The sequence below is a fragment of the Salminus brasiliensis genome, chromosome 5 (genome assembly GCF_030463535.1).
Source record: "Salminus brasiliensis chromosome 5, fSalBra1.hap2, whole genome shotgun sequence".
Lineage (NCBI taxonomy): Eukaryota > Metazoa > Chordata > Actinopteri > Characiformes > Bryconidae > Salminus > Salminus brasiliensis.
The window spans coordinates 34,637,072-34,709,160 of NC_132882.1; the positions used below are offsets into that span (position 1 = coordinate 34,637,072).

General features: G+C 41.8%; 3 protein-coding genes across 3 annotated transcripts; 1 reads left to right on the forward strand and 2 right to left on the reverse strand.

Annotated features, from left to right (window-relative positions):
- Positions 1 to 23,374: 23,374 nt before the first annotated feature.
- LOC140556612 (serine/threonine-protein kinase pim-1-like) lies at positions 23,375 to 33,024 on the reverse strand. The gene is made up of 8 exons (XM_072680692.1): positions 32,853 to 33,024; positions 27,545 to 27,712; positions 27,273 to 27,367; positions 27,129 to 27,179; positions 26,630 to 27,005; positions 26,282 to 26,458; positions 25,928 to 26,005; positions 23,375 to 23,442 (listed from the first exon to the last, which is right to left on the reverse strand). The coding sequence occupies exons 1-8, from the start codon at positions 33,022 to 33,024 to the stop codon at positions 23,375 to 23,377; spliced, it is 1,185 nt and encodes a 394-aa protein (XP_072536793.1).
- Positions 33,025 to 33,033: 9 nt separating this feature from the next.
- On the reverse strand, positions 33,034 to 36,066 carry LOC140556613 (testis-specific serine/threonine-protein kinase 6-like). Its single transcript, XM_072680693.1, has 4 exons — positions 36,037 to 36,066; positions 34,277 to 35,100; positions 33,157 to 33,616; positions 33,034 to 33,069 (listed from the first exon to the last, which is right to left on the reverse strand). The coding sequence occupies exons 1-4, from the start codon at positions 36,064 to 36,066 to the stop codon at positions 33,034 to 33,036; spliced, it is 1,350 nt and encodes a 449-aa protein (XP_072536794.1).
- A 4,573-nt stretch (positions 36,067 to 40,639) lies between these two features.
- LOC140556614 (serine/threonine-protein kinase pim-1-like) lies at positions 40,640 to 42,999 on the forward strand. The gene is made up of 7 exons (XM_072680694.1): positions 40,640 to 40,664; positions 40,942 to 41,079; positions 41,257 to 41,351; positions 41,445 to 41,495; positions 41,616 to 41,991; positions 42,163 to 42,339; positions 42,938 to 42,999. Exons 1-7 carry the CDS (start codon positions 40,640 to 40,642, stop codon positions 42,997 to 42,999), a joined length of 924 nt encoding a protein of 307 aa, XP_072536795.1.
- The last annotated feature ends 29,090 nt before the right edge of the window (positions 43,000 to 72,089 follow it).

A 72,089-nucleotide genomic window follows, 5' to 3' on the forward strand; every position in this document is an offset into this window, starting at 1 on the left:
TAGAAGTTCCTGTATCAGTATCAAGCTGAACCACTGCACTGACAAATTAAACTGGAGGGATAAATGATTAGATTTATAGAAATTGTGTTGGTAGAATAGACTTGTGCCTAATGAAGTTTTTTAATAATAATATTAATAAAATATTTATTTGAATTTGTCAAGGAAGACAATGTCAGACATGCAATTCCTGTATACTTGAGCTGGCCTGAGTTTTTCAAAACCTGCAATGTAAGCAATTTGATGTGAAAATATCAACTAATACAGTGAATGCACGTTATAAAGCAATCAAACTTGAATGCGTCTGTCAGGCCCGCGTCGCCGCGCCCGTCCCGGGGGTGATCCCGAGCCGTGGCTCGCAGGCTCACATGAGGACTCTTATGTTGATGTTCATTTCATGCTTCACGGACTCTTATGTTGATATTCATGTTCATGTCCAACTTCATGGTTTGGTTATTGTCATGTGTGTTTAATCTATGTTCATTGTGTTGTTAATACGGTTCACCTGAGGCTGAGGTATTTAAGGGGCTAGAGCTAGCTGCCCATTACTGAGAATTGAACACAGTCAAGGTAGTGAATGTGTTCATGGTGCTGTTTGCATATACGAAGCCGAACGAACCAAGGGCGTCAAAGTTCGAGCTCACGGTCCTATAATCCATGAGGTCGCCAGAGAGGCTTCCTCTCTATCCAGGTTCACTTTAGTAGTACCATTCATGGGCGAGCCTCGTTACCAGGTAGGTTTTGCCTTGCCTTTTGGGTTCTGCAGCTGATCTCTCAGCTCTCAAGTCACGTAAGTTCCCTAGCGCCTGACGAGCGCTGCCTTAATTATCCTAGTTTCCCCAGGCACGGCCTGTAGGTCTTGGTTATTGTTTCTCTTCCCACTCATTCCCGGCACGCTAGCCTAGCTCCCGGATTCTCTCCAGCCTCAGGTGAGCGCCTTTGCTTTGCCCGAGTTTCTTTGTCACGGTTATATTTCGGTTTATTCTTTTCCCCTGTAATTTTGCTGCTTTTTCTTGTTTACCCCTGTTTTATTTGTTGAATAAAACACTCTTGCATCGAGTGTTCACCCTCATTGTCTGACCTAGCCAGCCCAGCGTCCTCCAGGATTTTACATAATTGTATCTGATGATTGTGTTTAGAAAAGAAAGAAACATATGACTATTAGACTATTAGTTTCATTACCAAATAGTTTTGTATTTTTGCAAGTCTATTTACAGTTGTGAAATGTCTTACAGTGATTATATTTTGTTGTTTATGCATTGGGCATTTTCACACCTGAAAGTCACTGTGTCTATCATGTGTTGCCAAAGTGTCCAGCAGATCAATTGTCTTTAGATTTCTTTAAGGCCTGTGTTATTAAATATGCACGGTTATGTCAGTCTCTGTTGTCTGACAAGTGCCAGATATGTTTAATATGTTCTAGCTGAGAAAAAGAAATGTTTAAAGAATCAATATCAATGTACAGACAACTAACTGTCATACATATTCTCAAGGGAGTAATGCAATCAAGACAGGCTTAAAATGTAAACCTATACAAGTGCAGATGAACATGTGAAACGTTTATGACTTGTAACCTTACTTTTGCAACTCTCCTCATAATTAGTGTGTGTATATTTTGCAGCAGGAAGAGGAGCCAGCATCACTGACACTCCTGTTGCTCTTCTCACTACTGCTGGAGTCTCCTTCAGCCCCAGCAGCATCTTTGTTATTGTTGTGAGTGAAACTATGCCTGCTGAGACTGAAAAATTATGAGTTGAAATACTGAACCAAGCAACCAGTCTAAATGCACACGTGCGTAAATGTTCTATAAATCTACACAATGCAGCCATTTAAAAATGCTGGTTTTATTACTGATTCCTGTAAAGCTGCTTTGTGAGAACGGCAGATGTAAAAAGTGCTATACAAATTAATTAGATTTAATATGTACACAAGTGTGCACATCCTTTGATGGCTCACTTTTGGGTGTCATGAGGTGCATTTTGATTCTGCTGATACTGCTTGAGATGTTTCTACAGCTTAACTGGACTCCACCTGTGGTAAATTCAATTGATTGCACATGATTGGGAATTGCCAACACCGGCCCTATATTGGGTCCCACAGTTGACTGTGCATGTCCGAGCAAACTCCAAGCCATGTGGTCAAGCCTGGTGGTCAGACTGGTAGGTGGCAGCGGGTCTGACACAGGTAGAGGGGACCCCAGCGGTCAGTATTCCAGCAGGTTGGGCTGGATGAGTGGGTGATCATTTAGTCTGAGAAGGTAAAGAGACAGAGTTAGTTCTGAGTGGATTTATGAAGAGCAGAGAACGTTGAGCAGTATCACACTGAGTCTGACGTCTCTAGCAGGTCAGACTAGAACAGCCTAATTAAAAGGAGAGAGCCAGAAGGTGACGCAGACCCAGAAGCACCCTGAAACGCTAGCGTCCATCTGCTCCACTGTCCACAATTCTGAGTGATCGTGTGCAAGCAGCGATCTTTAAACTTTAAAAGCACTTTTTCATGACTGGGATTGACTAGGAGTTTGACACACTTAAATCTTTTTAGTAGATTTTCCTAAAATCAATAAATGTACCATCATATATTTTGTGTAATGGTTCAGTTGGTGGAACTTAATTTAATTATAAAGTGCCTACTAAATGTAATGTAGTATGTAAAACCTAAACAAAATGAACTTGTAAATACTTTTTTTTTTTTTTTTTTTTTTTTTTTTTTTTTTACAAAAACGTAAATTTTCTTAGGTAATCGGTTACAACGAAAGTTTTAGGTTTTCTGAACTTATTTGTTTTTTGCTAGATAAATTACATCTAGATGTCCAGTCAGTCCCTCTTATACACACTCAGTGCAGCACACCTAGCACCGTGCACACGCTATCTGTTCTACGATAAATTCTGGACTTTCTCAGCCACATAATTTTTATCATTTTATCATTAATGTTTAAAACAGTCTGGCCAGAGGAGGATGGGTCCCCCCTGTGAGTCTTGGTTCCTCCCAAGGTTTCTTCCTCCAGCTCTGAGGGAGTTTTTCCTTGCCACTGTCGCCGTTGGCTTGCTCACTGGGGTCTTTGACGCTTTGTTATTCCTTCTTTCTTCTCTGTCTCTGTTCTTTATTAAGTACTAATTATGTAAAGCTGCTTTTTGACGACAACAGTTGTAAAAAGCGCTATACAAATAAACTTGACTTGACTTGACATTCCAGCATCATAAATCAACCGCTTTCCTAATGCAAGTTTCTAACAGCACTCTGTTATGACAACTATGGAATAATTTCTCATGTTTGCAGAGTACAGTTTAAAAGTTTAGCTTTTCTCAGTGTAAAACTAATATTCTTACACAGACAAGTTAATGAGAATCTAATCATCTTAAACCAGACAAGACTCAATTCATCAAAATATTTTTCATAATTAATGATGCTCTAAATCTAAGAGTCTACAGGATAATGGACTCGACTCCTAACTCATCGGGAGTCAAGGATCTTGGTCACTGATTAATCTAGCGACCTTAGAAAACCTGATGAAGGGACAAGTGTGACTATGGGAGATGTGTAATGGGTAACAGGTGTAGCAGTCCGGAAAGCTTAGCCCTGGAATCTTTGTTGCATGCACACGTCACATGTGTGGACAAACTGCTGAACATACAGACAAGGTTCACATGAGGTTTTTCCCAATTCTGAAATCACCTCGTTCTTTTGACCAAAGTCAAAAACATTCTGAATAAAGAATTCAGTGTTAATTTAACTGGAGCAGCCGGCTCTGTTAACTCAAAACATGTGGAAAGAGGACGGGTGTGCGGGGGATCCCTCACGCATGCAGCCAAGCAGACCAAACTCTCCACCGACTGTTTTGTGTCCTAAACGTGTCCAAAATCAACAAATGACCTCTTTACTCACTAAATATCAGTATATTCCAGATTTGAACTCGAGGAGTTGAGCAACGAGGAGGGGTAATGACGTCACGTCCACAAAGCGAGAAGGGTGGGGCAGCTCGGGTGGGACTGTCTCCTATAAATACTTTGTAATTGTAACATGAATGCGGTGCCAAGGTCCTGCACAATTGTTTCTTATTTTACTGACAAATTAATAGCAATTCAATACATTATTTTCTGTGTTTGCCAGATGCCATATAGGTTGCCATTTAGCCAGATGCTGTTTAGGAACGGAACCACCTTTCAAAATGTGCCTCAACTCTTTACCTGTTGGATAGGGCTTAAGATATCTTACTAAATGGAGCAAATTCCCTCCAGGAGTGCCTAAATGTTTACACATAGGATACATCTGATTTTGTTAGATGAACAGAATCACTGGACTCATCCTTTGACGGTGAACATTTGTCACCGCTTTAGCTGAAACAGTGCTGGGAGATTTCCTCTAAAGGACTCCTAGATGCTCAGCACAAGTGTAAGCACACCATTTTCATCTCCACCAGCAGACCTACAGAAGACTCTTAAATTCAATGATGCTCTCAGAGGTGTACAGTATCGAAAAAAGGTGCTTCAGTGTGTATCTAATCTTACCGTAAATTATGTTAACTATTCCCTTGATGGTGTTTGTGTAATGGGTGGTCTGCATACTGAAGTGATTCCATTGTTTTTTTAATAAGGCTGATCTTCTCAGGAGTAAAAGTATAACCTTGTGATGTGGATTCTTTGAGTATGCCATACAGTTTCCCATGTTAGGATGAAATATGATTTTAGCTGGTATAATAAAACACTTTTGTTTTATTTTATTCTTTTGTTTGTTGCTAATGCCACATTTTAATGATATAGAATCTATTTTTAACCATTTAATCTCACCTCCATAAGCCTTCTGTTAACATGGATTTCTGTTTCTGATGTTCTTTGAATGAATGCTAAGTTAAATGTATGTACTTCTAAATAAACAGCATAGAAAGACGTGTAGATATTTCTGGTACACTTTAGTCAATACAAGGTCCAGAATGGCATTGTCACTGGGGTGGTACCGTTTGTTCTTTACATACCCCAGCAGAAGTTTTGCTTTCTTGGCCTTTTTTCACAAACTTTTACGTTTAGTGTTTGGGTGAAGCCATTTATTGTCAAACAACTGTTTTCTCTTTTTAAACCATAATCACAACCAAAAACATCCAAATGACCCTGATCAAGAGTTCACATACCCTGGTGATTTTGGCCTGATAACATGCAGAAGTTGACACAAATGGTTTTGAATGACTACTAAAGGTAACATCCTCACCTGTGATCGGTTTGCTTGTAATCAGTGTGTGTGCATAAAAGCTGAGTGAGTTTCTGGGCTCCAGACAGACTCTTGCATCTTTCATCCATCATGGGGAAAGCAAAAGAATTGTCAACGGATCTACGGGCAAAGGTAGTTGAACTGTAGAAAACAGGAAAGAAAAAATATTAATTTACAGAAACTGGAGGAAGAATGGGCAGATTTAACATCTGAGAAAATAAAGAGCCACAACTACCACAAAAGACTTCAAGCAGTCATTGATGTTAGAGGGGGCAATACACAGTATTAAGAACTGGGGTATGTAAACTTTTGATCAGGGTCACACAATAAATGGCTTCATCCAAACACTAATCATGAGTGGAAGAAAAGTTTGTGTTAACATTCATATTCTCTGAAAAAAGCAAAAATTCTGGCGGGGTATGTAAACTTTTGAGCACAACTGTATCTCTAAAAGCACATGTTTGTACCTTTTGGAATGGAGACACAGCTGTACCATAGTTTAAAGCTACATTTTAGCCTCTTAGGATACGTTATAGTACCTTTACTGGTATAAGAAACATGGATACAAAGAAGGACTTGCGCTGAAAGTTATATCTCTATACTCTCTCTCTCTGCCATATATATATATATATATATATATATATATATATATATATATATATATATATATATATATATATATATATATATAAAATAACATGGTATATGATCACACCATCTTTGTACTTTTCAGTTTAATTATGTATGGTGTGCCAAATAGCGGGGTGAGTGTGGTGAGATTCACTGTTAAGCTTGTGGAATGTAAGGGGACTAAATGGTCCAGTAAAGTGAGCAAGAATTTGTAACCATCTTAAAGGGATAAAAGCAGACATAGCATTTCTCCAGGAATGCAGGAAATGCTCCAGGACTTCTCAGATTAAAGAAACCATTGGTAGGTCAAAGTTTTCATTTGGGCTCTAATAGCAAAGGTGTCATAAGGTGGGGGTCTCTTTTCCGAGTCAGTGTGTGAGAAAGGTACATTAATTTCTGCCATTCATTTATCCATTTCTGTTAAATTCCTTCTACATTTCCCCTTCTCTAATCTCTTCTTATCCTTTGCAGCTTTGATCAGTTTCTGTCCCTCATTTTCAAACAACTGGAAAATGCCATGTTCTGTTCGTCTCTTTTCTTTATGTTTTTCTCCTTTCTTTTGATCTGCCTTATAAGTAGACAAAAACACTCTCCTATAAGTACCTGCATTGTTTTATTTACATCTGGGTTAAGGGGCCCCTCGATTGGCTATAGTCGATCAATGTCAGGCCAGCATTTATGCCATTTCTCTGATATTTTTGCAATGCCTGTAACCAAAGGGTTATTCTTCTGAACTACATCAACAGGAGTAATTACTTTTCAACTTTTAGTTTCCTCATTTGACATTACAATGACTCTCTTTTATTCCCTTACAGTAAATGAAAACAAATTACTAAAACTAAAACTACTTAAAGCTATTTAGATTACTTCCCTGTTTCTTTCTTTCTTCAAGTCACTATTTTACCATAACCAGTAAAAATTAAATGAATTTGTCAACTTCAGAGGAATCGAAATACTTATTGAGGTGATAGCAATGCACAACACTTCATTTACCTATATTGACCAAATCCTTTTGACTTCAAATCCTCAAACAGTCTCAATAATGAATCACACAGCTCAAATCGGAACAGACTATTAAAACTTGCATATACAACTCTCAACAGAGTTTCCACCAGGTCATTACTTTCCAACACATTAACTGTTCAGTCTGTTGCCAAGCCTCTCTCTTAAATAACTACAGCATTTAGACTACACTAGTAAATTCAGAAATATGCTTATAATAGCCTTGAAATGAAAGCAAACTAAATGTGTATCAACAATACTGACTATATATAGAATGCAGGTAGATGGTGAAACCATACTGGCCTGATCAAAAGTGAAGTCAGCAGCAGCCCCCCCTGCCGTCAGCCTCAATCTGTGTGATGCACTGGACAGCTGCCTTCTCTGCAGCCCCTCCGTTTTCCTCAACTCTCACACACCCAGGTTGGATGAGAAAGAAACAGACAAGCAGTTTATATCTTATGGACCCACTAGGCCCTTTAACAGCACAGAAACGTTATCTATCAATACTCAGGTTATATCTAAATATCTTTGAACAAGTTATACTTTCATACCAGGCATCATCAACAAAAATGTTCAATTTTATTTCACTGAACAGACATCTTAAATTGTCCAACAATACATTTATCACTCACAAACTTTATTTCCAAAAGCTGCGGAGAGGTCGAGGAGAATCAGAACCGATGACAGTTTGGCAGCTTTATCTGCATGGACCTTCTCTGTAACTGCAATGAGAGCAGTTTCAGTAGAGTGTGCAGCTTTGAAGCCAGACTGGTTAGGGTCCTGTAGATTGTTTAGAGTGAGAAAGAGAGACAGTTCATTGTAGACGGAACGTTGAAGAATCTTTAAGAGGAAGGAGAGAAGAGAAATGGGTCTGTAGTTGCCGATGTCCAAGCTGTCCAGAGTTGGTTTCTTTAGGATAGGCACAACTCTGGCAGAACTGGCAGACTTGAAGGCGGATGGTACATAACCTGACAACAAAGAGCTGTTTATGATAAAGGAGATGAAAGGAAGGAGGTTTGGAGCAATTGTTTGGAACAGAGGGGATGGAACAGGGTCTAGCGGACAGGTTGTAGAATTAGTAGAGGTGAGAAGATGTAGGAGGTCCTCTGTGGAAAGAGGAGAGAAGTAGGACAGAGATGAGGGAGGAGGAGGACCGTGTCTAGAGGGTGGGGTAGAGGCAGGGGGGGAAGGATCGGCGGATCTTGTCAACCTTTTCTTCAAAGAAGGAGACAAAATGTTCTGCAGAAAGGGTGGTGGGGGAGTCGGGAGGGTTGATGAGAGAGGAGAAGATGGTGAAAAGTTTGCGTGGGTCAGATGCAGATGTTTCCAGTTTCCCCCTGTAGAAAGATGCTTTAGCAGCAGTAACGTCCGTTCTGGACCTGGAGAGAAGAGACGTCGGAGATGGGAGTGGAGGTCAGAGTCAGGTTGTGACTTTCTCTACTTCCTTTCAGCCAGTCTTAGCTCTTTACGGTTGTTGCAGAGAACATTTGACAGCCAGAAGAATTTGCTGACCTAGATGAAAAAGGGCAGAGAAGATGGACAGAGGTGAAGATAGATGAGAGGAGAGTGTTTGTGGCAGAGAGGAGAAATATTCAAGATGTGGAAGAGTGGTCAGAACAGTTGAGCTGAGCTGAGGGGAAAACAGAGCGAAGATTGCAGGGAAGAGTGGAAGAACCAGCAGAAGTAGTGGTTGAGGGGGCAGAAAGGGGGAGTGAGAAGGAGAGAAAGTGGTGATCAGAGACATCCAAAGGAGTCACAGCCACATCCAGAGCAGAGACTGGTATTCAAAAGAGGAAATGTCAAGATTAGAAAAAGAGAGCGGGGTGAAGCGCCACAGAGGAGAGAGGAGCAAGCCTGTGCCGCCGCCCCTGCCAGTCCTTCGTGGAGAGTGGGAAAAGGCAAAGGCAGATGACAAGGCGACTGGAGTTGCAGAGTTGTCCGGGGTGATCCAAGTCTCAGTCAGAGCCAGGAAGTTTAGAGGCCGAGCAGAAGCAGAAGCTGAGATGAAATCTGCATTCTGCACTGCAGACTGGTAATTCCAGAGTCCCCAAGTCACCATCTTGGTATTAGAACAAGGTAGGTAAATGAGGTAGCTGGAATTGCGGTGTCTGCACCTCCGGCTGCTGTCAGAAGTGTGGACAGGAATTGCAAAGCACATGATGACTGATCGACTCCAGGCAACAGCCCAGTGATGACCAGAAAGCAGATTTGCAACAAGAACAGACCACAGCCGTCAAGCACCCATGATGGAGGTGTCCGGACCTGACCTGGACAGAAGCAGAAATAAAAGAGGCCATGGAGACCCTGCCACCCATCGGACAGGCGGGGGGAATGCGTTATGGGTAAGAACTGGAAAGATTCTGCAGAGAATTCAAACTTGATGAAGCACCTGGGAACAAAGTGAGAGAGTTATTGCAAATTCTTTCATCGGCCTCCCAAACAAAACGGAGTATGAAAATTGCTTTAATAGTGAATTAGCATTACATAAGTTCCTGGATTCGTTCTCATCAAATCAGGACAAGTGGAAAGATTTTCAGTCTTTTTCCCCCATTAATTTTGATGTCAAGAACATATTTGTGAAGTTTTGAACTGGTCGAATCACAGATGCAGACGTTTTGTACCTATCCCGTTTCTGTGAACTCCTGAAACCAGCAGAGAAGCCTGTGGATAATTTAGGCTTTTGGTACGGAGTAAGGAAATATCAAGTCAAGCTCAAAAAAGATTCACAAGGTCATCCTTTAACTCTCCCAAATTCGCTCTCTCTGGGCCCGTACAACGGCAATTACAATTACCTATCAAGAACAAGTGTCCTTTTGTTTCATCTGTCAGTCATCTGACCATCACGCCAAAGAATGTGACACAGTAAAATGTTGAAAATGTGGCCAGTTAGGCCATAAATCTGCTGCATGCTCTAACACTGCCAAGTGCAGTTTGTCTAGCATAGTTGGCCACAGCTTCTTTAACTGCCCACAATCTTACATGAATAAAGTAAAATTAGGACAAAGAAATTTGCAGCTAATACTAAATGAAGGAAAGGAACGGAAGAGATGACAAGACAAGAGGAAGAGAGACCTAAACCAAAGTTCAATTCTGTCAAACCAGCTCTGACAAAAACAAGGATATCATAAAATCACAGAATGGAAAAAATGACCCACACAGAACTCTACAAGCATCTGGAGAGACTGTGTCCAGCACCAACGATAGTGACTCAGAGGAGTCACGAGTGGAGATTACTCATCTCACAGCGGGGAAGAGGAAACGCATGAAAATGCAACTGAGGAGGACTTTAGTACGGGCTCACTTTCTCCGACCACTAAACAAGAGAGAGAACAAAAAAAGGTCAGAAGATGATCTCCAAACGGGAAAACAAAGCAAATGTGACTGTGAAACACTTGCCTCAAGAAGCTAAAAGAAAACGGGTCTTTTCCGAGGAGACCGAGGGGAAGTGTGGATCTGAACTACTGGGAAAAGTTAGAAAAAATGATTTAAATAATTTTCCATGTCTTCTTGCAACCTAGCAGTAGCTAGTTGTAATGTTTGTGGAATTATCTAGTAGGAATAGACCAAAAAGTTAAATGTTTTAATGTGAGACAAATTTGATATTCTATGTTCACAAGTAAAGTAAGTAAACAAGATTAATTAATTATAATGATATATGTGATGTTATGGAGATATGGGGTAATAATAAATCTATTTTTTCATTAGGTGAAGATAGCAATATTATTTTTTACGAATGATATTCAAATTATAAAAGTAGGTTGATGTATGTAGATTTGATGTATGTAGATTTTTTATGTATGGAAACAAAATTAGAGTAATCAATGTATATCTGTGGTGATTTTAATACTATCACAGATGATATAGATAGTTCTTCAACTAATCTAAAAACAATTTTAAGAGAAGGGTGTATTTTAAAACAAATTATGAAAGATAATTAAGTAAATGATATGTTTCGAAGTACAAAGTTCTTTTTCCTCAGAAAATTGTGTTTACAAGATTTGATAGAGTTTTTAAATCCCATATGGATAAAATATATACTTCTAAAAAAAAGTTCACTGTCTTATCCTATATGACTAAACTTTTAGTTGAATCAGATCACCTAACAGTATTGACTACTATTAAGTTTAATGAAGGAGAAAGAAATAGGAATTATTGGAAAATGAATATTGATGAAATGATAGATGAAATGAATTGTGAAAATCTAAAAAATCTTCAAGTTTTAGCAGGATTAAGTTCACTTGAAAATTTAACCCAGATAAAATAATGTCTATATATTAAAAAAAAGCAAATCACAAATACATTCTATTAAATTAGTAAATTAAAGGATAAACTGATGAATTAAAGAAAACATTTATGTGAAGAAATGTATAAAGAACTATTGATGATTTGACAAAAAAAAACTTTTTAGACATTCACACGCCAAACATTGAAACTTTTGATCCCTTGGAAGATTAAATTTAGACTGAAGTTGCAACTGTGAGAAAACAATTAAACCTACAAAAGCACCAGGTCCAGATGGGGTTTTATTTGAACTTTATTAAAGAAATGTCTCCAATATTAACACGGGTATATGATGAAGAGATTCAGACGGGTGTATGCATGATTCCTTCTACGGAGTATTAACACTTACACACAAAAAAGGTGATAAATCAAATATTGATAATTACAGGCATCTGACCTTAATGAATTCAGATCATGAAATCCTTGCTAAGATTATTATGAGTAGATTAGAAGATGTGCTAGATTTGATTATTGTAAAAGAACAAACATGTGCTGTAAAAGGTTGATATATGTGGGATAATTTGTGCTCATTAAGAGAGATACTATATAATCAGCAATATAGAAATGTTTATATTGTTGCCCTAGATCAAAAAAAGGCATTTGATTCAATTTCCAAAGATTATATTTTTGCAGTTCTCTTAAAACATGTAGCTCTTCTTAAAACATACGGTTTTCCAGGGAGTTTTATTGACATGATTAAATGTTTGTATAAGAAATCGAAAGTTCAAGTGAATGTCAATGGTCAATTAACTGATGATTTTCTGACCCTGAGAGGAGTTAAACAAGCCTCCCCACTTAGTGTCGCCTCATATGTTTTAGCTATAAGCCCCTTAATTCAAAAAATCAAAAAGGGTGACACGCTAAATGGTGTTAAAGTTAATAGGAAAAAGTTCATTATCTCTGCGTATGCAGATGACATCACAGTTATCATTAAAACAAGGAAAAGAATTTATGAAATTTATGAAATTATTTATCAACTTTTTAGACAGTATGAGCAAGCGTCAGGCGCCATGTTAAACATGTCTAAATCAGAGTGCTTGTAGATTGGTGAAACTAGATATAAATTCCCAGTTAATATACCTGAAAAGAATCAAATAAAGATTTTAGGAACATAATTAGAGAATACTGGTTGTGTTGATGGAAACTGGAAAGAAAAGGAACTAGAAATACGAGAAGAAATTAGCCAATTTGATAATCCTAATTTGAGTTATAAAGCAAAAATCAGAATTAATAAAATGTATATATTGTATAAAATTCTATTTGTGTCTTGTATATTTCCACCTACAGATGTTTGGAGTAAATTTGGGGTACCACACGGGAGGTGACAAAGAGAGAACTAGTTTTTAAAAGTAAAGAACAGGGTGGTTTAGGGGCAATAGACTTTGGTCTGAAACCCAAAATATTAGTTTGTAAAATTATAGCAAATGGATTATATAGACAAGCGGAGTGGGTAGGAAATATTAGCAATTGGAAAGAGAAAAAAAGAGGAAGAGCTAGATCTAAAATACTGTATTATAAAATAATATATTCAGACTTTACAAATAAATATGAATGACTTAATATTAACTGGGCTTTTGATTCTAATAAAGATATATATATATAAGAATATAGCAGATATTGTATATGGTGGATTAATACATTATAAAGAGATATATACGAGACACAGCATGGTTAACCTCAGTAAGGCGGATTCCAGTAAGAACAGTGGTAAAATGGAGCTGCTACGTAAAGACAACACAGAGTCCAATGCCCAATTGTAATAATGAAAAAACTTTAGAGCATTTTCTTCTTGAATGTTATAGGTCAAAACGAGTTTGGGATAAACTAAAAGACATCAACCTTACATTTCAAATTACTTAAAAACTGTTGCCTTTGGTATTTTTAATAATACACTCTCAGAATCTGAAAAGAAATGATATGGTTAATATTATGTATTGTGAAGCATAAACTGTAGAAAACAAGATGTTGCATGTCTATAGATCATCCGTTTGTCTCAAGTGAATGTGTTTTAAACAAATCATGATGGAATTGAGAAGACGAAGGACTCTAGACTTTAAAAACATAAAGGTGATGTATGGGACTTTTTGGACTTAAATTTGATCTTGATTTTGATTGAGAATAATCTTGAACATATATATATATATATATATATATATATATATATATATATATATATATGTAATGTTGTCTTGTATGTTTCTATTGTAAAACAACTTTTCTATTGATTAATAAAGCAATTTAAAAAAGGTAAAAAGGTAAATGCAGCTGTGGTGCCTTGGGCCCCCGAGGTACCAAATCCCCCACACAATTTTGGGAAAAAATCCCACCAGATGCACAATGGTTCACTGTAGTAGATTTTGCAAACGCATTTTTTAGTGTACCAGTGCATCACGATCGTAAGTTCAGGTTTGCATTCTCGTTTGATTGGAAACCATACACATTTACCTGATTGTGTCAGGGATATTGTGAGTCCCCTACCATCAAGGACAGTTTGAGACCTTTGCAGCTAACCCCAGGGTCGGCCTCCAGAACGGAGTATGGGGTTAATAGAGTTGGGTGGGCAGTGGTTACGGATACTGAGACAGTGGCCAGCGGGTCGCTCCCAGCACAAGCTGTCGAGCTGGTAGCGCTGATTAAGGCATGTGAAAAAGGGAAAGACAAAACAGTGGTCATTTGGACCGATAGTAGATATGGGTAGGGGGTGGTCCATGAGAATGGGGCCATATGGAAGCACAAGAATCCTAACAAGCTCAGCATCTCACTGTTGCAAGCAATACTTTTACCCAAAGCAGTTACTGTTCACAAATACGAGGCACACACAAAGTGAACAGAGGCAATGAAAGAGTGGATGCGGCAGCAAAACTGTCGGCAAGCAAGTCGCTAGTGCAGGGCTCACTGCAAACTATGCATATATGAAACCTGACAATAAATGTCAAAGACATACAAACTTCAGCAACAGCCCAGAAGAAGAAAACCTGGGCAGCAGGTGGCTGCGTAAAACAAGGCGATGTACGGCAGGATGCACTAAGACGACCCTGCCTCCCAAAAGTATACTTTAGATACGTTGCAATGATTGCTCATGGGAATGCTCACATGCAAAGGGGGGGTGGTATCTCATGTACAGAAAGAATGTAAATCAAATTACAAGTAGGTGCCAACTTGGCACGGGGGGCACATCCACAGCCAGACATGCCATTTGAACACGGGCAAATTTTGTTGAACTCACACCAAGTGAGGGGAAAAAGTACTGTCTGGTCTGTGTGGACATGTTCTCTAAGTGGGTGGAAGTGTTCTGAACAACAAAGCAAAACGCGCAAGCGGTATATAGAGCTCTCTTACAAGAGATTATTCCCAGGTGGGGCCTGCTAAAGCGAACCTTTAGTGACAATGGCACTCCATTCAAACATGAGGCATTCAAAAAGATCAGCGAATTGTCGGTTCTTTTTCTCTATAAATTCCCCCAATCAGCTAATAAGCATTTAGAAATGGTGCATAAAAGAATCCAGCTCCGTAGTCAATAGAAAGGCAGAGTGCAACCTTTAGTTCTGCATAAAGTGTACAAAATAAGGTGAAGACTAAGGCACTACAAGTAATGCGTTAGCCTGAGACAGCCAGCACTCTCCCAAAGCAGTCTAAAAAGTGGGGCTCCTCCTGGGCCTTATATACTGTCCTTGTCTAGCTGTGGCTACCCCTACGCATATTTTTTTATCATAATGTCTCACGGTTGGGTCTGCTTATATCACTAAGGGAAGCCCCTTACCCCTGCTAACACCTGCAAGGCCATTTGTGCTGACTACCACACTACTGCAGAATTTTGTTTTTTTTCCAATCAGTTCGCCTCTGATTCACCCCTAGTAGGCTCTGCTTAGTCCCCCAAGGGTATTACACTAATCTTGAGTACAGAAGTGCTGACTGTCTCAGGCATGGTCATCAAAGCAGAATACACATAGAAAACATGTTTATGAGTACATAATGTATTCTTACACGCAAATAATCCATCAGTAGCCTGGGCTGTGCAGCTGGTCAAGTTTGAGAAAAAGCAGAGCTGCCGTCCACAAGGGCTAAGAAACAGCTCTGCCTCCTCTTTGCTGGAAGTGCTTGGCCTGCTCTGACTGTTCATACACCACTAAACATTACACAGGATTTCTTCTACGGTGTTAAAAGTTTTCATTTTCCTTCATTAGTTTTTAATATGTATTACTTGTAGCTCAACGCTGACCACCTGAGTGGACACAAAACTCCCTCATAAAAGTTTAGATTTAAAATAAATCAAAATAGTTTTTCAGCCTGAAAGGAGAATAAAAACATTCTGGAAAACATCCTTGATTTTTTTATTTTATTTTATTAAAAGTTTAAATTAAACGTTTTATTTTATTATGGAATTATTATTATTATTATTATTATTATTACTCTATACTAATGTTTTTTTAGAAACGCTAAATTCTTTAGTTTAACAGAGTCTGTATCGCTCCTCCAGGCTCCGCTCCTCCAGGCTCCGCTCCTCCAGGCTCCGCTCCTCCAGGCTCCGCTCCTCCAGGCCCTGCTCCTCCAGGCCCTGCTCCTCCAGGCCCTGCTCCTCCAGGCCCTGCTCCGCTCCTCCAGGCTCCATGAGACAACATGACAGAACATCTACAACATTTCAAGTGATTTGGAAAATATTAAATACCTGAACTGGATCTCAGGTTGGAGAATCTGAAGCAGAGCTGAAGCCTCTGTCTCCTGGTTTCCTGCATCACTGTGGGAGCACAGGTTGTAGCTCGGTCACCGGCCCATGGAGCAGAACTTTTGGGATCACCTGAGACGAATCCTTCTCTTTAGATCTTAGCTCAGCCTGAACAACAGAGAATATAACAAAATATTAACAATTCAGCTGAAGGTGGCACTATTGCAAGTGTCACAGATAAGAACAGAGCTTTATGAGGAGAATATTCACACACCTTAAAGTAGAATCTCAGTCTAGATCATCTGAAGGGGAGCCGAAGTCTCTGTCTCCTTGTTTCCTGCATCACAGTGGGCTGTGGGAGCACAAGTTCTAGCTCAACCACCAGCCCACGGAGCGGGACTTTCTCTTCAGAATCGAGTCCGGTCAGTACATCGTCATCACCTGGAGTCGTGCTAAAGGGCTACAAAGGATGTTTTCTTCTCGACTTCATCAGGATCTGTTGGAGGGACAAAATGACGAAGATTAAACAACTAAAACATTTCTGACAAATATAAAGTTTTTACAGTATAAAATCTGGGGCTGTTAAGATCTCTCACCACTCGACTCACATACCTTAAACTTGGGGAACTTCAGTCTCCTGTTATCCTGCATCACTGTGGGCTGTGGGAGCACAGGTTTCTGCTCGACCACAAACCCATGGAGCAGGAATTTCCCCTAAAAACGGAATAGCCAGTATGTCGTCACCTGGAGCCGTGTAAGAGGGCTACAAAGGATGTACCCTTGCCAACTTCTTCAGGAACTGTTGGAGGGACAAAATCACAAAGATTAAACACTGAATAAATATATTTTTTAGAAATATTCAAAGTGATTTTACAGTATAAAATCTGGGGCGGTCAAGACCTCTCACCACTCGACTCACATACCTTAAACTTGGGGAACCTCAGCCTCCCGGATCTCTGCCTTACGGTGGACTGTGGGAGAACAGCTTCAGCCTCCACCACCGGCCCACAGAGCAGATAGACCATGGCACTGAGGAGCTGGGAGAACCACGTTTTGGCCTGGCTGATAGGTACATGGTGGAGCTCCCTGATCTTCCTCAGGAGATCTGTTGCAGCAGCCTCCATGACGATGAACACCTGTCCATGGTGCATTGAAATGTCATGGAGGTGAACAATGTGAGGGTGGTTCACTGCTCTCAGAATGTCAAGTTCCCGAGGCAGGAATTTAAAATCCTTATCTGTCTCGGCCATCATGTCCAGTATTTTTATAACCACTTGGTTGGAGTATTTCTTGGATGTGGCCAGTATAACCTTGCTGAATCTTCCCTCACCAAGGTCATCCAGCACCTTGAAGCCCAGACTTTTCAGGGCTCTGAGTTTGCATATTTTCCCTGTAAATGGAAGATAGAGATTGTTGTGAGGACCCCTTTCCCGTGTGTAGTCCTGTTGGAATTAACAGTTTATTTAATCCTGACTATGTTTTGATCTTAATCCTTATAGCACTGCTAAGACCTGTTAGAGCCCCCTATTCTTTATATCTGTGCATTAATTCAGATATATGGGAAAGTTAGAATGCTGTTATGACACAGCACTGACTCTTATTTCCATTTTAAGATTGAATCAGTTCAAAGTCTGTATATAAAACCTGGGACTGGATACTCCAGTTCCAGCACAGTGGGTTAATTATGGTCCTTACCTCGACTGCAGCCAAGGGTGATGTGCAACCTCTGTCATTGAAGGCCTAGTGTCAGGATCGAACTGCAGCAGATAAGAGATGAAGGTGCAGCAGGGCTCCTCCATTGTGACCTCATCTGGATACACTAAGGCCTTACTCTGGAGACGGGGGAGATTCTTCATATTGGAGGCTTGGAAGGGCAGGGTCCCGGTGACCATGACAAAAAGTATCACACCCAGACTCCACACATCACTCTTTTTAGGATCATAAGGACGATCCATGAGCACCTCAGGTGCAGCGTAAAAAGGAGTGCAGGAAAACGACTGACTTAGATCATCAAAGCTTCTATAAAAGCGTCCAATACCAAAGTCAGCCAGTTTGACCTGGTCATCAGCGGTCAGCAGCACATTTGCACATTTAAGGTCTCGGTGGACAATGTCCTGCTGGTGCAGATAGACCATGGCACTGAGGAGCTGGGAGAACCATGTTTTGGCCTGGTCGATGGGGATGTGGTGGAGCTTCCGGATCTTACCCTCGAGATCCGTTGCTGCAGCCTCCATCACGATGAACACCTGCCCGTCTCGTTCCAAGATTTCATGGACATGAACAATGTGAGGGTGCTTTACTACTCTCAGAATGTCCACCTCCCGGCGCAGGAAATCAGGGCTGTTGTCTGTGCTCGTCTTGTCTATTATTTTAATAGCCACTTGGTTCGGGTAATTGTTGGATGTGGCCAACTTCACCTTGCCGAAAGTTCCTTCACCGATGTGGTCGACTACCTCGAAGCCCAAACCTCTCAGGACTTGGTCTGTTTCCATGTTGTCCCTGTAGATGGAAGATAAATTAAATGTTAGACTAATTCTCCCCCTCCTGCTCTACCGCTCTCACTACACTCTCCCTCTCCTGCTCTACCGCTCTCACTACACACTCCCTCTCCTGCTCTACCGCTCTCACTACGCTCTCCCTCTCCTGCTCTACCGCTCTCACTACACACTCCCTCTCCTGCTCTACCACTCTCACTACACACTCCCTCTCCTGCTCTCACTACACACTCCCTCTCCTGCTCTCCTGCTCTCACTACACACTCCCTCTCCTGCTCTCACTACACACTCCCTCTCCTGCTCTCCTGCTCTCACTACACACTCCCTCTCCTGCTCTCACTACACTCTCCCTCTCCTGCTCTACCGCTCTCACTACACCCTCCCTCTCCTGCTCTCCTGCTCTCCTGCTCTCACTACACACTCCCACTCTGATCAGTAATCAATAAATGGTTCTTACCTTCTCCTGTGTACAAAGAAGCAGTTGTAGAACCAGTCTGTAGTCCTCAACTGAAGTGGTTCTAGATAAGTAGGTGTAGAACCACTGTCTCTGGTTCTAACAGAGTTTGCTGTAGAGGGTCACGTCACGTCACTGCTGAATCCTAACTGAGTCGAAGAGGGAGGACCGCGCTTTTATATATGTGACGTCAGCGGTGACGTAACAATCGCGAAGAACACTGGAGACCAAGTAGGAAGAACCAGTGGGCGGGGCAACTGTCAATCACTTCGGCTGCAGCCAATCAGTTACTCAAGTTTTGCTGTCAATCAGGTTTTATTCAGCCAATCCATACCTGTAACCATTGGGATTTGAAGATGAGGCAGATTATATTATTAAATGATATATAATTATATTATTATTAGGCAGATATTATTATTAAATTAACATAAATTATTATTATAATTAAATTATCATAAATTATTATTAGATATAAATTATTGTAGTAAAATTCACCAAAATGAGCTCTTAAAGAAAATAGGAGTGAACGTATGTTTCTGTGGGTGAACAGCGACACCTCCTGCTCAGAGGGAGTATTGCGCATTTCACCAATCCGCCTCCTACCATGTCCAGTTCAGTCCGGTTTCACCACTGAAAGGATCTGGTGGGTTCAGCCGTTTTCTCCATTCTGTTGAAGTATTTCTGGGCTTAGTTATCGTAACTTCATGTACTGACCATTACATTGGAGGAACACAGTCTGTGTATCTCTTGTTTTTACTGGTTCTGCTTCGTCTGTGTTTCTAAAAATGCTGCTAATTAGCAGCTGTACTCTCTTCCAGCTACAGCTAGCTGTGCTAGCACTGTGCAGCATGCGCTCTAAACACTGTGTGGGACTGATGGGGTTTCTCTGGTGTCCTGTAGCTGTTAGAGTGGAGGAGGACAGGACTGAGGAGCTGCTGTTTTCTCTCTCATTTTACTTGATTTAGATGTGACTCCAGTAAAAGCTCACAACTTGGCCTGCAGTCTCTTTATTGAGGGAGCGAGACAGCGGGGTCACACCAGGACAACCCCAACACCAGTAATAACTGCTGCTCACTGAGAGACTCTGCAGATTCTGTCCCACACAGAGATCGGAGTTCAGTCGGACTAACCGGAGACACATTTGTCCACACAGTGTAAATGCATGTGTCTAAAATCTCCTCAGGATACAGTCCAGATACTCGTCCCATGAAGTGAGCAGGTGTCTAAGGGACTACAGCTGTGGTCAGAATTAGGTCCTGGTTGAAGGTGAAGTGCTGGATCATCCCTGTATTCTAGAAATGAAAACACAGAAGGTAGAAATTCAGTGTATTTCTGTCTTTCTGAAATGAGGAGACGTACACATCACTTCCACGTTTCTCCTGCTGGGCAGGTTTGGGATGGGAATACCGGCTACAGGTGTCTTTACTGTTGGTGAGCTGCTTAAATAAGCGCTATGTGGCTGAACCTGAGCTCAGCTTTTTAATGGATCTGTTAACAGACCTCACTGTTACCTGCATGTTCTGCTGCTGTTCGCTGTTTTCTTTACACTATCAGGTGGTAAACAGCTTATTGTTGTTGTGGAAGATAAATAAACACGTTCAGCTCCAGAGCAGCTGTTTGTCGACTTGTTTCTTGGTCTTTTCTACATTGATCAAGAATACTGCATTTCTAATCCTGTAAATCCTGCATTTTGTACCGTTTCTACCTTAAAGCGCTAAACCCCGCTGCAGAAATCCACCCATAGCAGCGGAGAGGAAACTTTAAATATGAAGAAATAAGAAGAAGTTGAGCTCTTCCTCACAGTCGTGTTTTCTTCTTCCAGGTAAGATCATCAGTTCAGGTGAAGCCAGAGTTTTACCCTGTAAATATAGTTCAGGCAGTTTAATGAAGACAGACCTGGTAAAGGAAATGAACTGGGTTTATTCAGTAAATGCTGCCTCTTACGCTGAAATCTTTATATACAGCACACAGGCTTGTTGCTGGCGCTGTGCCCAGGTTTCTTGTACCAGTTCAGGTAATATTAGGCATCCTAAGAGGCTGAGATGTAGCTTTAAACTATGGTACAGCTGTGTACCCTTTCCAAAAGGTACCAACATGTGCTGTTAGGTTGTAGCACTCCAGTAACAGGCCAGTTTGGAGCCTACAGTGTCTAAAGTGTTCAGAAATCTCCACACAGATGTTCATAATGTCTTTCCATGCTGTTTTATTTAGTAGTAAACATCCACAGCTTTAGCCTTCATTCAGAGAGCATCAGAAACAGAGCTCCATATTAACAGAGCAATGTTTATGAAGGTGAGATTAAAGAGTTAAAAACACAACCTGAACTCAGTACCATTACAAAGGTGACATTAACAGCTACAAAACAATGAGACCAAAGCAAAAAGGTGAAAATGCCACCAGTGTTTAAAAGTGGATTTCATCCTGACATGGCAAAGTTTATGGTGAACTCAAACAAGGGGGGAAATCCACCTTAAAAGGTAAGACTTCCACTCCAGAGAAGATCAGCCTAATGAAACACACCTTTACATTACGCACTATTACAAAGACATCAGAGGAGTATTTACCATCATTTACTGTAATAGCAGACACACACTGATGCAGCTTTTCTTGAAACGCTCCGTCTCTGGCAGCATCACTGATTCTCAGAGTCTTTTGTACGTCTGCTGGTAGAGATGAAAATGGTGAGCTTCTACTTCTGCTGAGCATTTCTTCAAAATCACCTAGGAGTTCTTTAGAGGAGCACTCCCAGCACTGCTCAGCTAAAGAGGCCACAAATGTTCACCGTCAAAGGATGGAGGACATCAGTCTCATCTCTCAACTCTGAGATACTGTGAACGTCTAATAATTTGATGGCTCTGCTGTTTTAAATTCATACTTTGTTCATTCCTTCATTCATGTATTTGTTTGTTCGAATACTGTTGAATGTCTTTCAGCTCCAGGACGAGTTTCACAGAATCACAACAGAGCACCTTGAATCAGAGTTCATGTCCAAGCTGAATGAATTTACTCCAAAGCTTCTTGCTCTCTTCAGTTCTAAGGGTGGAGCTCTAGGGTTGGAGTTACAAGCTCTCCTCCTCAAAGTATCCTTTAATTACTTCTTAGTTTGTTCAAATCTTATTACAGAGATTTAATGACCGAACTGCAGGAATATCATTTGCTTATTAGTTAACTCTGCAACAGTTATTTTATTACTTTGACATTTTCTCAACAAAATGTGTATGACATAAATAGTTCATACAAAACTTAGTTGCTGACCGGTTAATGTTGGGCATCTGGAAGCTTGTCAGAGTTTATTAAAATGTTTAGAATCTGTATTTGGGTAATTTGTGGATACATATTCCTTCTGTGTGAGGGACACCAGCCAAATAGGTGTGTATGTAGCTCCTTTGAGGAAGAAGCTGAAAGAAAGTTAATAATATTATTGATCATGAACCACATCAGGGATCCTTGATAGACTTTTTTATTTTACAGTTTTATTATTGTGTGTTTGATTTTTACTGTAAAATAACAATGGCATGTGATGATGAAGAATAAGGATTATCATTTCAGGCTCCCACCCATCCTTGCATTAACATGACCAGTTGTCATTTAGTGCTTGATTTTGTACCTCGGGGAATCGACAGATCAGCTCTTAAAAGAGTAAGAGGTGAGTTGATGTTCATGTAAAAAGGGAAAATAGTCAGGTCTCTCTTTTCTTAGCTCATCTTGTATGTCTTGGGAAGGTCAGCACCAATCAGCCATAACATCAAATTCTTGTTTCTACAGTGTCCATTTTATCAGCTCCACGTACTGTATAGGAGCACTGAGTAGTTGTAGAGTTACAGACTGTAGTACATCTGTTCCTCTGTCTACTTTATTACCCTGTTCTTCATTGGTCAGGACCCCACAGGACCACCACAGAGCACTGGTGTTATGCGGAGGGTGGATCATTGCAGTCACACTGACAAGGTGAATGTGTGTAGTGCTGGTACGTGTGGATCAGACGGCCGTGCTGCTGGAGTTGTTAAAGACTGTCCACTCTCTGTCCACTCTATTAGAAACTCCTACTGGTGTTGCTTCTCCACCTTGTAGGTGTAAAGTCAGAGCTGATCGCTCATCTGCTGCTACACAGTTTGTGTTCTTCTGGTCTTTCATCAGTGTCCACAGGACGTGAGAAAGTTTACAGAGAAACAGATAGACTGTAGTACGTAAGTGTAGAACTACAAAGTGCTCCTATATATTCATGATGAAATGGACACATGGTTAGATACAACTAGATATTTCTAGCCATTTTTCCAAGCTAATGAGTTTTCTTTCTGTGTGTAATCACAGTCCTGTGTTTTACATGAATTGAGCAACTGGCAGATTTCATTGTCCTTCAGCTAACCCAAGAAATGCATTACTAAAAGAGGCAGCTATGACTGAGCCTTTTATGTTGGAATTACTTTGTAAATTACTCTTAAACCAAACAGATATAAAATTGTAATTGACATACGTGCCATTATTAAGACTCCAAACTCAGAAATGAGCAACTTTAGGCCCGGGGAGGTTTATTGGATTAAACAGTTTATTTTCTTGTTGCTGTACGCAATATTCTTGCTGTTTCATGATGCTGATGGAAATCTACAAAATCAAGACGGGAACATCAGGGTACTGACGAGGGGGATGCTGCTTCTACGAGTGCGAGATGAGAGTCACATGACTGAAGCTGGCTATCAGACCCTGTATGAGAGCGGTATGGACTTTGGAGTGAGGAAGAGAAGTCAGACACAGACAAGAGGGTAAAAACTGTTTCTCCATCCCTTCTCAATGGTCTCTTCTACTTTCCTCTTATTCTTAGTAGCTTATTGTAAGACACTGTTCTGTTCTGTTATTGTGAGACCCTGTAGGCCGACGGATTTAAAGGGTCTATGTTTGTGCTGCGGTCTAAGAAAATAGTCGTAATAACCATGGAGTTCGATACTCCCAAAAAGATAAAACTGACTAAAAGACGATTGCTCTTGAAAGACGCTGACACGATTCATGCATGGCGTTTGTCTAACAGTGATTATTTCGGGTTCTATTATCATGAAGAAAATGACAGTGTCGTCTTGTACAGTGGGCCGACATCGAGTTTCGCGGATGCCTCTGAACTTTTTACCTTGCAACGCGATGAATGGCATACTTTCAAAAGACATTTTGGTTGTATGTATACTTCTATTAAATTTAGAAATTCAAATTTCAAAGAAGAATGATGAAGAAGAAAAGATATTTATAGCTCAGGAATCGTATGAACAATGTGAAAGCGGCACCTTAGTGAGACACATTATGCTGATTTTTCTTCCAATTGTCCCCCATCTCTGTGTGTATATAATATAGAGTCATACTATGTATTGACTTTATTCGTCCAGCCTAAACTACAGACACCTGAATGGCCAACGATCCTGTGAATAATCATTACAAAATCGTTAATAAAAGTTCATTCACCAACAAAGATAAAAAAAACAGCAAGAAAGGTAAAACCAAAAGATAATGCTGCCATCCAGTGCCAGCAATGCTCAGTTTACAATCCACAACAGTGGTCAACAAAGCTCCTGAATATCCATCTTCCTACAGAGCCACAGGGCTCAGTTGTAGGGTAGATGAAGCTGATGTTAATTATGAGAGAACTGCAGTGTGGGCCTATGTACAGGGTTTAAGTAGTAGGTCGATGTAGCAGGTAAGATGATATGTCTTTGGTTCACAGTCCTATATTTGAAATTACATTGACAAGTTTTATGTGCTTTGATTAGAAGTATTTAAAAAGAGCAGCAGTACAAATTGATATGAGCCAGTATGACTAGAGTACCTTAGTCTTTTTTGGTGGATTGGTAGATTAAGCATTGGTAGATCAGCATGTGTTTATTTAACCAGTATCATTGTCTTAAAGTTTATAAATGATCTTTTGAGACATTACACCAATAGAGCACATTCATTTCTCACCATGAACTTGTGGAATGGCTTCATCATGAATACAGTGTCTTTATGCAATGCCAAATGTATGGGTGTAACCAGACGTTAGCATGGTGATACACGTAAATATCAAGAGCTGCAACGTTTCATAGTTTATTTTCTTGATTAAACAAGCCAAGCCTTTCTGACTGCTTACCTCCTTTGATCTGATGGAGGCCTCACCCTAGTATCTACACTCACTCCTACATCTCACTCTAGCTTCTACACTTACTTCTACACTACTACCTACACCTCACACTAGCTTCTACACTCACTCCTACACCTCACACTAGCTTCTACACACCATACTGGCTTCTACACTACTACCTACACTTCACCCTAGCTTCTACATTTACTCTTACACCTCAAACTAACTTCTACACCCACTCCTACACCTCACCCATACTTCTACACCTCACCCAAGCTTCTACACTCACTCCTACACCTTACCCTAGCTCCTACAGTCACTCCTACACCTCACACTAGCTTCTATACTCACTTCTACACTACTACCTACACCTCACACTAGCTTCTACACTACCTACACCTTACACTAGCTTCTACACTTCATACTGACTTCTACACTCACTCCTACATCTCACACTAACTTCTACACTCACTCCTACACTTGACACTCACTCCTACACCTCACCCTAACTTCTACACTTCACACTCACTACTACACCTCACACTAGCTTCTACACTCACTACTACACCTCACTCTAGGTTCTACACTCACTACTACATCCTACACTACCTTTTACACTTGCTTCTACACCTCACACTAGCTTCTACACTCACTACTACACCTCACTCTAGGTTCTACACTCACTACTACACCCTACACTACATTTTACACTTGCTTCTACACCTCACACTAGCTTCTACACTCACTTCTACACTAATCCCTACACCTCACACTAGCTTGTTCACTCAGTGGGTCACAGACTGTGCCACATTTGTGTTATATTGTGATCTGTCTCAGCAGACCACCACAGAATTTTCTTTCCACAGCCTAAAACACAAACCAAACAATATGCATTAGATACAGATGCACTTCTCAAGATTTGCAATGCTGAGATTATTTCATGTTAATTGATATTTCTAGAAAGTCAGGAGCATGTACTAATATCACACTATCGGCTCCTCTCTATCACCAAAAGACATTTTATCTTGTACTGCTTCTTCTCTTAGCATTAACTTCCTTTTCTCCCTGGCTAACCTGATCCTAGGCTGACTCGCTGCATTGGAACCAACTGTGCTGCAAGATCTGCTGAAAAGTAGGCCTCCTGGATGGTTTGTACTGCAGGCACCAGCTAATCAGATTGCAGCATTCTGTGTAGAGTGATGGGATTGGATGAGAGAAAGATGCTTCAGCATGACATTTAGCTTTTCTTTTCTTTTAATGATCTCTACATTTCAAAAAGGCTACCATGCTATATACACAGATCTGAACTTCTACATTTGGGGACACCTGGTATGTACTGCGATCCTTCAGCTTTAGTTCTGCATATTCTCCCAACTACAGATCTAGTTTCTGATTTCTGTCTCTTCCACTTAGATATGTGTCTGTTTTCTTCTTGTTTACCAAGATGCTCCCATTTATCTTACCACTGGATAGGCCGTCCTCAAAGCACAGAAGTCCCTCGAGGATATCCAGGCCGTTTCTAAAGGGCAGGAATCCACATACCATCCTGAACAGAAGGACTCCTAACGACCACACTGTTGCAGGCCTGGCGTGGTACCTCCGCTTTAGGAGGAATTCTGGAGGCCAGTATTCCAAGGTGCCTGAGAACATAACAGAGGAAGAGAAAAAAGGAGAGCTGAGCACAGATCTTCATTTCTATCTTCATTTAACAGCTCAAGTGGCTATGGGACATCAGGCTCCTCTGAGGATCCTCATTTTGTAAGCAATGTGTGAATTTTGTAGTGATTTCAGTGCCCTAAACTCAAATGTACCTGCATAATCAGTATGTCCAGCCTTCCTGACCCAGTCACCACAGCCAAAATCAATGAGCTTTAGCTCTGAGGTGTCCGTGTTGATGAGGAAGTTCTCTGTTTTGATGTCCCGGTGCAGGACACCTCGCTTGTGGCATTTTTTTGCCACCCCAACTGCCTGGACCATTAAGTTTCTGGCCATGTCTTCAGTGATGGAACCTCCGAAGTTGTCAATGAAGGCATCCAAGTCCATGCAGGGGTGAGGACGCTCAAGGATTAAAATGTAGCGCTCAGGCTCATCAAACCAGTCGATGAGCTTTATAATATTGCTAACGGGTGGCTCACTCATCGTCTGCATGAGAGCCACTTCAGCAGGCACGGACTTGGAGTCAGCAGGCTGCAGGAAAATATTGTGAGATCAGATAATGAGAACTGATCATGTGAAATCCAGTTCTGTGTTACTACTAGTATGCTTTATGGACAGGTTTTGAAGGTAAAACTGGGTTCTAGGTACACTTACACTTTGGACGTATAGATCACCTTCCTGTTTTGGGACAAATTTAATGGCCACCTGCACACAAGCATAATACAAGGTATTTGGATTATGGGGACTGAAAAGACAATAGAGGAGATAATGAAGTTATGGAGAGACTGAGGTAACAACCTGTAGGAGATCGGAGAGACGTGTTCCCGCGAAGACTGTTCCAAAGCCTCCTTCGCCCAGTTTCCTTCCAAAAATATATAAATCATCAAAGGTATCTGTGGAAAATAGTGGTGAACATGAATATTAGCTCTCTTTAGATAATTTATCATGAGTTTATCTATTAACATCACCTGCTGTGCAGGGGGCAGTGGAATTTACATCATGTAAACTTGGATAATTAAAGGTTCCCTTATATACACAAGACCTTCTTCAGGTCTGACCAGTGAACTGACCTGGCTTGGTGGCCTTCGTCTGTCCATGAGTTGTATCCTTGGGACGGTTTACGGTCCCTTTCCTCTTCTTCCTGGTAGAGGCTTCAGTATCAGGAACTGGACTCGTTCCTACCAGAACACTGCGGCTGGATTCCACCTCTGTCCTTTTCCTTTTTCTTCCACCACCATCTGTGTACAGGATGATTTGTATTTTTAATGGAATTTCATAGACCGTGAGCTGTGTATATTTCTGCTAATGGTAATACTAGACAGGTACATAACATTGATATACTATTTTCTTACGGTAAAGTGCTGTTTAAATGTGCTAAAACTGCACTAGTGTCCATAAACAATGTTGCTAAGTAAAGCGCATTTTGTCCCTTCACTAAAGTTCAGATTCAAAAGTGGCCTTAAAACAAAAGCAGCTCTAATAAGTAAAACTTCAGCAGGAGTGTATGGACTGACCTGTATGTTTAGAGCGCTGCTCCATCGTTTTCTGAGTGTTTTCGTTCATTGAACTCAACAGAAATGACCAACTTTCAAGTTGTACAGTTTTGCAGTTCTGCATCACTACCCTCATTTATTGTGACATCATAATGAGCTTGTTGCCACGGTGATGTACTGAAATCTAGACATGGGCCATGTATACTCTATATGTATGTATAGAAATGTGTGTGTGTGTGAGAGAGAGAGAGAGAAAGATAGAGCACCCATTGCTGACACAGATGTGCAAATGCACACACACAGCTTGTCTTGTCCCTGTAGAGAAATACTGCCAACAAAATAGGACAGATAAACAATAATGTCTTGTGTTGTACACCATGCCTAATGCCAGGTGTGGGCTAGAGGGGTGTAAAACCCCCCAGTATTGAGCTGTGGAGCAGTGGAACTGTGTTCTCTAAAACAGAGGTGCTCCATCCAGTACGTTTGGGATGAGTTGGAGAGTTGGTGATGAGGTGGGGTGGTGATCATCCAATATTCTGACCTCTCTGATGCTCTTGTTGCTGAATGCAATCAAATCCTCACAGCATTGCTCTGGAATTGTTGAAAAAGCAGTGAGTAACATTGATAAGGCCACGGTAATCTGTGCCATGCAGGTTTCGAGAGCTAGGGCCCTTCCTCTCTTAGGATTGTAAGACGTCAGCAGATTCGAGTGATAGCGTGAAAGTTAGCTTAACGAGGTGATAGAAGAGATGTACAGGGGTGATACAAGAGATAATAGATAGATGGATCCAGTAAATAGAGTTAAGTGGTGATGATTGTAGAACAGCAGTGTTAAAGAAATAGGTTTCTCAGGTGTGTGTGTTGGAATGAGGTATAGGAGGTATCTGGAGATCTGAAGACCTTTTGAACAAGGACATTGTAAAGGCATCCACATGATCTACATCAAGGAACACCGCTGCTGAGGCATTGCAGTGTGACACATTTTAAACTTGTCATATATAACTATATGTACCTTAAACACATTAAATGTAGACATGGTAGTTTTTATATGTATAACCCATTGTTTATTATATTATTATATCCTTGATTATTGTAAACAAGTTGTAAGATGTATGTAATAAAATGTATTTTATTATTGAGTAAGTACAGTGTGACCTCAGGGGTTTTGTTCTTTTCTTGACACTATGGGTAGTAATGGCAGGCAGGGACAGGTGTAGTGGAAGGTCCGATGGGTCGACCAGCCTGAAAGTACACATTATTTTTTGTTCAGTGAGGTTCCACATGTATTTTACTCATACTTGTAGGCTTCCATATTCACTATATACATCGGTAAGACATTTCTTCTTTTTACATTGGCATGGAGTACAGCATGTGGTCGCTGAGGGCAAAGGTACCATGAGAGAGTTTTTCCTGTCTTGAGTGATTGAGGGACATTTAAGGTAAGATAGCTGCCTGGCAGGTTTTTGCTCTCACACTTAAATTTGGTGCTGAAGAAGGCACACTTTGAAGGAATTGTTGTTTAGATACACATGTAACCATGTGTATGTTACTCTTCTGTTTGCTTGAGCCTCTGATGAAGTTCAAAAGGGGGGCAGTATGTAGTGTATTCATTAGCTATGCAAATGTTCATAGACCTGAGGAAATGGTATGGAGTTGAGGAATAATATGGTGAGGCCCATGGCCTAGACTTGGGAAAGGAGAGCAAGATCCATTCCCAGGCCTAATTTGATAAACTATACATGAATTAAGTAAAAATAGGCTGTTGTTTAGACTGGACATACTTTCCAGTGTACGTGACAGGAATGTTAAGGGGTCAGCTGTGTCTTTAGCATGTAGACCATGTACGTTAAACAGTGGTGGGGGCTGATTTTTTATCCCTTATGGATAAGATACTGACATCCTGCATATGGGAGCAGCACAACAACATATGACGTGTAATAGGGTATAAAACACAAGGTGTTCCTCTGTCTAGGGAGAGAGCAGAGGGGCACCCTGAATTGGCGGGCTCTCTCCACGGTGATCACGAGTCTCCTTTCCAAGAGAAGTCCTTCCAAGAACACCTCAATAGTTAAATACATGTGATTTAGATGCAGTATGATTTGGAACTACCACTTAGCTTTAATAAACTATCTGCTAATGTGGCTGTATTTCAGAGAGGTTGCATGCAAAGAAGATTGAAGTCGCTGCGCTCACAGATCTGAGTCTGCAGGGTCTAACAGCACTCACTGGTTCTTTCAGAAAGAAAAAAATAAAAATAAAATAAAATAAAATTCAGCATTCAACTTTAGGATTAATGATTCTTTCGCTAAACTATGCCCAGATGTTAAAGTTCAGTCACACGTGACGGATATTTTCTCAAATATCCAGTGGTTGTCGTCCTCAGCTGATTCAAGGAAATTTTCACCATTCCTTGATGTGCCAGGTACAGCTTCTGGGAATGCTCGTCCTTCTGGCTTCTGGTTTAGGAAAAGTTCACAGTTGCAAGTAAAGGAAATGTTTGCTTTACCCTTGTTCAGGTCGTGAATACCCGTTGCAAGCTTGATTTGAAGAAAGTAGCTGTGGAAACACTGATTAGATGTCCAGCTGAAATTCTAAAGGGTTCTAAGGTGATTAGAGTTAGGCCCTTTGGTTCTCTCTGTTGGGTGTTTGTTTACCTGGCTGGATAAACTCAGAGAGAGTTCTGTTGGTTCTCTCTGTTGGGTGTTTGTTTATCTGGCTGGATAAACTCAGAGAGAGTTCTGTTGGTTCTCTCTGTTGGGTGTTTGTTTACCTGGCTGGATAAACTTAAAGAAAGTTCTGTTGGTTCTCTCTGTTGGGTGTTTGTTTACCTGGCTGGATAAACTCAGAGAGAGTTCTGTTGGTTCTCTCTGTTGGGTGTTTGTTTACCTGGCTAGATAAACTCAGAAAGGTTGTTTCTTTGTTTGGACAGTCTTTTTATCACCTGTGTAGTCACACCCATTTTCTTCTTCTGGTGTTAAACATGCATTGGGAGTTTCTGGTGGTGTTGTCACCTACATCTACATATATGTGATTCTTTAATTGGGGGAAGTTTTCTGTCCTCAGCTTTTTAAAGTTTATTAAATGAAATATTAAGATTTAAACAGAAATAAGAGTAGTGTAGCTGTTGGGTGGTGTTGGGAAAACCATGACTCAGGGTGTTTTCTCCTAAAACAGTGAAAATTGGGAGGAGCAACATGCATGAAGCCCCTCCTCCCTAATCGGACCTCCTATAAACTTCACCTCTTCCATCTCTACGTCTACAAATCTGCCCCACCCAATCACCTCCCCTGTAACTCTGTCATCATTCCTGGCTCCACTAATCAGAAGTGGGACTTGGCTTCCTTCCACAATGTAGAAGGAGCAACATGAACTCCACCCCCCCCACCCCCGCTCTTACAGTCTTCTCCCAAATCATCATAAGCTAAAGACACAATCTGATCTAGCAAATTATGACTGACATTGACAGATTCAGCTTCATATGTAATTTTATTTATAAAGCACATAAAAGAACTAATGCTGATCAAAGTAATAGTAAAGTAATAAACAGGGAAGACAAACATAAAACAAACCAAAACAAAAACACAACATTAACTCTCAACTACATTAAAAGGCCTAAGAATAAAAAATGAGATTTGAGACGGGATTTTAAAAATTGCAGTGTTGGGGCTCGTCTGGCATGTGGTGGCAACTCATTTTATAGTTTAGGTATAGTTTAGTGCATCAGCCTGGATTTAGGGACCACCTGAAGGAGCTGGTCAGCAGATCTGAGTGACCTTGATGGAACGAATGGCTACAAAAGCTCAGAGAGAGGTGGAGCCAAATCGTTCAATGACTTATAAACAAAGAGCAAAATCTTAATCAATCCTAAAACAGACAGGAAGCCAATAAAGGGACGCAAATATGGGCGAGATGTGTTCTAGATAACGTGTTCTTGTTAAAAGACCAGCAGCAGTGTTTTAACTGTTGCTGTGCGATGGAGGCCTGACCGACACCAGCGTGAAGCCCATTACAGTAATCAAGTCTGGATGAAGTTAAAGCATGTAAGACCCTCTCAAAATCATTGAAGGTGTCAGCCCCTCTGTATCACGCCCTCCCCCAGGGCGATTCCGAGCCGCCGCCCACACGCTCACAGAATGACTTTTGTTGTGTTTCCGTTCTGGTTTTGATTCATGGATTCGGTTCTTGTTCATATATGTTCATGTATGTTCGGTTCAGTGTCTTGATTCGGTTCAGTGTTTGATTCAGGCTCATCACGTCATGTTAAATTAATATGTTTCACCTGAGACGGGGGGGGGGGGGGGGGGGGGACTTAAGGGGCTTCAACGCTCAGTTCGACGCTGAGAATTAAATGGTTTGGAACCTTGATGTACCCAGAGAGGTTCCCGTCTCTGACCATGGTGTGTTTAGGCCAGCTTCGGCTCGACTTCTTTGTTTGCGAGCAAGCCACCCGGCGGTTCAAGTACTCAGCGAGGTTCACTCACTATCTGCTTAGTTATTACACGTCACAACATTTTCAGTCGGTATGGCCGTAAGACCTCAGTAGATCTCTAAAGGACACAGAGAGAACAGTGTGAATACATTAGCGCACCCTTTGGACTGACATGTCTTACTCAAAGACGTTCCTTCATTAAATCTTTACTCTAAAGCAATTATTTAATATTAAAAATTACGTAATTAGCATTAATTTTTTACGGTGGACGTCATCGCACAGGAATCAGAAAGCCGGGTCTGAGCCTCTTTAGAGCAAGCCAGGAGCGACAGTGGCAAGGAAAAACTCCCTCAGATCGAGAGGAAGAAACCTTGAGAGGAACCAAGACTCAAAAGAGGAACCCAGACCTTGGGAGAAAAGGGTCCTCCACCAATGGCCCATGGAGCGAGACTTCACCCTGAGATGGATCCTTCCCATCAAAACTCCTGAAGCCTCCTGAAGGGCTCCTGGTTTCCTGCATCACTGTGGGCTGAGGGACAACAGGTTCTGCTTCCTCTACCAGCCCATGGAGTGGGACATTCCCTTCAGAGCCGGATCCAGCCAGAAGGTTATCGTTACCAGGAGCCATGCTTGATGTCTACAGGGGGTGAACCCTGTTCGTCTTCTTCAGGATCTGTTGGAGGAACAAAAGGACAAAGATTGAACAACTGAAACTGAAAGTTTTGGACCATCACAATCTCTCAACACTCGACTCACATACATTAAACTTGGGGAATCTCAGCCTCCTGTTTCCCAGCCTCATTGTTGGCTGTGCCTCCACAGCTTCCGTCTCTACCACTGGTTCATGGAGCAAGATACCTGGAGTCCCATCCTCGCGTCTCTGCTCAGAACATGAAGAAGCAGGAGCTTCTGTAGAGGCAGCAGAATGACGAGCACCCTGCTGAGAAGACGAGGAGAAGTCGTGCACCATGGACGTCCTTTTGAAGAACTTCCTAATTCTTCTTTGAAGTGCTCGAGAAGCTCTGAGGATCGGTGCTGCAACATAGGTTTGAGCTGCCTTCTTAAGTGAAGCACAGCTGAAGCAGCCAATCTTCTCCCTCACGACCTCTACGCTTCCAGCTCCACTGCAGTCGTCCTCCTGGAGCGGGAGGACCTCTTGATGAGAGCAGCTTCCCCCATCCTCTTCATCAACAGGTACCACTAAAAACCTGCCGATAACTCTGGAGATGGTAGAGAAGCAACAGAGAAATGTACTTATTGTTAGTGAGCTGACACTATACTTTATCTACACTACATGGACAAAAATATTGGGACACCTGCTCATTCATAGTGTCTACTGAAATCAAGGCTATGAAAAAAAAAGAGTTTATCCTGCTTTTCTTGGAGTAACTGTCACACTGTGCAGAGAGACAGTTAGATTTTGGCAGGAGCATTGCTTTGAGGATTTGATTGCATTCAACCACAAGAGTGTTAGTTAGTGAGGTCAGGATGTTGGATGATGATCACCACCCCACCTCGTCATCCCCAACTCCCTAACTCATCCCAAAAGCACTGGGTGAAGCACCACCATCATTCTCCAGAGAACATAGTTCTTCCACTACTTCACAGCTCAATGCTGGGGGGCTTTGTACCCCTGCAGCCCTATCCTGGCATTAGGCAGCATGGTGCAAATAGGTTCATGTTTATCTGCTCCAGAGATTCCTATTCTATTGGCGGTACTTCTCTAAACTGACTAGACAAGCTGTGTGTGTGTAACTTAAAGTTGCTGAATGATTTCATTATAATCGGTGTGTCCCCAAACATTTGGTATATGATTAAGTGTATATAAACATTGAGCTTGGACTTGATATCCAGCACAACGTTCGACTTAAAGTTCTTGCCTTGATTTTAGCCAGGGGTGCCGAGCCACCTCTTTCACTGAAGGCCGAGTGACAGGATCTTTCTGCAGCATGTAGGAGATGAAGGCTTTGCAGGGTTCCTCCACTGCAACCTCCTCTGGATACTCCAAGGATCTCCGCTGGAGAATTGGGATCATAGCCTTCATAGAGTCGTAGAAGGGCAAGGACGCAGTAACCATGGCATAATAAATCACACCGAGGCTCCACACATCGCTCTTCTTTGGATCATACCTCTGACGCATGTTTATCTCAGGTGCGCAGTAGTAAGGATTTCCACACAATGTCTTGCATAGGTCAGGGAAGCCTCTTGAGAAGCATCCTAATCCAAAGTCGGCCAGTTTGATTTGACCATCAAAGGTCAGCAGAACATTATTTAATTTGAGGTCTCGATGGACAATGTTCTGCTGGTGCAGGAAGTCCACCGCGCTGAGAAGCTGGGAGAACCACGTTTTGGCCTGGTCAGTGGGGATGGGGCCAGTCTCAACGATATGATGAAGGAGATCCGTGGCAGCAGCCTCCATCACAATGTACACACGTTCCTGCATCTCAATAATTTCATGCACCTGAATGATGTGAGGGTGCTTTACTCTTCTGAGAATGGCGAGTTCCTGGGATTGTGCCTCGTAGTCCATTATTTTGATGGCCACCTGGTTTGGGTGCCTTTCAGATGAGGCCAGCTTAACTGTGCCGAAAGTCCCTTCACCGATGACGCTCAACACGTCGTACCCAAAAAATGTCAGAATGTCATCAGTTTCCATGTTTTCCCTGCAAACAGAAGGTAGAGGTATTTGAATTGGAATAATAAGCTGTAGATATTAAACAAAGAAGTCAAACCACTGGACTGGGAGAGCGCTTTCTTACATAACTAATTACAAAACTGTTCAACTCAGAAACTGAACACAGCGTTACATTAGAAGAAGGGCTTTTAGAGAATTTAAGTGTTTTTGAGTGTATCGCCCCCTAAAGGCAGATCTGTGTCAAAAAAAGGCATCATCTGACCAGAATCTCTATGTTATTTTTTAAATAATTAACATTTGTTTGTTGGATTTTTCAGAAGTGTATGTACAATATATACTGTATTGACAAAAGTATTGGGACAGCTGCTCATTGCTTCTTCTGAAATTAAGGGTATGAAGTATGAAGTTGGAGTAACTGTCTCTACTGTTCAGACTTTGGAGGAGCACTGCTGTGTGGATTTGATTGCATTCAGCCACAAGAGTGTTAGTGAAGTCAGGATGTTGACTTTTCACCATCCCACCTCATCATCCTAAATTCCCCAACTCCCACAAGTGTCATGTCCTAATACAGAAGGGGTTCTGTTCCATAGAAAGAGGGATAAACACTAAAAAGCAATGGTTCTGGTCATGGTCTTTACGGACCTGCATTTGAAGTTCTGATGAAGGAGCTCTCTGCTCACAACACAGAACCTTTAGTGTGGAGTGAAAGACAAAGCCTTGTGCATTACGTCCAGTTGGGGTTCTAGACTCACACACTCATTAGCATAATGTGACGCCAGCCTTCTTTTGGCTCGAGCGGTTTGGTGGTGTTGTAATCAGTAATTAATAAATGGTTCTTACCTCGTCCTCTGTGCGAGAGAAGCAGATGTAGAATCTGTTTCTAGGTTCTAGATAATAAGGATCTAGATAAGTGTCCACCAAATGATGTCCGCACCAATAGTACCGTAGGAATCAACTGTCTCGCGATCTGCTGAATCGTAACTGAGCCAATGAGGGACAACCTGCCCTTTTATAGGTGTTCCGATTCCGTGACATCATCGATGACATCACAATGGAGGGTGGAGCCTGGGCACGCTACAGTGTTCTGAGAAGCAGAACTGTGTCCTTCATTGACTGTACACACAGTGCTGTGCAAAAGTACTGCCCCCCTCTGGTGGTTCTCTGTTACTGCAGATTTGCAGTGATTTCTTTTAGAACGTCCATCAAAATGTTCTAGATAAAGAGAACCTTATAAATCACTAAAAACACTACTGCATTGATTTACACAACAAATGTATTTTGCATGCAGATCAGCCCTGTGAAAAAGTATTTGCCCCTTCAGTTACTTCAGCAGCACATAACCCAAACTGCAGTGCTAATCAGACTGAGCTGATTGAACACAGCCAGGTCTGCTGAATGAACCCTCACTCATACTGAAGTTCAGATCAGGTCTGAATGACGGGATTCACAGAGCTTTATAGCAGAAGTACTGATTCAGGGTCTCCAGCTTCCTGTTAAGACGTGGTGGAGATTTCCCAAAGAAAGGTGCATAAAGGAGCTGAGCATTCTGGGAAAAAGATCATCTGCACTTAATATAAGGGGAAATGGTTCAGTGTTTATTACTGGTGTGACCCTCAAACAAGCAGCTATTACTGTAATAATCCTAGACTAATAGACTGGCCAGTTTCAGCTGGTCAAGCTTGTAGACCAGTTTAATTCTTGACCAGTATAGTGTATGTTTTTATTTGAGGTTAATGGTTTAACTGGTCTACCAGTATGACCAGCAAGACCATACTGACCATACAGCCGACTCACAGCGCTGAAGCGCTGGATGTCCAAGTGGTGTTCCGAAAATCATGTGGGCTTCATAGATAACTGGTTAAAGTTTGAGGGCAAGCCTGTTTTTTTTTAGGTAGGGATGGTGTCCACCCCACGCGATTAAAGCCAAACAGAGAACATCTAGTTAACATTAGATCACTATCCTCGAAAGCAGTGATCGTAAATGAAATGATATGCGATCAGAAACTAGATGTTTTCTGCCTAACCGAAACCTGGATTAGACCTGATCAATATATAGCTCTAAATGAAGCCACCCCCGCAGACTATAAATATGTACATAGCCCTAGATTATCAGGCAGAGGAGGTGGAGTATGTATAATCTACCAGAATACACTAGAGATTATTCAAAAACACTGTAACACCTTCACCTCTTTTGAGCTTATCTACATTAATATATCAAATCCGGCCACAAATAAAAATGTTTTCTCACTGATTAATATTTATAGGCCTCCAGGGCCCTACTCTGAATTTTTAAAAGAATTTAGTAATTTTGCTGCAGACTTGGCAGTGTGCAGCAACAAAGTTATAATAGTAGGAGATTGTTAATGGATCGTCTGCTTTTTCAAAATGAATATTAAAAAGGCGCTTGTATCAATTTTAGATTCTGTTGGCATTATACAAAACGTAACTGGACCCACACATTACTGTAATCATACCCTAGATTTAGTCCTGACCCTGGGTGTTAGCATTGATCAGCTAAATATTCTACCTCAAAGCTCAGTAATACCAGACCATTATCTAATCTTCTTTGAGCTTCATCTTAGGCAAAATGTAAATTCTTCTCCCCAACACTGCCTAAAGCGCACAATAACACCAATGACAGCTGTACAGTTTACTAAAAATCTCCACCCCCATCAACCTTAGCTTACACTTCGTCAGACCAAACGGAGCTCGTTAAATTAACAAACGATCTAGAGAATACCCTTCGATCAACCTTAGACAAAGTAGCACCGTTCAAAAATAAAATGATGAGGCCAAAAAGGCTCGCACCGTGGTACAGTGATCATACTCGTACCTTAAAACAAACTAGAGCGCAAATGGCGGACGACCAAACTAAGGCTGTCCTTCCACGCAGAGTTGAACACCTCTAGTCAATATAGAAAGGCACTCATTAAAGCTCGCTCAGCGTATCTGGCCTCGCTGATCGAGAAAAACAAAAACAATCCCAAAATTATTTTTAATGAGATCTCTAAACTTACTAAAAGCCAGGCAGATACTCAACCCCAGATCCCAACATCTTTAACCAGTCATGTTTTTATGGACTATTTTAGTAATAAAATAGAAAATATTAGACAACAAATCCAACCCTGCTTATTAAATCAAACATGGCCGTCACCTGATGTAGTTGCTTTAGAACATAACTTAGTTGTAGAACAAAGGCTGGAAGCCTTCTACCTACTTCCACAGCCTGAACTAGAAAAAATTATATCCTCAGCTAATTGTACAACATGTACACTCGACCCGATTCCCTCTAAATTGCTAAAAGAAATTCTCCCAATTATAATCGGACCTCTTTTAACAATTGTAAATTCATCCCTTAGCCTTGGGCATGTACCCCAAACCCTTAAAATAGCAGTTATAAAACCTCTAATCAAGAAACCAAATCTTGATCCTAGCGTATTATCTAATTATAGACCCATCTCAAACTTAACATTCATATCTAAGATATTAGAAAAAGCTGTGGCCCAACAACTCTGCTTATACCTGAGTAAAAATTACATGTATGAGAAATTCCAGTCTGGATTTAGACTCAATCACAGCACAGAGACAGCCCTAGTGAAGATTACGAATGATCTCCTTCTTGCCTCTGATCAAGGCTACGTATCTTTATTAGTCCTACTAGACCTTAGTGCAGCCTTTGATACAATAGATCATTCTATATTACTAGAATGATCTATTGTATTACAATATGACCAAGCTAGTTGACCAACATCATAAGAATGACCAAATTTGTTGACCAGCTAAACCAAACTAGAAAACCAGTATGACTTGAAAGCTTGGACAAGTTGGCCATGCTGATGAACCAGTTAGTTCATCACACTCATACTGGTCAACCAGCTTGGTCATAATGATTGACAAGCTTGGTCAGGTCAAATAACAACACCACATCCTATGCTGATCAAAATCCATTGCAGGTCATGCTGGTCGACAGTTTGGTCAAGCTGGCTATTCTGGTGGACGAACTTGGTTAGGTTGGTCCTGCAGGTAAACCAGTTAAACCATCAAACTCAAACACCAACAAACATACCCTTTGCTGCCCAAAATTCAAGCTGGGTCAGAACATCTCCAAAACCTCAGGCAGGTCTTGTAGGGGGTTCCCAGTATGCAGTGGTCAGTACCTACCAAAAGTGCTTCAAGGAAGGAGAACCGGTGAACTGGTGACCCAAGGCTCTCATTAATGCTCATGGAGGCCCCGCCCACCTCACAACTTACAGGACTTAAAGATCTGCTGCTAATAAAAAAAAATACTAAATAAAACTTGCTGCCTAGCAAAAACACAAACACTGAATCTCTCCCAGAGCTGAACTGCACTGGATGTCTTTTATTGAAGGTATTGCTGGAGAAGGTCAGAGAAGCACATTCTAAATATTAGATATGATAAGATATGAACTCTGTAATTCCTAACAGACCATTATTAATTATTACTTAACAGATATTTATTGCACACTGCATAATTTGAACACTACCCCTAATTATTTATTATTCTTTGTCTGCATTGTGTTGCTCTTGTTTTCTGTATGCACTGTGTCTATGTTACATCATGGTCCCGGTGGAATGTTGTTTCATTTCAAACTAGCTGAGTTTTTCTTAACTAAGCAGTGAAGCACTTTTGTAAGTCGCTCTGGATAAGAGCGTCTGCTAAATGTCATAAGTGTTAATGTAAAAGGGAGACAAAGAAAGTGGCTGGGGTCAGACCACACAACACTATTCCATCCAATTATTTCTATGCGGCGTCAGCGAGCTGGAAAGCGGGCCTTGTCTAACATTGCGTGTTGGACAAGGCCCTTAGCCAGCGCACTAACACCATGGTAGTGATGTTGGATGAGGCTGTAATCTGGCATGCTAACATTGCAGTAGCCATGTTGGACGACGCCTGTAGATGGTGTGCTTTTGAAGGCGTGTTTGTGTTAGCTGTCTTTTGGTCTGACAAAAGTATTTGGACACCTGCTTATTCATTGTTTCTTCAGAAATTAAGTATATTCAACTATATTAATGTCCAGGGAAAACTTTCTACTCAATTTCAGAGCAATGCTGTGAGGATTGGATTGCATTCAGCAATAAGAGCATTAGAGAGGTCAGAATGTTGGATGATCACCACCCCACCTCATCGCCAACTCATCCCAAACGTACTGGATGGAGCACCTCCGTTTCAGAGAACACAGTTCCACTGCTCCACAGCTCAATACTGGGGGGTTTTACACCCCTCTAGCCCACACCTGGCATTAGGCATGGTGTACAACACAAGACATTATTGTTTATCTGCTCCAGAGAGTCCTATTTTGTTGGCAGTATTTCTCCACAGGGACTAGACAAGCTGTGTGTGTGCATTTGCACATCTGTGTCAGCAATGAGTGCTCTATCTTTCTCTCGCTCACACACACACACACACACCCCTATACATACATATAGAGTATACATGGCCCATGTCTAGATTTCAGTACATCACCGTGGCAACAAGCTCATTATGATGTCACAATAAATGAGGGTAGTGATGCAGAACTGCAAAACTGTACAACTTGAAAGTTGGTCATTTCTGTTGAGTTCAATGAACGAAAACACTCAGAAAACGATGGAGCAGCGCTCTAAACATACAGGTCAGTCCATACACTCCTGCTGAAGTTTTACTTATTAGAGCTGCTTTTGTTTGAAGGCCACTTTTGAATCTGAACTTTAGTGAAGGGACAAAAATGCTCTTTACTTAGCAACATTGTTTATGGACACTAGTGCAGTTTCAGCACATTTAAACAGCACTTTACCGTAAGAAAATAGTATATCAATGTTATGTCCCTGTCTAGTATTACCATTAGCAGAAATATACACAGCTCACGGTCTATGAAATTCCATTAAAAATACAAATCATCCTGTACACAGATGGTGGTGGAAGAAAAAGGAAAAGGACAGAGGTGGAATTCAGCCGCAGTGTTCTGGTAGGAACGAGTCCAGTTCCTGATACTGAAGCCTCTACCAGGAAGAAGAGGAAAGGGACCGTAAACCGTCCCACCAAGCCAGGTCAGTTCATTGGTCAGACCTGAAGAAGGTCTTGTGTATATAAGTAAACCTTTAATTATCCAAGTTTACATGATGTAAATTCCACTGCCCCCTGCACAGCAGGTGATGTTAATAGATAAACTCATGATAAAAGATCTAAAGAGAGCTAATATTCATGTTCACCACTATTTTCCACAGATACCTTTGATGATTTATATATTTTTGGAAGGAAACTGGGCGAAGGAAGCTTTGGAACAGTCTTCGCGGGAACACGTCTCTCCGATCTCCTACAGGTTGTTACCTCAGTCTCTCCATAACTTCATTATCTCCTCTATTGTCTTTTCAGTCCCCATAATCCAAATACCTTGTATTATCCTTGTGTGCAGGTGGCCATTAAATTTGTCCCAAAACAGGAAGGTGATCTATACGTCCAAAGTGTAAGTGTACCTAGAACCCAGTTTTACCTTCAAAACCTGTCCATAAAGCATACTAGTAGTAACACAGAACTGGATTTCACATGATCAGTTCTCATTATCTGATCTCACGTTTTCCTGCAGCCTGATGACTCCAAGTCCGTCCCTGCTGAAGTGGCTCTCATGCAGACGTTGAGTGAGCCACCCGTTAGCAATATTATAAAGCTCATCGACTGGTTTGATGAGCCTGAGCGCTACATTTTAATCCTTGAGCGTCCTCACCCCTGCATGGACTTGGATGCCTTCATTGACAACTTCGGAGGTTCCATCACTGAAGACATGGCCAGAAACTTAATGGTCCAGGCAGTTGGGGCGGCAAAAAAATGCCACAAGCGAGGTGTCCTGCACCGGGATATCAAAACAGAGAACTTCCTCATCAACACGGACACCTCGGAGCTAAAGCTCATTGATTTTGGCTGTGGTGACTGGGTCAGGAAGGCTGGACATACTGATTATGCAGGTATATTTGAGTTTAGGGCACTGAAATCACTACAAAATTCACATATTGCTTACAAAATGAGGATCCTCAGAGGAGCCTGATGTCCCATAGCCACTTGAGCTGTTAAATGAAGATAGAAATGAAGATCTGTGCTCAGCTCTCCTTATTTCTCTTCCTCTGTTATGTTCTCAGGCACCTTGGAATACTGGCCTCCAGAATTCCTCCTAAAGCGGAGGTACCACGCCAGGCCTGCAACAGTGTGGTCATTAGGAGTCCTTCTGTTCAGGATGGTATGTGGATTCCTGCCCTTTAGAAACGGCCTGGATATCCTCGAGGGACCTCTGTGCTTTGAGGACGGCCTATCCAGTGGTAAGATAAATGGGAGCATCTTGGTAAACAAGAAGAAAACAGACACATATCTAAGTGGAAGAGACAGAAATCAGAAACTAGATCTGTAGTTGGGAGAATATGCAGAACTAAAGCTGAAGGATCGCAGTACATACCAGGTGTCCCCAAATGTAGAAGTTCAGATCTGTGTATATAGCATGGTAGTCTTTTTGAAATGTAGAGATCATTAAAAGAAAAGAAAAGCTAAATGTCATGCTGAAGCATCTTTCTCTCATCCAATCCCATCACTCTACACAGAATGCTGCAATCTGATTAGCTGGTGCCTGCAGTACAAACCATCCAGGAGGCCTACTTTTCAGCAGATCTTGCAGCACAGTTGGTTCCAATGCAGCGAGTCAGCCTAGGATCAGGTTAGCCAGGGAGAAAAGGAAGTTAATGCTAAGAGAAAAAGCAGTACAAGATAAAATATGTCTTTTGGTAATAGAGAGGAGCTGATAGTGTGATATTAGTACATGCTCCTAACTTTCTAGAAATATGAATTAACATGAAATAATCTCAGCATTGCAAATCTTAAGGAGTGCATCTGTATCTAATGCATATTGTTTGGTTTGTGTTTCAGGCTGTGGAAAGAGAATCCTGTGGTGGCCTGCTGAGACAGATCACAACAACATTAGGGGATAACACAAATGTGGCACAGTCTGTGACTCATTGAGTGAACAAGCTACTGTGAGGTGTAGGGATTAGTATAGAAGTGAGTGTAGAAGCTAGGGTGAAGTGTAGGAGTGAGTGTAGAAGCCAGTATGATGTGTAGAAGCTAGTGTGAGGTGTAGGAGTGAGTGCGAGGTGTAGGTAGTAGTGTAGGAGTGAGTGTAGAAGCTAGTGTGAGGTGTAGGAATGAGTGTAGAAGCCAGTATGATGTGTAGAAGCTAGTGTGAGGTGTAGGAGTGAGTGCGAGGTGTAGGTAGTAGTGTAGGAGTGAGTGTAGAAGCTAGTGTGAGGTGTAGGTAGTAGTGTAGGAGTAGGAGTGAGTGTAGATGCTAGGGGGAGGCCTCCATCAGATCAAAGGAGGTAAGCAGTCAGAAAGGCTTGGCTTGTTTCATTAAGAAAATAAACTCTAAAAAACGTTGCAGCTCACGTCATTTACGTGTATCATCATGCTAACGTCTAGTTACACCCATACATTTGGCATTGCATAAAGACACTGTATTCATGATAAAGCCATTCCACAAGTTCATGGTGAGAAATGAATGTGCTCTAGTGGTGTAATGTCTCAAAAGATCATTTATAAACTTTAAGACAATGATACTGGTTAAATAAACACATGCTGATCTACCAATGCTTAATCTACCAATCCACCAAAAAACACTAAGCTACTCTAGTCATACTGGCTCATATCAATTTGTACTGCTGCTGTTTTTAAATACTTCTAATCAAAGCACATAAAACTTGAAGAAAATGTCAATTTAAGATCAAATATAGGACTGTGAACCAAAGACATATCAATTTACCTGCTACATTAACCTACTACTTAAACCCTGTACATAGGCCGACATTGCAGCTCTCTCATAATTAACATCAGCTTCATCTACCCTACAACTGAGCCCTGTGGCTCTGTAGGAAGATGGATATTCAGGAGCTTTGTTGACCACTGTTGTGGATTGTGAACTGTGCATTGCTGACACTGGATGGCAGCATTACCTTTTGGTTTGAACTTTCTTGCTGTTTTTTTTTTTTGTTTTATCTTTGTTGGTCAATGAACATTATTCACAGGATCATTGGCCATTCAGGTGCCTGTAGTTTAGGCCAGACAAATAAAGTAAATACTCAGTATGACTCTATATTATATACACACACAGATGGGGGACAATTGGAAGAAAAAATCAACATAATGTGTCTCACTAAGGTGTTGAGCCACCATAAGCTTCTAGAACAGCTTCAATGTGCTACAAGTTTCTGGAACTGCTCTGTAGGGATGAATACCACTCTTCTAAAAGATAGTCCCTCAGTTTTATTGATGGTGGTGGAGAGTGCTAAGGCATGAGTCCCATTGAAGTTCAACTAGGTTGAGATCTGGTGAGTTTGAAAGCCATAGGATTTGAGTTCTATCATTTACAGAAGACCAGCATAATGCCCTCCACAGCATAACCGAACAACCAGACCACTTACTGTAGGGGTCAAGCGTTCAGGTCTGTACTGTTCTCTTCAGGTAGGCCACACATGCACTCACCCACTTGTGGAGAATATGGTGAAGCATTAGAAATCAGACTGTCTCAGCAGTGCCTGTGATTGTCGCACCGCTAAGCTCTCAGGTGGTCATTTGTCTTTGTATCAAGCGGTTTCTGCACAGTAGCCTGGCTTTAACACTCTTGTCTATGTAGGTGTGGACGGACTGTTCATGCTGACAGGCTGATCATATCCTGCACTGCCATTCTCCATCATCTGAGTAACATCTGCTCGTCCGGTTTTCGTACATATCCCAGTATCACATGAACATCACGCTCACTGACTGCGAATATGTGCTTTCAACCAGATGAGCAGTCGGAGACTGAGGCTACGGTCATCTGTGTCCCAATACTGAACCCTCTTTCAGAGTCAATTAGATCTTTTCCTCTTGCCTTCGTGATCCAGAAATGAGTTCAACTGCATAGGATCATCTATTAGCGAACATTCGCTAGTCTTCTGTTTCTGAATGAAGGTTAGAGAAGTGGATTTGAGAAGGTTGGCAGTTCAAACCTTGATGCTGTGTCACCAATTTTGTGAGCAGTTACTGAAGTTAAAATTGTCGCTAATCTGTCCAAAAAGGATATAAAATACCCCCATTCCTCATTTTTCCAGTGTTATTTTGTCCTGGGTTTAATAAACTCTCATAAATTGCTGTTCAAGAAGGGTATATTTTCAAGATGATAGTGTTGATAAGGGAGTTAAACGGTTATCAGATCAGTAATAAATGTGTAAGATATCTACCTTGGCTAAAGTAGTTCGTTTCAGCTGCCAAGCTGTAGGCTAGCAGGATTAGCATCTTGTTTAAGTGTAAATATAGATTGTTAAGTGTAAACTCCTGCTGAGCGAATTTTCCTGTATCCAAGTTGGCGAGCCAACCCGAGACTACACTTCCCAGAGTACTGTGCGAGTGACGTCAGTAGCGGGGGCACCCCCAAACAGAGCCGCAGAGAAAGATACACACACAGAAAAGAGGAGCAGACACTCAAAACACACCTAAAGCCTTAGTCTACTCAGGTAGTGAAGATTTAGACACACTGTCTGACACTTTGACACAATATTACACACGGGGGAAAAGGAAATGACGTTGAATTATTACAAAAAGAAAAAACGTTTGGTTCTCATTTCAAGTTCAGAAGAATTATTGATGAAAGTTGAGTTAAATATCTCACGAATACTTGACTCTGAAGTTTTTTCTAACATTGAAACTGAGCTGAGTGACTTATGTGCACTGGGTTTTGGTGTTATATCTGAACTTGTGCATTTTTCCCAGTAACTATTTAAATTTTTATAGAGCCTCATTGAACTAAAATTTCCCTTCATAACTCATTTGTACCCCCTCCTCTAATTTTTTTTATATTTTGTGTTTTCTTCCCCAACAGCCTCCAACAACCATTCACACGCACGCACACACGCACACACACACACACACACACACACACACACACACACACACCCTTTAAAAGGAGGTCACATCATTTCTGTTGTCGTGGAAAAATTGTGACAGAAATGAAAAGCTGAGTCTCTGAGTCAGGATCAAAGTGAGTAACAAATGTATTGGAGTAAGACAATGCAATGCATAAAATCTTCCTCAGTGCAGAACAGAGTCTTTATACCCTCAGCCCCACCTTGGTTATGCTACAATTATCAGTCCATTCCTTTATGTAGCTAGAAGCAAAATCATCACTGTATATCATATTTCACTCTTTTGCTACCTGTTAGCAGTGTTCGGGCACATTCCGTCCCCAGTGCACCCCCCTCACACCGGCCTTGACCGATTTTGGCCATCATATCTTCAGCTGGAGGTGAAAGAGGAAGAGAGGAACAGGATGTGTCTTACACAAGCATACATGGTCATCACTGATTAAAAGAAATTAATAATGCCCTCTTACTGATTATGAATCAATTTAATAAACAAGTTCAATCCTTCCAGATTACTTTCATCAAACAAAGGTCCCAGCCCCAGTTCAGAAAAAAAAGTTTCAGTGATACAGTTACACAGTAACTCTCCACAGCAAAGCAGAAGCACCAATAACATGAGAATAGGCAATATCATGAGGAATACACTGCGTAAGTCAGCTAGAATAGATCCCCAACCTCAAGACTATGAATCAACCCCTCCTTCTTCATTCCTGAGTTGGGCAGCTACAGTGCGCATTCGGCACAAAACCATGCTGATGTTACCCTCCTGAGCATCGTTGGGAGAAATATAAGTACAACAGTGTTCACCAACCATGCTACAGACCCCCCCCTTCCTTTGCTAAGAGTAAATCCAGTGCCATGCGATTCTGTGTAGTCACTAACCTCAGTGCAGTTAGTTCGGACCTTACTCCTTCCAGCCCCTTAATGGTCTGGTTTACAAATGTAGCTAATCTATAGTGAACCCTGTTGAGGTCTCTACGTAAGGCCCCCACCCCATACATTGGAAATAAAATCTCAGCAAATCGTTTACCTTCAGTAGTTAGTTTGTGTTCATCAGGTGCGGATAAGTTATTTGATGTGTCATGTCGAGTGCGGAGGCGGGGGTGCATGGAATACAGGGTTATGTGTGCACTCAAACGTACCAAAGCACAGCGGCCCCACTGCAGTTTGGGCAAATACAGCAGTAGTCTATGGTGACAGTGCCAGTACCAACCAGGTATCCAAATGGGTTTATCTTTGTTGAAAGTGGTTAATCCCCCAAATTCCCTTACCAAATTCACGGAGCTGTTGCATTGACTAGGATCTAAACCCCTTTGCCAATTACTAATTTGATTACCTGTGAGTCCAATACATTCTTCCCTGGGTGTCTAAATTAAACTTTCTCAGAGCCATCAGAATCATGTTTGTAGTTAGGATATACAGTGGCCCTATGATGGCCAGCTCAGCTGGTTCCTCCTTCATCTGTGCAGGTCCCATATCAGCACCCAATCACATGGCTTGTGGTCATGGAAGGGCTGGTCAGCCGGTTGCGGCAGCACTGCTTTCACCTGTTTAGACACAGACAGAAGCGCCTCACACAATGAGACGCAATATGCCATGAGAGAGTGGTCAAGTAACTGATTGTCCAGTGGGGGTGGACCTAATTCCGTATTGGGAGGCCTGCCAAACACTATCTCAAAGGCACTGAGACCTGTTCTTTTTTGTGGCCTGGTTCTGCTTTGCCAAAGAACCAGGGGGAGGCACTTAACCCACTTATCACAGGCCTGTTTGTTGTGTCATTTTTGCCAGACCATTTTTAATGGTCCCATTAACCCTTTAGACTACCCCAGCGCTAACGGGGTGATAGCTGCAATGGTGTGCCATTGTCACCTGAGACTTGTTGTGGCAGGCCCCACCTGGGGATTACTCTGAGGAACGTTTTTGCCACGGCTTTGCCATCCTGAGTACCTGTGGGGAAAGCTTTAACCCATTTACTGAACATACATAAACAGACCAGGAGAAACCGTTTCCCTTCTGCCGGTGTTAATTCCACAAAGTCAACCTGCCAGTGCTGAAATGGCTCTGTCACTGGGGGGGTGACCCACAGGCTGTTGTGACAGAGGTTGTGTGTGTCTGTGTGTGTTTTGTGCCTGTGAGACAATTAGAACAAACATTTTGGGTGAGTATAGAGAGTCCGGGTGAATATCAGTGTCTTGCTATCATATCCATTATCCCCCCTTTGCTCATGTGACTCCTCCCATGAGCAATAGCAATTAACCCTTTCATGTATGTCTTTGGGAGACATGGTCTATTTGTTGCAATGTGTATTCACACATTGTTTTGTTTGATGCACCCTGATTTGGTCCACTGAGCTTTTTCTTGAATTTCTTGCAGGGTGGGTTTCTCTTGATCTGTTACAGGCGCTGCGCGAGCTGTGCATTTGGCCACATGATCTGCGAAGACGTTTCCCTCAAAGGAGAAGGCGAACCAGAACCTGCTATCTGGATGGTTTGGTACACTGAAGAATGCATTCGCTAAATCTACCACTGTGTAATGTGTGTGGTCTGTAGGAATTTGAGACAAAATAGTATGGGGGTTTGGTAGTACAGGTGCTCAAGCCTGAACTGCAGCATTTACTGCCTGCAGGTCCTGAACAAACCTCCACTCATCCCGGTCGGGTTTCTTGACTGGAAAAATTGGTGTCCTAACTGGTGAATCTGGATATGGCACTATGACCCCTGCCTCAAGCAAAGCTTGAAACACAGGTCCAATACAGTCAACCGCTTCAGGTTTCATGGGGTACTGAGCTTGTCAGGCCTATATGTGGATTTAGGTGTAATGGATAATGGTTCACAGTCTTTAATCAATCCTATATCATGCTTACTAGAAGCCCACAGCTGAGGGGGAAGTGAAGCAAGCTCCAGTTCCTCCTCTTCTTCTCTTTCAGCCAGGACTAAAAGGGGCACTTCCTCGTCTTTGTGGAAGCGCTATACTGCACATTGGAGGCGCTCTGTATTGGCCCAATCATTAGCCCTGGCCACCCTCTAGGCCCATGGCCCGATATCTTGCCATGGGAGGGTGCGTTTAAATCTGGCCAGGGAGACGTGGGGTTAAGAATTTCCTACTGTGAATAACGCATTTTGCTGTTTTGTTAGTGAAACTAGGGCTTCCGCTGTTTTATCACTCCATATGAGTACTGTGGTTAATAGGGGTTCTGTCCCCGGTGTGAGGAAACGTTTTTCATAATCATGATCAGGGCCCTGGCTGATGTGAGGTGCAATGTAGGTTACTCTTTTTCCACTGCAGGGGGTTGATACCATTTTTTCTGCCTCGGATAAAAAAAATGCCTGACCGATTCTCCCTGCTCATCAATGCTGCGCCACATGTAAGCATACACCGGAACACCCTGACGCTACCTGTACCATGCATGGTTGTTCTGAAAAATCTACAGCCAAACCCTCCGGGGAGCTGATTAGAGTACACCCTAGTTTACACATCAAATCTCTGGCCAGTAAATTCACAGGACAAACAGAAGACATCTGTTTGTCTAAGGAACATCTGTTTGTCTAAGGAACATTGGAGGGGCACAGACACCTTTTCTCTGACCACTTCTCCCCCTACTCCTATTAATGCTTGAGATTTTCCCTTTTTCGTGTCACAATGAAGCTCATTAGTCCTAATCACTGAATGGCCCACCCCGCTATCTACCAAAAATTCCAAACTCCTCATTTCTACAATCAAAGTCAATTTTGGCATACTTAATGGGCATGTTGTAAGCTGTTGCACTAATGAAAGATAGGGAGAAGAGGAAGGCACTTCCCTTTTTGCTGTGTCAGTGGGTCCCTTTTCACCATCCTGCCCCTCCGCCGCTCGTCACTGCTCCTGATGCACTGCTGCTGGTTTTCCCTCCTCCTGGACATACTGCTTGGAACAATCCCTGGCAAAATGTCCATGCTTGCCACAACTGTAGCATCGATTCACCCTGATCCGCATTTGATTGGTTTGGCTGGAAAGCCCATTGCCAGCAAATCCTCTTCCTCTGCCCCTGCCTTGTCCTCGACCATCTGCCTCCCCCGTGTGGAGCGTTAGTGGGGAAGGCTGCAACTTGCTGTACCATCGTCGACATGGCTTGATCCAACGTGTGTGTTCGCTTTTTCTCTTTCTTCTTTGACTGAGCGTTTAGGAGGTTCTCATGATGCTTGTCATGGTCCTCTATGATGGCGAGGGGCTGTCTGGTATACCCCACGCAATGCTGCTTGATAGCGTTTGAGAGCTCAGATCTCAGACCCATCAGGAAGCTGTTGCGCAGGTGTGCTTCCCATGGGGTCACATCTTCTGGATTATTTACTCTCGCCGCAGACGCTTCCAGTCTGCTAAAGTCTGTGTGAACTCTTGTCAGGCGGACCAGATAATCCTGAACAGTCTCTCCGTCTTGCGTCCTCCTACTTGTGGGGAAGTGGCCCCACTGCCGCTTGTTCGGGTGCTGCTTCAGGCTGGTTCTGGTTTCCCGCTGGTGCTGGTCTTCTTGGCGGGGCAGCGTAGAGGTCAGGATCGGCAGCAACTGAGACACACTGAGACACTGGTTTAGTTTTACCCCCCTCCCTCTTTTCTCTCTGTCTGCCTGCGCTCTGCTTCTTCTATCCAAAACCCAATCGCCCATAACATGCTTTATGTTTCGCACAATGTTTAATCACTGCTTGTGGGCACCCCACCGGTGCTTTTCCCACCCTATCCTTAAACTTATACAGATATTTCACACTAAGGCTCCCAGTAGTCAGGAATCCGAATCAACCAACCTTTTTAGCCCCAACAACCACGTCTCACATCCCTTTGCCTACTTATTCAATATTTGTACCCTGTACCTAAAACTATTAGCACTCCTTCCCATGGCCTGGACCTATTGCTCTAGTGATACGTCTATCAATAGAGGCCTCGCTATGACCAGGCTAGTCTTCACTTGTTACACCGTCATGTAACAACTTCATCCAGGACGTAGTGCTCAAAGAAAAGGTGGAGGGGAATAAAATTTTCGGAAATAATTATTCTGTCACTCACCACCACCAATGTTCGTAGAATAGGCTTGGATTGCGAGCGGAGGGACGATCAGTCACTCTCACCCCCGTGGTACTTCTCCTGCTTCAAACCAGAAGCGTACGGCAGTACTTCTTCAGGGCCATGCTGCATCAGGCAGAGAATAGTGGAGAACGACGGTGACAAAGCCACCTGGCGATGTCCAGGACACGGGCACCTGGAAAACAGGAGACCGTGGCATTACTCTTTAGGGTCGATACTTTTCAGTGTTTTACAGAAGAATCTCCAACAGTGAGAACACCGCCCTGAGGAGTCGTCCTCGGTGCCGGAGCAGGTGAAGAGCTGAGGTCCTCAAACCAGTTAGCAGAGGTGAAAATGGCTGTGGTGGTGGAGGATCCCTCTGCGTTTCCCAGCCACGCTGACACTTCCAGGCCCTCTCAGGTGTGGGAGAGGAGACTATGACCCTCTGTGTCCGTCGTGCAGGTAGTGCTGGAATTAAGACGAACGCGTTTGGAGGAGTCACAGGCAGCCTCCAGCCTCGTCTTCAGTCAGTGGAGTTCGGACTGCCTCTACAACGGCAGCAGTCAAGCTTGATGACCTCCTTGAAGAGTACCCATAGATCTCGCTCCTCCGCGGTCTTCAAGTTTCTCGAGTATAAACAGACCGAAACATAAACACCGTCAGTGAGAGAGTACTGAACAGTAACAAAGGGAGCAGAGAGAACAAGGATCACATCAACTGACTCAGATAAAGACGACAAAGCAGGGACTCAACTGTTCGTGTCAAATCAGAGTTTTAAAAGCAGAATCGCATTGAAAAAAAAATATACAGTCATGCCCGAAAGTATTCATACCCCTGGCAAAGTTTGACTTAAATTTACTTTTATTTAACCAGAAGTTATATTTTTGCCTTGAAACGACACAGGCATCTCCCAGGAGATAACACGATGATGTACAAGAGGCATCATTGTGGGAAAAAGTATTTCTCAGCTTTTATACACATTTGAACAAAAAGTGGCATGTCCAAAATTATTCATACCCTTTGAAAACTGTCACAGTATATGGGAAAATCCAAAGTTCTATACCATTCCAAGTAGTCCAAGCTGTTTTAAAGCATCCTAATTACCCTGATTCATTGGGAACAGCTGTTTTAATCAACTCAACAGGAGAAGAACAGCAGCTCTCTGCAGTTGGTTTGTGGACAGTCATGGCTAAGACAAAGGAGCTCACTAAGGACCTGCGGCTGTGCATTGTGGCCGCTCACAAGTCAGGAAAGGGCTATAAAGCCATATCAAAATGTTTTCAAGTTCCAGTGGCTACAGTGCAAAGTATTATTAAAAAATACAAGAAGTTCCGCACTGTGGAAAATCTCAGAAGATGTGGTCGGAAGCCAAAAGTGACACCTGTGCTGGCCAGGAGAATAGTGAGAGAGGTGAAGAAAAATCCAAGGATCACCACCAAGGCCATCCTGGTGAATCTGGACTCTGCTGGTGGCGACATCTCAAGGCAGACAGTTCAACGGACACTGCACACTGCTGGGTTCCACGGACGCAGGCCAAGGAGGACACCACTTCTCCAGAAAAGGCACACAAAAGCCCGCTTGACCTTTGCAAATGCTCATCTGGACAAAGAAGAAGACTTCTGGTGTTCTGTTTTATGGTCAGATGAAACAAAAATTGAATTGTTTGGCCACAATGATGTGTGCACCATTTGGTGTAAAAAAGGAGAAGCCTTCAACCCTAAGAACACCATCCCCACTGTCAAACATGGTGGTGGGAACCTAATGTTTTGGGGGTGTTTTTCAGCCAATGGACCAGGGAACTTGATCGCAGTAAATGGCACCATGAAAAAAGAGCAATACATCAAGATTCTCAACAACAACATCAGGCAGTCTGCAGAGAAACTTGGCCTTGGGAACCGGTGGACATTTCAGCACGACAACGACCCAAAACACACAGCCAAAGTGGTGAAGAAATGGTTAGCAGACAAAAACATTAATGTTTTGCAGTGGCCCAGCCAGAGTCCTGACTTGAATCCAATTGAGAATCTGTGGAGGGAGCTAAAGATCAGGGTGATGGCAAGGAGACCCTCGAACCTCAAAGAGTTGGAGCTCATCACTAAAGATGAATGGGCAAAAATACCAGTGGAGACATGCAAAAAGCTGGTCAGCAATTACAGGAAGCGTTTGATTGCTGTAATAGCCAATAAAGGCTTTTCTATTAATTATTGAGAAGGGTATGAATAATTTTGGACATGCCACTTTTTGTTCAAATGTGCATAAAAGCTGAGAAATATTTTTTCCCACAATGATGCCTCTTGTACATCATCGTGTTATCTCCTGGGAGATGCCTGTGTCATTTCCAGGCAAAAATATAATTTCTGGTTAAATAAAAGTAAATTTAAGTCAAACTTTGACAGGGGTATGAATACTTTCGGGCATGACTGTATATATATATAGAAAAAGTGTAGGATAGGATTACTGCGTTTATATGTCAATGCTTTTAGCCATTCAACATTGCAACAGGTAGACATGGGACATTGAGCATGGTAAGGCCTATCAGCTGTTTTGCTTGCACCACTTTAACCAGAGATGCACCCTTTATTGACCCAATATCATTCATTCTGAGACCAGAAATGTTTTGGAAATTCGTCAACAAAAGTCATTAGTCTCAGTCTCGTCATTCTCACCTGGCAGCTCAGATCTTGACCGTGTAACCGAAGTATCATCAATTATTTGTATCCTCAATATATTTATACTGGTTATACTAATTTCCCACAATTAAAACAAGCACCTTCTCTCCTACCTTCAGTCTCTCCTGCTCCAGAGTCTCTTGCCTCAGTCTGGCAGTACATTAACTGAGCTTGTAACAATGGCTCCTGTATTAATTTCACGTGTAGTCTGAACTTTCTGGGTATTAAACCCTGCTCTGTTGTTTTAGAACCATGGAAATATTATCAAAATTATTATCATCATCATCATCATCATCATCATCATTTCCAAAACCTTGCTTAAGAATCTTCGAATTTTCAAAAAAATTAATTTGGATCCCTTTACAAAATTATCCTAAAACATTGTCTGAATATTTAGATTGTTAGGGTTGTTTAAACCAGAGAATTTTTCAGGGATCGAAATGTATCGCAATTTAAAGTTTCCAAGACAACTGGGAGACTGAAATTATCTTAAGGCAATGCTTTGGACATCTTCATCCTTTGAGTCCGGTTTGCTGCAAAAACTCAATGATCTAAAACTAATTTGAAAATGAAAATATCAAAGGGATCTGGGATAAAGTAACCTGAAGGTCTAAATACAGTGTCACGTCTCCTGCTGTTTATTCTAAATTCGTAAGGCAAGCAGTCTAATTAATTTACTTACAGTCACCTTGGATACAGAGTCTCTGAATCAGTAGAGCGCCTGAATTGACTCCGAATCACTCAATGGGATGTGGGTGGCCGCCCGTGTTGGTTTCTGATTCTGTCTCTGAAAACTCTGGACCTAGAGGAATATTGGGATCTCAGTAGAACCTCAAACTGTGGTAGTGGGATTTGCTTCTCCATGCTTAAAGAATCAACTCGATCAGTCAGTCTTAGGAATGTAGAGAAACACTTTAACCCTGCAGTAAACGTAATGCCGGTGGAAGGTGCGCTGGTTTCATCCTCTTTGATGTCCTATGCTGATCACTCTGATGATTTCTGAGCCCCCTGTAATGAGGCTGGTGTGAAGTTGATAGACTCCATTGTGTCAAAGTAACAAAAGCCACCATCTGTCTGTTTCTGAAAACAACGTATACATAGAATATTGAAACACCTGAAGATTCCCCCACAATATTGCAGCGTCGACGTACAAGACAAGAAAATCAGATTCACCATTTGACATTTTTTGTTACACTGATGGGATTTTGTTTCCTCCGTAACCCAGCTGTGCAGAGAACACACAGTGAAACACACACAGTGGACAGTGAGCACATGTGGTTGGAGCAGTGGGCAGCCATTGCTGCGGTGCCCACAAAAGAAGGTGAAGGGTCTTGCTCAAAAGTGGGAGTTTACAGAGCCTGGGTATCAAACCCACAACGCTGTCATCAATAGCCTGGAGCTCTAATCGCTGAGCCACCACTGCCCCCCTAGAGCTGCTTATCGTTACCAGATTGTCTCTATTATTATTGGGCTTCGAACATCAGGGCTGTTCCTTCATGTTACACGAGTTGCTCTGTTCAAAACTACCCATACCAGAATCTTTGTCTAGCTGTTCACTAAACCAGACTGTGAAACAATCCCTGATAATCTGACTGCAGTCTGAAGAGCCTTTTCACTAAATAAATGATCTATATACAGCCCGATTATGAACAACAACAACGTTCACTCCACAACAGCAATATTCAGGGTGACTCTTTAAGGGCTTTATCTGGGGAACTCTTGTTCAATAGTGTAAATTATTTATAGTGTAAATTATTTACCTAAATTTTTGTAACTGAGTGTCTTGCTATCCCTTTCTGCTGTCACACTGAATTTCCCCACTGCGGGACTAATAAAGGACTCTCTTATCTTCTTATCTTAAAAGGTGCTGGCTAAGACTGCTTAGATTGTTTTACTAAGGAAAACAGAAACCCTCCTACCTACAATTGGGTGCAGTGGTAAATTTAACTCTACTTGGCAACCTGTCTTGAATTAAATAGACAATATGGACTCTGATGATTAATTGGCTGGTAAGCACCCAGTATGAAATATATTTCTCTATTTAAAATTCTGCAGTTATTTACATTTACTCTCTTATCCTTTGTGTTTATTTGGACACTTGTATGTGCTTTTGTAACTTTTATAAAATTACCAGAATTTTTTGAGTTAGAGTTTTAAATTTAGCATAAATGCAAAAAGACTCCAGGGGCCTCTGTGTGAACTGATTTTATGACCCCCACCAATGTAATACACAGACCTACACCCTTAATTTAGTTTCACAGAGAGTGAACTAAGGTGGTCACTTCAGACAGGCCTGGACATGTACTGGCTTAAGCAGGTTGGAGGTTTGGAGTCTGTCTTTTTGAGGCTGTGGACAGGTGTCTATTATACAGATAATGATGTCCAACAGGTGCCATTAATACAGGCAACGAGTGGAGGACAGAAGAGCTTCTTAAAGCTACAGGTCTGTGAGAGCCAGAAATCTTGCTTGTTTGTGGGTGACCAAATACTTATTTTCCACCATAATTTACAAATAAATTCTTTAAAAATTCTACAATGTGATTTCCTGGATTTTTTTTCTCATTTTGTCGCTCATAGTTGACGTGTACCTATGATAAATTACAGACCTAGTAGGAGAACTTGCACAATTAGAGGCTGACTCTTTTTAGAGGCTGATACTTTTTTGCCCAACTCCTGCTTGTACTCGGAAAGATGGAAGAATTGATATAAATTCTAATTCTATTTTTAAAGCAGATTGTCAGACGTTACAATTACAAACCATGACAGTCTCAATACTGCAGGATCTGTCTGAAATACTATGAGTAAGACTGATATTACTTTTTAATACAAGCAGCAAAAGTGACAGAATAAATGGGTGGAATCAAGTAAATAATGTAAATCACTTACCTGTAAACTATGCGACACATCTGTCCCACAGCCAGCAGTGGAGCTCAAAAAGCTGGGTAAACTGTTCACTCACTCATCGGTAGGTGGGCAGGGGGCTGAAGACTATGTCCAGAAGCGTGCAGCAGTGTTTCTTCAGGACCTTGCTGCATTGGGTGGACAATAGTAGAGGTTAAAGGTACAGAAGGAGTCACACTGCCAATTCAATTCAAAGTTTATTTATATAGAGCCTTTCACAACAAATGTCACAAATCGCTTTACAGAGATCCTTGTCCACGTCTCTTATGAGCAAGCACCACAATGGAGGTGGTAGCGACAGTGTCAAGGAAAATTCCCTCATACTAAGAGGAAGAAACCTTGAGAGAAACCAAGACACAGTCTGAGGAACCCATCTGCCTTAGGTCGACCCGCACAGCACAAACATTACACTAAGAACTAGACAGAGAGATAATGAAGAGCTATAGCTAATGTAGGAACAGGTTATGAAGTATGTGTGTGAGCAGGTGATGGACATATGCTCAGTGTTAATGTTAAAGTCCATGCTGAGTAGAGCGACAGGCCTGATTCCAGAACATGGATGAATGAACACCTCCAGATTGGACAGCAGGGCATCTCAGTACATGTAAAAAAGAGAGATAGGGGTTAGGATGGTTGTGTTGTGTGAGTAGTGGGACAGGCCTGATACCAAGACGCAGGAACTGAACCAAAAAAGGGCAACTCCAGGCAGGCAGCTCAGGACATGAGAGGAGAGAGACAAAAAGATGAAGATTAGAACAAGGTTTACGTTTAGTGAGAGACCTGTAGCAGAAATAGTTAGAGATACGACCACAATAGTAGTAATAAAAAGCCTGTAATCAGAGCAGGACAGAACTGTGGTGTTATGTAATTAAAACAGGACAGAACACAGAACTGGTGAGTTATCTGAAAGCTGGTGTAAAGAGAAAAGTTTTTAATTCAGATTTGAAGACTGAGAGTGTGTCTGATTCCCGGATATTAACAGGGAGGTTGTTCCAAAGTTGGGGGCTTTAGAAAAGAAGGCTCTTCCTCCTGCATTGTTTTTTCTAATACGTGGGACTGATAATAGGTCAGCATCTTGCGAGCGTAGTGTACGTGGAGGGTTGTAAGGTGTAAGAAGTTCCTCCAGATAATGTGGGGTCAAACCATTGAGAGATTATTATGTTAGAAGTAGCCTTTTATAATCCATATGAATTTTAACAGGTAACCAGAGTAAGGATGAAATAATTGGACTAGTTAGTACCCTTAAGCTGGAAGCGATTTACATGAAGTTTATATTATTTACAGAAAGTGTGCAACAATTATTTAAACAAAATTAGGCCCATTGCACTAATTATTGGAACACAATTTGTTTTGTAAGCTCATTGACCCTTGACCTACATATACAGGGGAATCCAATTATGAGAAGGAGGTTAAGGTTTTTCTCCTCTTTGCATCTCCTCTGAAGAGTGGAAACATGGGAGCCTCAACACAACTCACAAATGACCTGAAAAAGATTGTTCAACATCATGGTTTAGGGGAAGGATACAAAAAGCTCAGGCTGTATGGGAGAGTAATGCAGAAAAAGCCTTTTCTGCGCACAAGCCACAAACAGAGCTGCTGTAGGTCTGCTAAAGTACATTTTGACAAGCCAGCTTCATTTTGGAATAAGGTGCTGTGGGCCGATGGAACTAAAATTTAGTTATTTGGACATAAGGGGGCTGTATGCATGGTGGAAAGAGAACAGCATTCCAAGACAAACACTAGCTACCCACAGTAAAATCTGGTGGAGGTTCCATCATGCTGTGGGGCTGTGTGGCCAGTGCAGGTACTGGGAATCTTGTTAAAGTTGAGGGTCACATGGATTTCAGTCAATATCAGCAGATTCTTGAGAACAATGTTCAAGAATCAGTGAGAAAGTTGAAGTTGCGCCGGGGCTGGATACTGCAACAAGACGATGACCCTAAACACTGCTCAAAATCTACTAAGGCATTCATGTAGAGGAACAAGTACAACGTTCTGGAATGGCCACCTCAGTCCCCAGACCTGAATATTACTGAAGATCTGTGGTGTGATTTAAAGCGGACTATACATGCTCAGAAATCATCAAACCTGACTGAACTGGAGATGTTCTGTAAAGAAGAATGGTCCAAAATACCTTCAACCAGAATTCAGACTCTCATTGGAAGCTATAGCTGTTATTTCTGCAAAAGGGAGATCTACTAAATATTGATGTAATTGTTCTTTAAACAGTAAATATCCTAAAATCTGGTCTTAGAAACTTCGAATTTTAATCAATTTGGATCACTGAAAAATTCTCGGGTTTAAACAACCCTGAGAACCAGGGTGGTTGGTGTGGCGCAACAGAGAACACCACTACCTGCTACTGAGCTACCACACCATGTGGGAGACTGGGGTTCGATTCCCGGGCTGGGTGACTGTGCTGCGCTACACCAATAAGAGTCCTTGGGCAAGACTCCTAACACTACGCCGGCTCACCTCTGTAATACGAGTAACCTTGTAAGTCGCTCTGGATAAGAGCGTCAGCTAAATGCCATAAATGTAAATGTAAACCAAAATATTCCAAAACAATCCCTTAGAATATTCCAATTTAAAACAAATCTGGAAAAGTTCCCAGTTCAGACAAACTGTGAGACTGAAATCATCTTAAAGCAATGCTTTGAACATCTTTGTCCTTTGAGTCTGGATCACTGCAAAAAGTCAATGGTCTAAAACAAACTTGAAAATTAAAATATCAAAGGGATCCGGGTTAAAGTAACCTGAAGGTCTAAGAAAATGGTGTCTCGTAATCAGTAAGGCAAGCGGCCTAATTAATTAGCTTACAGTCACCTCGGGTACAAAGTCTCGGAGTCAGTAGAGCGCCCGAATTGACTCAGAATCACTCATTGGGATGTGGGCGGCCGCCTCTGTCGGTTTCTGATCCTGTCTCTGAAAACTCTGGACCCAGAGGAATATTGGGATCTCGGTGGATCCTCAAAAACTGTGGTAGTGGGATTTGCTTCTCCACGCTTAAAGAATCAACTCGATCAGTCAGTCTTAGGAATGTAGAGAAACACTTTAATCCTGCAGTAAACCTTTAATCCTGCAACCTGTGATGAGGCTGGTGTGAAGTTGATAGACTCCATTGTTTCAAAGTAACAAAAGCCACCATCTGTCGGTTTCTGAAAACAATGCATACATAGAATATTAAAACGCCTGAAAAGATTCTCCCACAATATTGCAGCGTCGACGTACAAGACAAGAAAACCAGATTCACCATTTGATATTTTTTGTTACACACATGGAATTTGTCTTGCCCCTGTAACCCAGCTGTGCAGAGAAAACACACGCACACCTGGAGCAGTGGGCAGCCATTGCTGTGGGCCCCAACAAAAGACGGTGAAGGCCTTGCTCAGTGGCAGTTTGCCCAGCCCAGGTATCTAACCCACAAAAAAAATTCTCTAAAATGTGATGTCCTGGATTTCTCATTTTGTCTCATTAGTTGAAGTGTACCTATGATGAAAATTACAGACCTCTCCAATCTTTCTAAGTAGGAGAACTTGCAATCAGTGGCTGGCTAAATACTTGTTTGCTGTATATTTATATTTAACAGCCCAAACTCAATGTGAAACTGCTTGAACTCAGAAAGATAGTAAAATTTATATAAATTCTAATAAGATTTTTAAAGTAGATTTCCCGACGTTACAATTACAAACCATAACAGTCTCAATACTGCAGGATTTGACTGAAATACTATGAGTGACACTGATGTATTACTTTTTAATACAAGCAGAAAAGTGACAGAATAAATGGGTGGAATCAAGTTAATCCTGTAAATCACTTACCTGTAAACTATGCAGTTCACTAACCAGACAGTTTGACTGGGAAGGGCCTGTCAGTCCTGGCTTGGTACCTTCTTGATGTTTCCGGAAGGACCCCTGGCGGCTCAGGTGATGCTCATCTCTGGGTTAGAGGACTGGAGTTTGGACAGCCTCTACAACAACAGCGTGATCTGCCATAATAGCTTGAAGACCTCCTGAGAGCTTGTTCCTCCACGGTCATCTCGGAGTAAAAACACAGACAACACTATACAGAAACACAGGGAGCAGAGAGCACAAGGATCACAACAAGAAGACAAAGCTCATAAAAATCAACATATCCACAAAAGTGGCACCAAGTTCACCATTAAAGAGTACAATAGGCTTAATTACCTGAATGTGGTCAATGATCACAGTGGTGATGGTTGCAGTGTTTCACAATATTCAAACAGCATGAAATCCTTGTTCACTGTAATTATGATGTTTCACATTATGCAGTAGAGAGCATGAAGATCAAGGAGAAGATTGATAAACTGAACTGTGAAGTCTGCAGACAAGAGAAATCTGCTCAGAGTAGAAACAGAACCTGATGCACGAGCAAAAGCAGTACTAGTACATACTGACCAAGCTGATCCTATAGATCCAGTAAAGGGGGGGGGGGGGGGGGCTGAAGCATGGAGCACTGGGCATTAGAAATATGACAGCGTTCTGGGTGAATGATGAATAAGTGATGAAGAATTGAGGACAGACTGATGAATAAAGACTCTGAAATAAACAGAATACATGCACAATATTAAATAAAAGTTCAGAAAGGCTCCAGGTCTATATCATAGTGCTACTAAATGAGCTCATTTAAAGAGATGTGTATACGCTCAACAGACAGGAGAAACAAAGCTAATAATTACCACTCAAAGCTTATATCAAGACACCAGCTTTAACCTGCCTCTGACCGTTTTCACTGGTTAAACTATGGGGTTTTAGCGCCCCCACAAGGACGAAAAGAGGAAGAGCAACAGCCTCTGAGCAGTAGTTTAATAAACACCAGGATGTTGACTAAGAACACAAATTTAGCAAATATCCACAGAATTACACCATCCATACTAACCTAAAACAGCTCAGTAGCGTGAAACATGAAGAAATAACAGAAACCATGAATATGAAGTAATACATAGGTAAATACTGAAGCTACACTGCTAAGGAGATAGCTAGCATAGCAACAGAACTAAACCATTCCCAAACTAAATGAACAGCAGCTTACTTTGTGTCTCAGACTCTAAATTAAAGGCACCCACAGTCACACAGCTTGAGCAGTTTCTAAAGTTCAGTCTTCCAGAGGAGCTACAGAGCTCGGTCACACCGGCTCGTTTGCCCTGCTGCAAGACCACGCTGCTTTACAGCGGAGGCTCCTGATTGGCTGAGACTCCGCATTATATACTGACCAATGCGGCTGAAGCTTCGTGAATATTAAATGAGGTCACTAATTTAAGGAGCTTTTGGACAGATCCAGGGTTGGAGATCCACTCAGACATTTACTGAGGATTACTCAGATGCAGTCTGTGAACTTCCTGAAAACTAAGGGTGAAACAGTTAAAGCTACTGAGAGATGTTTGGCCGATTCGTCTCCAAATGAAACAGTAAAATGTATTTGTTCACATAATGGTTCAGAGTTCACAGCAACAGATTTACAGTCATTGCTCTGTAAGCAGGGGATAAGGTGTGAGACATCAGCAGTATATATATACAGTGCCCTCCATAATTATTGGCACCCCTGGTTAAGATGTGTTCTGTAGCTTCTAATAAATTTAGTTTTTTTCTAAATAATATAGGACCACGATGGAAAAAAAAAAAAAAGAGTAAAATCCAACCTTTAACTCAAGTGAATTTTAAGGGGGAAAAAAAAATCCCTGACTAAGAAATAATTATTTTTCATAAAATCACCTGTTCCACAATTATTGGCACCCCTAACATTTCTTAGGAAATAAAAGTAAATAAAGTATTTGTCAATTCTACAGTAGTTTACGAAGTTGATCAGAGTATGTAGGAACATTTAATTAGTATTTCACAACTTCCTATTTCCCTGGGGTATAAATATGACGTGACACAGAGGCCATTTCTCTTCAACATGAGAAAGACAAAGGAACATACCATTCAAGTAAGGCAGATGTGTGTTGACCTCCACAAGTCAGGCAATGGCTACAAGAAAATTGCCACTCACCTACACCTGTCCATATCTACTGTCAGAGGAATTATTAAGAAGTTAAAAAAACTGGAACAGTGGTAAACAAATGGTTCACCACACACAGAATCAAGCTCCTCCCATGGCCATCTCAGTCCCCAGACCTCAACCCCATTGAAAACCTGTGGGGTGAGCTGAAGAGGAGAGGACCCAGGTCGCTGGATGATTTAGAGAGATTGTGCAAAGAGGAATGGTCAAAGATCCCTCTATCTGTATTCTCCCATCTTGTGAAACATTAAAAGAGAAGATTAGGTGCTGTTTTGTTGGCAAAAGGGGGTTGTACAAAGTATTAACATCAGGGGTGCCAATAATTGTGGCACACATGATTTGATGTTAAACAATCATTTCTTAATGTAGGATTTTTTTCCTACTGAATAAATTCACTTAAGTTAAAGGTTGGATTTTACTCTTTTTTTCCATCGTAGTCCTATATTATTTAGAAAAAAACTCAATTTATTAGAAGCTACAGAACACATCTTAACCAGGGGTGCCAATAATTATGGAGGGCACTGTATATATATATATATGTATATGTATATATATATATATATGTGTTTTTTTAATTTTATTTAAACAACAGGTGGCGCAGTAGAGCTGTAAAGCTGAGAAACCTCGACTCTACTGCTACAGCGTCAGTAACCAAAAAGCTAAAGCATATATTTGCCCGCCATTGGGCCTCGGAGATCCTCATCACGGATAATGGACCTCAGTTCTCGGCAGCAGAATTCACAGCCTTTGTCAGAGACTATGACTCCACACAACCTCACTTTCTACAAAGTAACGGTGAAGCTGAGATGGCTGTAAGACTGTGAAATATCTCCTGAACAAGGTAGAGGATCCACACAAGGCTCGCATGGCTTATAGAGCCACTCCCTTAGCCCATGGATGCACAGCTACTGATGAGCTGCAACATCAGGAAGCTTTGGCCAGGATGGTCCGACCTCCAGGAAAAAGGATCAGGATTTTACTGGTTCAACAGAAGACACAAAATGAAGACTAAACGTGAGCTTGTACCAGGACAAAGGGTATGGGTGAAGAACACCACCGATACAGGGACTATCAGCAGCCCAGCCAAAACACCCAGGTAATACATCATCAACCTGCCATCAGGACGTCTTAGAAACAAACAAACAAACAAAAACAAATCTTTGCTTTTCCAATATTTAGCATCAAGTCTGTATCTTCCCCCTGCCCCCCTTTCTTGCCTAGGGAAATATGTGATTCATATGTTCTCTAAACAACTCTCTCTGTCTGTCATCAAAGACTACATGCGCGGCTGCAAACTGATCAACATAGTACACATAAGATACTGATATAGTTTTATATACTTGTATACCACGATATGTTCATACATAGTCAACACCATCTGGATACAAATAAAACAATGTAAAAATGGAGGATTTTCCCATTCAACCTTTCACAGAGCTCCATGTGACCCATCAGCTTCTCTACTCTGTCAGATCCCAAGAATATTCTACTGGGCCTATTTTAAGTGGAAATATCCCTACACTAGGACCAGCAGCAGAAAAACCTTTGTAGGTTTAGACTGAAAGCTCCCAATAAGTCACGTCCTAGTAAATTCACAGGGCAATGTGTGGAGACTGTAAACCAGTGTATTACCCGTATTCACCTTCACAGGACTGCACAAATGTTCTGAGAGTGGTAAGCCTGAAACATCCACTGTAAGAATTGTGTCCGTACTGACGGATATGGGTACTCAAGTTTCTAAGTGTTTCTAACTGTGAGACTGAAATTATCTTAAGGCAATGCTTTGGACATCTTTGACTTTTTGCAGCGATCTGGACTCAAAGGACAGTGACATCCCGTCTCCTCCAGTTTATTCTAAATTCGTAAGGCAAGCAGTCTAATTAATTTACTTAGACACCTCGGGTACAGAGTTTTGGAGTCAGTAGAGCGCCTGAATTGACTCAGAATCACTCATTGGGATGTCGGCGGCCGCCTCTGTCGGTTTCTGATCCTGTCTCTGAAAACTCTGGACCCAGAGAAATATTGGGATCTCGGTGGAACCTCTAAAACTGTGGTAGTGGGATTTGCTTCTCTGCACTTAAAGAATCAACTCGATCAGTCAGTCTTAGGAATGTAGAGAAATTCTTTAATCTTGCAGTAAACGTAACTCCGGTGGAAGTCTTAGAACTGCGTCTGACAAACAAACAAAATAAATAAAAACAGTACAGGTCAGTTACACCTTTTCTTCCACACAAATACACGATGTGTGTGACATTCACACACTTACTGGTTTTCAACAGTTCTTTTAATCTCTATTTGCTGAAGCACTGGTTGTCATCACCTTTGATGTCCTATGCTGATCACGCTGGTTTTCTGAGCCCCCTGTGATGAGGCTGCAGTTTGGAAGGGTCTTTTCACTAAATGAATTCTCTATATACAGCCTGATGATTAAAAACCATGTTCACTCCCTCTACCATTGATGAGGCCTTTTCATCTTGGAGAGAAAAAGGAGTAAATGTCTTAAATCTGTTTATTGACAAAAGGTTTTCATCTTTTGAAAAACTTTGAAATGAAGTTGATCTGTTACTGAACTCATTTCATATGAAACCCTTAAAAGTATTAAAGCAGCAGTAGGCGGAGGATCCATCTGTCAATATATTTACTGAACGGTGGTAAAATATTGTAGACAACACTCCTCATCTACATGTTTAACACATTATAATTCAGTTTAAAATAGTGCATTCCTTACACTGGACTAAGACAAGGCTGGATGAATTTGTTTAAAACATGAATCTAATGTATGATATAATTCCAAAAGCCAGTCATTTTTGGACAAAACCAAAACAGACCACGAACGACTGGCAAAAACAGAACGTGTGCCTGTGTTGATTCTGTTTGACATCTGTTTTCGACTTCTTTTCAAGAGTCTTCAAACAGCCGATCCAGCCTTTCCCTACAACAGCAATATTCAGGGTGACTCCTCAAGGGCTTTATCTGGGGAAATCTTGATCAAAAGGTGCTGGCTAAGACTGCTTAGATTACTTAAAGGGAAACAGAAACCCTCCTACCTAAAATTGGGTGCAGTGGTAAATTTAACACTACTTGGCAACCTGTCTTGACTTAAATAGACAATATGGACTCTGAGGATTAACTGGCTGGTTAGCACCCAGTCTGAAATCCATTTCACTATTTAACATTCTGCAGTGATTTACATTTACTCTCTTACCCTTTGCGTTTCTTTGGACACTCGTATGCGCTTTCATAAATTCATATTACCTGAATTTTTAGAGTTAAAAAAAGACTCAGCTTCCAGGGGTCTCTGTGTGAACCCATTATATGACCCCCACCAATGTTATAAACAGACCTACACCCTTGATTTAGTTTCACAGAGATCTAGTCAACTAACATGGTTAGCAATCATAACTCCATTGACAATGACTGCTTTAGGGGCTAGAGATTGTGTATTTAACAGCCCAAATTCAATGCAGAACTGCTTGAACTCGGAAAGATGGAAGAATTTATTTCAATTCTAATTGGATTTTTAAAGCAGATTTCCCAACGATACAATTACAAACCATGACAGTCTCAATACTGCAGGATTTGTCTGATACTACACTTGTCTGGTACTTACACTGATATACTACTTTTTAATACAAGCAGAAAAGTGACAGAATAAATGGGTGGAATCAAGTAAATCATGTAAATCACTTACCTGCCAACTATGCAGTTCACTAACCTGACACAGTGTGACTGGGGAGGGCCAGTCAGTCCTGGCCTGGTACCCGGAGAAAACAATGTACCCCAGGCGGCTCAGGTGAAGCTCATCTCTGCGGTCAGTGGGGTCAGTGGTCAGGGGGTAGGAGACTATCCTGGCACCTGGAAAACAGGAGACTGTGGCATTTCTCTTTAGGGTCGATACTTTTCAGTGTTTTACAGAAGAATCTTCAACAGTGAGAACACCGCCCTGAGGAGTTGAAGAGCAGGTGAAGAGCTTAGCAGTTAGCAGAGGCAAAAATGGCTGTGGTGGTGGAGTAGCCCTTTGCTTTTCCCAGCCACGCTGACACTTCCAGACCCTCCAGGTGCGGGAGTGGAGAGGACGACCCTCTGTGTCTGCTGCGCCAGTAGAGCTGGAATTAAGACTGTCGCGTTTGAGGAGTCATGGGCAGCCTCCAGCCTAGTCTTCTGTTGGAGGAGTTTGGACTGCATCTACAACAGCAGCTGGATCTGCCGTACAAGCTTGACAACCTCCTGGAGAGCTCGTTCCTCCGTAGCCGCCTCTGAGTAAAAACACGGACGACGGTCAGTGAGACAGAATACTGTACAGTAACACTGGGAGCAGAGAGCACAAGGATCACAACAAGAAGACAAGGCCACAAAAACTGTACAATGTTCACCATTAAAGAGTACAATAGACTATTACCTGAATGTGGTCAATGATCACAGTGGTGATGGTTGCAGTGTGTTACAATATTCAAACACAGCATGAAATCCTTGTTCACTGTAATTATGAAGTTTTACATTATGTAGTAGAGAACATGAAGATCAAGGTAAGATTGATAAACTGAATTGTGAAGTCTGCAGACAAGAGAAATCTGCTCAGAGTAGAAACAGAACCTGATGCATGAGCAAAAGCAGTACTTGAACTAGAACAGTTCACAGCAAAGGGTTTTCAGTCACTGATCAGTAAGAAGGCGTGAGACCTCAGCACCTTGATCACAACATCCAAAAACAGCAGAGAAAAACTGGAGAACCCTATTTGATATGGAAAGGTGAATGCTAGTAGAGATTGAATTACCTAAAGAATTCTGGACATCTGCTGTAATGACCACTGTAGTCATTTGCAACAAGGACTTAAATAGCCACTAGGCTTAAAATGATAAACTCCATATAACAAGGATGTTAAAGCCAATTTTCTGACGTTACAATTATAAATTATGCGGAAAACAGACAGACAGTCTCGATACTGCAGGGTAAGATACTATGAGAGACTCTGATTTATTACTTTTTAATAAAAGCAGAAAAATGAATAATAAATGGTTATAAAATTGAGTAAATCAGGTAAATCACTTACCTGCCAACTATCCAGTTCACGAACATGACCGACCGACCGACCTCAGACAGCTCGGGTGAATCTTATCTCTGTGTTAGAGGACCAGACGCAGCCAAAAGGGTTAAGTCTATTATACAGACATGGAAGAGCGAAGGGAGACGGTTATGGAAATGGCGGTAGAGGACACTGGCATGAGCACTTTCAAAACTCTACCATTTGTTTCTGCAAAAGGAAAAAGACCAAACATAAAAGGCATCCTCAAGTTTTGATCGGATTATAAGAGACAGCAGTGCATCTATGACTGTATAATCCATTTTAAACAGCGGTACTCACAGATGCATAAATACAACATGGAACTTCCTGACGCAATATTAGTATTAGTACTAGATCCAGCATGCTTGATGTGAACAAACAACAGTTGGATTTGACTGCATGTACAGAGTTGACTTTTGCATCAATGAAATTAACCAGCCTGGAAAAAAAAAATTAACTGAGCAGAAAAACACAATCTTAGAAGGCCAGCAGTGGGACTACCTCTGGCATCTCAGTACAATGAAACAATAGTACAATAGATCTGCATCAACTGGAACTAGGCGTGTGGTATCTTCACATCATTGACCAGTTCTCACGGTTTAGTGCAGACAGCATTCTGACCACAAAGAAGTCTCTGAAATAGTGAAACACTGTTCATGATCGGATTAATGTGCATTAAGGAGAATTCAACAATGATGAAGTGACAGAAATAGACAAACACAAACAAACACTTACTGAGATCATCATGAAAGTAAAGACAAGTAACAGTGGTGACTGGGATACTGCACTGGACTGGGCCCTTATGGCAAAGAACACCAGGCAAAAGGTCCATGGCTACAGTCCACATCAGTTGGTGTTTGGACAGAATCCTATCCTGTATAGGTATGAAAAAAAAATACGGAGAGCACTGCGGAAGCACCTTCGTCACACAGATGGAAAAAATGAAATGGGTGATAAAGTGCACTATAAGAGAGCGGACTGTCCAGAGTGGTGTTCGACATGGAGGAATCTGTATCAGGCTACGTCTCCTCAGACTGAGAGAAAAGTGAACACCGAGAGGATCCATGTGAAATAAAGGATAATACAGATAATACAAAATAATTTATGTAGGATGGCATCTCAGCCCATAATACTCTATTCTTTGCCCAAGTACTCTCGGAAGAGGTGGGTCTTCAGTCTGCGTTTGAAGACAGCAGCGACACCAAGGGGAAGTTCGCTCCACCACTTTGGCGCCAGGAAATGGCTCGCTCTTGTTGGTAGATGGGAAGGGGGCTGAAGACGACGTCTGATTTCTGAAGCGTGAGGCAGGGTTCCTTCAGGACCTCGCTGCATCAGGCGGAGAAGCTACCTGGTGATGCCCAGGACACTGGCACCTCAAAAACCCAAGACCGTGGTGTTATTCTTAGGGCTCCGATACTAAGTGCTTTACAGAATCTCCAACAGTGAGAACACCGCCCGGAGGAGTTGTCCTTAAACCGGCAAGCAGAAGTGAAAAGCCCTCTGCTTTTCCCGGCCACACAGACACACCCAGGCCCTCTTCGGGAGTGAAGTAGAATTAAGACTACCATGTTAGAGGGGTCACGGGCAGACTGCCTCTACAAAAGCAGCTGGATCTGCTGATCCAGCTTGACAACCTCCTTGCAGAGCTTGCTCCTCCGCGGTCACCATGTTCCTTGAGAGTAAACGCATTCAGAAACACAAACGACGGTCAGTGAGAGTGTACTGTACAGTAACACAGGGAGCAGAGAACACAAGGATCACAGCAACTGGCTCAGATAAAGAAGACAAAGCTGACTAAAGACTAAAGTAGGGATGGTTTAGCTTCTAAAGCAAAAATTAAGCCTTAAAATGTCAAGGCTTTTAGCCTTTCAACATGACCACAGGTAGATCACTGAACTTTGATTCTAAATCCAGCAAAACTAATAATAATAATAAATAAAAACATCCCTTTTGTTACGACAGACAGATGCACATCCATATGGGCTTATCAATATATGGGCTACCCTCAATGTATACCCTTTGCTTTTACCAATATTTAGCATCAAGTCTAGATTTTCCCCCCGCCCCCCTTTTCTTGCCCAGGGGAAATATGTGATTCACCTGGCTCTCTAAACAACTGTCTCTGTCCTTCATCCAAGACATGTGCGGCTGCTGATCATCATAGTACACATAAGATACTGATATTGCTTCAGATGGTATCTTTTGTATCCACGATATGTTCATACATAGTCAACACCATCTGGAGACAAATAAAACAATGTAAAAATGGAGGATTTTCCCATTAAACCTTTGACAGAGCTCCATGTGATGAATCAGGTTCTCTGTTCTGTCAGATCCCAAGAATATTCTACTGGGCCTATCTTAAGTGGAAATATCCCTACACTAGGACCAGCAGCAGAAAAACCTGAATCTGTACATTGTAGGTTTAGACTGAAAGCTCCCAATAAGTCACGTCCTAGTAAATTCACAGGGCAACGTGTGGAGACTGTAAACCAGTGTTTTACTGTTCTATTACCCAATTTCACCTTCACAGGACTGCACAAATGTTCTGAGAGTGGTAAGCCTGAAACATCCACTGTTAGAATTGTGACCGGACTGACGGATATGGGTACTGACCCCTCCATAAGTACTAAACTGCTGCACCAGAGTCAATCAAAACTGATTTCCCAGCAAATCCTTACATTTAGACTGGGTTCCTCGCTGGGTTTCAAAATCCTCTTTACAGACTGTCTACATTTTCTCCCACCTTATCCTATTCAGCATAGTCTGGTTCTGCAACTGAACTCAGGTTATTGCTGCTCTGACCCTCTAGATCTATTTTGCTGATCCAGAGTACGGCTTCTGCTGTGTTGCCACTTTCCTGATCTCTACGCTCTACAAAACAGTCTGATCTCCCACAATTAAAACAAGCACATTCTCTCCTAACCTTCAATCTCACCTGCTCCAGAGTCCCCTGCCTCAGTATCAGACGGTTTTGTAAATACAAAAAATTGTATTTACAAAATTGTAACTGTAATACTGGAAGCCGAGCAAGGCTGGAGTAAAGCCCTTTAAGCATTAGGTGGGGCTGTAATTTGGAGTTCAGTGAGTCTCTGAGACCAAAGGGTTTAAGCTGATTTAAGTTGCAGATACCTAAAGAAAGAGGTGCTGGACACATTACATTGCTCTTTAATAGCCTGAAAAGATTAACCCATTTTCATTGCAGACAGCAAAGAAAAGTGGAGAATGATGGTACCGAAGTCACCTGGTGACGTCCAGGACTCCTGAAAAACAGTCGTTACTCTTTGGTCCCGATACTTTTAAGGGTTTTACAGTAGAACTTCCAACAACGAAAATACAGTCCTGAGGAGTTGTCTTTGGTGGGGGAGCAGGTGAAGAACTGAACCTCGCGCTGGTAAGTTGAGATGAAAACCGGCTGTGGAGGTGGAGGAGCCCTCTGCTTTTTTAGGCCACACCAACAGCCCCAGGTCCAATGCCAGTGCGGGAGTGGAGACAACCCTCTGTGTCCGCTGTGCCAGTAGTGCTGGATTTAAGATGGCCAGCGTTGGAGGAGTCACGGGCAGCCTCCGGCCTCGTCTTCCGTCGATGGAGTTTGGACTGCCTCTACAAAGGCAGCAGTCAAGCTTGCAGAGTACCTCCTTGCAGAGTACATGTAGATCTCGCTCCTCGGTGGTCTTCAAGTTTCTCGAGTATAAAAACACAGACAGAAACGCAAACGATGGTCAGTGAGACAGTACTGTACAGTAACACAGGGAGCAGAGAGCACAAGGATTACAACTGGCTCAGATAAAGAAGACAAAGCTAATATTAAAGACTATAAAGTAGGGACTCAACGGTTCGTGTCAAATCAGAGTTTTAAAAACAGAATCGCATCAAAATAAAAAAAATATATAGAAAAAGTGTAGAATGGGATTACTGCATTTATATTTCAATGCTTTTAGCCATTCAACATGATCACAGGTAGACATGGGACATTGAGCATGGTAAGGCCTGAATTGCCTGCACCACTTTAACCAGAGATCAACCCTTTATTGACCCAATATCATTCATTCTGAGACCAGAAATGTTTTGGAAATTCGTCAACAAAAGTCATTAGTCTCAGTCTCGTCATACTCACTTGGCAGCTCAGATCTTGACAGAAGCCTCACCAATTATTTGTATCCTCAATATATTTATACTGGTTATACTGATTTCCCACAATTAAAACAAGCAGTTTCTCTCCTACCTTCAATCTCGCCTGTTCCAGAGTCCCCTGTCTCAGTCCAGCAGTACATTAACTGAGTTTGTAACAATGTCTCCTGTATTAATTTCACGTGTATAGTCCGAACTCTTTGGGTATTAAACTCTGCTCCCTTGTTTTAGAACCATTATAATAATAATAATAATAATAATAATAATAATAATAATAATAATATCATCATTTCCAAAACATTGCTTTAAAATCTTTG

Bases quoted from the DNA above. Each gene is read 5' to 3' on its own strand.
- LOC140556614 (XM_072680694.1), top strand. From the start codon at position 40,640: ATGGAGCAGCGCTCTAAACATACAG. The intron at 40,665-40,941 runs GTCAGTCCATAC...TCCTGTACACAG, and splicing joins GCAGCGCTCTAAACATACAG to ATGGTGGTGGAAGAAAAAGG. The intron at 41,080-41,256 runs GTCAGTTCATTG...TATTTTCCACAG, and splicing joins AAACCGTCCCACCAAGCCAG to ATACCTTTGATGATTTATAT.
- LOC140556612 (XM_072680692.1), bottom strand. From the start codon at position 33,024: ATGGCTCCTGGTAACGATAACCTTCTGGCTGGATCCGGCTCTGAAGGG. The intron at 27,368-27,544 runs GTCAGTTCACTG...TATTTTCCACAG, and splicing joins GACGAAGGCCACCAAGCCAG to ATACCTTTGATGATTTATAT. The intron at 27,180-27,272 runs GTTGTTACCTCA...GCTTGTGTGCAG, and splicing joins GTCTCTCCGATCTCCTACAG to GTGGCCATTAAATTTGTCCC.
- LOC140556613 (XM_072680693.1), bottom strand. From the start codon at position 36,066: ATGTCACGGAATCGGAACACCTATAAAAGG. The intron at 33,617-34,276 runs GCAAGAACTTTA...TACCATCTCCAG, and splicing joins CACCCCTGGCTAAAATCAAG to AGTTATCGGCAGGTTTTTAG. The intron at 33,070-33,156 runs GTATGTGAGTCG...TTCCTCCAACAG, and splicing joins TGAGATTCCCCAAGTTTAAT to ATCCTGAAGAAGACGAACAG.